At 52.8% G+C, this 68,900-nt stretch overlaps 2 protein-coding genes across 7 annotated transcripts; both read right to left on the reverse strand.

Moving 5' to 3' along the window:
• Positions 1-14,785: 14,785 nt before the first annotated feature.
• Positions 14,786-49,094, reverse strand: GHRHR (growth hormone releasing hormone receptor). 6 transcript variants are annotated; one of them, XM_017665199.3, is made up of 16 exons: positions 44,494-49,094; positions 43,745-43,913; positions 29,239-29,437; positions 28,849-29,077; positions 26,416-26,518; positions 26,184-26,291; positions 25,370-25,467; positions 24,175-24,272; positions 23,276-23,408; positions 21,722-21,875; positions 21,369-21,429; positions 20,736-20,805; positions 19,965-20,257; positions 19,227-19,356; positions 18,561-18,602; positions 14,786-16,815 (listed from the first exon to the last, which is right to left on the reverse strand). In XM_017665199.3, exons 4-16 carry the CDS (start codon positions 28,855-28,857, stop codon positions 16,693-16,695), a joined length of 1,422 nt encoding a protein of 473 aa, XP_017520688.2. In that variant the 5' UTR covers positions 28,858-29,077; positions 29,239-29,437; positions 43,745-43,913; positions 44,494-49,094; the 3' UTR covers positions 14,786-16,692. The 6 variants fall into 6 exon arrangements, 5 of the variants coding, with proteins under 5 accessions (XP_017520688.2, XP_017520692.2, XP_017520684.2 ...); XM_017665203.3 differs by having other exon boundaries at positions 19,965-20,056; positions 28,323-29,077; XM_017665195.3 differs by having other exon boundaries at positions 28,323-29,077.
• AQP1 (aquaporin 1 (Colton blood group)) lies at positions 49,090-60,586 on the reverse strand. The gene is made up of 4 exons (XM_017665194.3): positions 60,120-60,586; positions 50,981-51,145; positions 50,549-50,629; positions 49,090-49,751 (listed from the first exon to the last, which is right to left on the reverse strand). Exons 1-4 carry the CDS (start codon positions 60,507-60,509, stop codon positions 49,572-49,574), a joined length of 816 nt encoding a protein of 271 aa, XP_017520683.1. The 5' UTR covers positions 60,510-60,586; the 3' UTR covers positions 49,090-49,571.
• Positions 60,587-68,900: the final 8,314 nt, after the last annotated feature.

Below are 68,900 nucleotides of genomic sequence, written 5' to 3' on the forward strand. Positions count from 1 at the left end.
TGAAATGAGGACTCGGACACAGGAGGGCCATCGTTTTCCTGGAGACAGGCCCTGCCTTGGTGCGGGGTGGGAAAACTAGGCTCCTGAGACTGGCCTGACCCCAAGACCTGAGGAACAGAGACCAGGAGGGGCAACATTTCCCAGAATCCTCTGAGAAGAGGAAGCCCTTGGCCAGGTGTGGTAGATGAGGGGGAAATAAGGCTCCTCACAGCCAGTCAGCCACCACACCCCCCAAGAACTAGGCCTCACCATGTCCCCTCATTCATCCCCTCCCCTCTCCTGCCATCAGCCCCCCCTTGCCTAGTCCAGGCTCTCATCTCCTTTCCCTAAAGCTGCTGCAGCTGCCTCACTGCCTCTGCTCTCCCCTTCCAGACCAGCCAGTAAATACACACAAATCAGCCTTCCCTAAGCCAGCCTCCTTCCCTGAAGGGTAACACAGGGATGGATGCAGGGGCACATGTGTCCCCAAGTGATAATTGTTAAGGGCACAGCACAGACCCTAGGCAAATAATTGTCACTCCCCACACCTTTTTTTTTCAGTTTTGCACGTTACTTCCTTTAAATATATTAAATATGAAATGCATGAATGCACCCTAGCTTTGCTAGGTGTCTATTTGGGTGCAGATTCCAGAGCAGCCCAGGAAACGAGAGCACGTGTGTATCCGTTGTTTCTGGCCGCTGTCTACCTTCACTTGGCCAGCACTGCTGCCCTGACAAAGCAAACCCCAGTCCTTGGCGGGAAACAAGGCACGTCCTTCCCGTCAGCTCCCTGGAGGTGGGATGCCTTCCATTCCAAACAGTGCCTCAGGAGACACGTGGTCCAGCCTGCATCGGGAAAACATGCAAGCCTCCATCCTATCTGTGCCGACCACCAGAAGGAAAGACTCTGCAGCCAAATGGGTCTCTTCTGGCTGCATCCCTAACAGACAGTTTCTTGCTTCCCTTTTCCTACGTCTCTCTGGAAGGAGTCAGTGTTTGCTGGCTTTATTTCAAGGGGAGACAGAAATCAGCTGCTGACTAACCAGAGAACGCCAGTTATTCCCTGCAAACTCCCAAATCTAACAGCCCTGAGTGTGAACTGGGGGTCCTGGGTTGTTATCCCCATTGCGGAGGTTAAAACCAGGGCCCCAGGAAGTAAAATGGCCACTAGAGAATTAGGTATAATGAGATGGTCCTGAGACTCCTGATCCAGGTCAGTGAGTGGCACATATACACACTTACTGCCTGTTGACCCACTACATGCCAATCCAGGGCTGAACTGGGTTAGGGGTGTCTAGAACAGTGCCTGGTTTTCTCCTACATTTTCAAATGCAAATGCAACTCACCACTATGAGCTGATTTCCCGGTCTTGTCTCTACGATGTTTCCACCTTTCCAGCTGCCCCAGTTGGAGGTCTCCAGACTTGTGGAGAAATAAATTTCTGCTGTTTATGGCCCAGCCTGTGATACTTGTTACATCAGCCCCAGCAGACTGATACAGATGGAAAGCTATTTGAGTATGGCACCATTTTGCCTTTAGCACCGGCAGTTTCCATTCCCACGGAGATCCTGTGTCCAAATACTCTACCAGGAAAAAGACAAATACACACCTTAGGGTCATATGTGAGGTTTACTGTATCCCACAGGTTAGGGCCACCCTAATGGCCTCATTTTAACCTGATTCTCTCTCCAGTGACTGTATCTCCAAGTACAGTCACATCCTGAGTTACTGGGGGCTAGGACTTCAACGTGTGAATTTATGGGGACATGATTCAGCCCATAACACTTCCTGTCCTCAAGTTTCAACCCAACAGCAGAGGTGAGGGGCCACCTCAAACATCCCCTCCATTGCCCCTATTCTTCTAGCAACTCTCAGACATGATCTGTCCTGCAGAGGAGGCTGCTTCCCTGCTCCAGCCCATGTCTACCTTCCTGTCTCTGTCTTCCACACTCCTGTTCCCTGACTGTCCCAAATACTGGGCTGCCATGGCTCAGCCAATCCCCTGTCCCTGTCTGTCAGCCTGCGCTTCCCTCAGGAGTGCAGCCACCCCGTGGGCCTGCCGAGGGAGTAAACCGGCTAGACTTGGCCCACTCTGAGAGGCCAGAGGTGGCCCCAGGAGGAGAGAGTCTTGTGGTGAGGCCACCCCAGCTCTGGAAGTTTGGGTTCAGGAGCAGGGAGAGGCTTGTGAGGCCTCCTGCTGGACCTACTTGTCCTCCCTGGCCTCACCCCTGGCCTAGTCTCCCTTGGTGGGAGAGAACGACAAACAAATGCTCCAGATGTTCCCAAGCACTCCTGGGCCTCCAAGTCCAGAAGAGGGTCAAAGGGCAGCCTTGTAATTTCCTGGCGGAGGAACCAGAGCTAACCACGGGGTCAGTGGTTTCTAAACTTTCCATATGCCTCATCACACTTGCATTCTGAATACTTTCCCTATGTGTCTGTGACTTTACTGCCAATAGTCTGCTGTTCTGGCTGTGGGGCTCACATCTGCACCAGATTCTGCAGTGGGGAAGGAGGGCCTAAGTCAGGGACTGGTCAAGACCCTTTGTGGTCTGATATTTTTGCTGGTTTTTGTTAGTGTATCCACAGTACCTAGGACAGTACCTGGTATATACATTCAATAATAATTTTTGAATAAATGAATGACAAGGATGAACAAACCTTGCCTCAGGCCCTGGTATGCTGCAGAGCAGAAGTATACCAGGAGGACAGAAGCCCCCTTTGTGAAGAGGGATAGACAGGAAGCACGTGAGGGTCCTTAGGAGCAGTAGCTGGAAAGGCAAGAAGGCTCAAAAGCAGGGACCCGGCCTCTGATGCCTGGGCCAAGAGGTCAAGAGAATAGAAATGGAAAGAGATGAAGAAAAAGCACAGACTGCTAGTGAGTCCCCCCACATCGGAGGCATGCAAGGTTAGCTGGACACAGAGTCCAGGTTGCTGCCCAGAGGGAATGTACCAGAGGCTCTGAGAGAACAGATATTCTCACACTCAGTGGTGACAGAGAACTCTGACTCCTTGGCACCCTGGGGCTTAGACAGGCCTCTCACCTTCCCTGGGCCTCAGTGTCCTCTCTACAGTGTGGCAGGAAGAGGTATGACCTTGAATTTCATGACAGTTCCTAAGGTCTGAAGATCAGTATTCTTGAGCACTGGGAAAGAGTGTGGGCTGTGGACCCCTCAGAGCTGCTGTGCAGAGGGAGGAGGGGAAGAGAGGCCAGGGGGAGCCCTGGCGGAGGCGTGCAAAGGCCTCAGTGAGAACCAACTTTGCCTGGACTCCCACGCCTCCAGCCAGCGGCCCCAAGGGTGCTGGAGGAATGAATGAAGGCTTAGCAGGGTCAGGGGTCATGGCACCCTCCAGGGGAACCAGCCAGAGGAGGGGCTCCAAACAACACACATCTGGCAGTGGGCGGGCCTGGAGCTGGGGTGTGGAGGCCTGGGTTCCATCCCTGCCCAAACTCTGACTCTCTGTGTGACTGTGGGCAAGTCACTCTCCCTCTCTGAGTCCCCATGTCTTAATATACCTATATATACCTAATATACTATACACGTCAGGGCTCTGCCAAGATGGGGCAGGAGGAAGCAAGATGGAGCAGGCAGGACCCCACCCTTCAGGAGCTCTCAATGTGACACTGAGGGAAGGGGGAGAACATGATACACAGGAAAGGTAAACATGGAGAATCTGTAAAATGGAGTTTATTAATCTCTGCTCCCCCACCCCCCTGACTCCTTCTTGCCTATTTGTGAACAGCAAAAAATATTCTGTGTGTCACTTTTCAGTACTGGGCATCCCCCAGTTCATCATCTCATTTGTTCTGCAAGTTGACCTGCAAATTCAATGTCATCATGAGAAAACAGGCTCTAAGGAGTTAAGTGACACCCCTGGGACCTGGGCAGTCCCCTCCTCAGGCCATTCTGTCTGTCTGGAGCACTCTCCCTTCTTGTGGGTACCCGCAGCCCCTGGCACCTCCCTGTCATACTCGCATCAAGGGTGCCTGTGACCTTATCAGCCCCCTACCCAGCTGTGAGCAGCGGGAGGGCAGGCTGGTTCACCCCGGTATTTAAAGTGCCCAGCACAGCGCTGGAACGCAGCAGGGCCATGGCAGAGCCAGACCCTGAACCAAAGCTAGATCCTGCCCAGAGAAAAGCCTAGAGCCAAGCAGGAACATCAAAGAAAGATCTCTTTAATGACTTTGGGTTCAAGAATCTGATATGGACGCTTCAAAGAGGTCATGGGAGAAAGCAGAATTCTGGACCTCTTTACACATATTTTAATTCTATTTCAATTCTTTTCCATCAACATTTTTCTGATGCCTACCTCTTCTGGGGTAGACACTGCTAAGCAAATTAAACAAAGAACCCACCTTCGTGGCGCTTACATTCCGACAGGGAGAGAGTGATTAACGACATGGAGAAACAGGTCACCGTGTGTAGTAGTGGGTGCCACAGAGAAGACTGTGAAGTGAGGAGGTGGTAGATGTGCTGTGGCTGCGGCTGGGGTTGAAGAGTGCCCCATAGTCTGGGGCCCACTGAGAGAAAGGGGTGAGCCTCCCAGCTGTGAGGGGAAACTGCTTCAGGTGGTGGGAATAACAAGCGCAAAGGCCCTGGGGCAGGAACCCACCAGGAGGTTGGTAAGGCTGCAGCCACATGTGCAAAGGAAAGAAAAAAGGAAGTAGTTCAAAGAAGCAGAATATCTAGGCCTTTGTAGCTCTGTGTAGGCTGCTGTGAGGCTCTCAGCATTTTACCTGAGGAAACAGGGAGCTCCGAGGGTTTGAGGGTTTGGTGAGTGAGACGGTTTTTTCTAAATCACAGAGCTCTGAAGGGATGGGAAGATGGGGGAGAAGAGCACCCTATCCTCTGACTCCAACCCTGGCAGGGACCCAAGTCCAGCTAAGTCCACACTCAGTGCCCCCTCTCTCCCCCCACACCTCTGTGAAGGAGAAGCAGCACGTGGAAGCTGTCAGCTTCGAGGGCAGAGCCCTGGGCCCGGAGCTCGGACCAGGGCAGAGGCTAGGGAGCCAGGCCCGAGGGGCAGCCTCTCTGGGCTGTAGGCAGCTCCGTGAAGGGTCGGGCCTCCATGTGACTTGTGCTCTACAGCACGAGGAATGCGGAGTCTGCCCCCAGAGCGCCAGCTGTGGATTATGTGGGGAAAAGGAGAAAGGAAATGAAAGCCTGGGAGGGGCAGTTGTGCAGGCCCACGATTGCTCAACAGGGTCAGCAGAGTCAGGTCCAGGCTCTCCCTGGTCTGGTCCCCGCCCCACACCCCCAGCAATCCTCCACAAGTCACCCTGCCACGGGGTCACAGGAGTACAAAGCTGCTTCCAATTAGGTCCACAGAATCACACAGGCCCTCGGGAGAGGGGGACTCTCAGAGCATCTTGGCAGCAGCCACCATTTGGGGTATAGAGGGAGGAGGAGGAGACCACGGAAGTGGGGATGGAGCTCAGGGCACATTCTGATGGCTGCCTGCCTGGGTCCCCAGGGCGCAGAGGCAGTGCTGCAAGCAGGTGTGGAGAAGGTCATGCAGGCCTGGATTTGAACCCACTTATGAGGGGTATGAGCTGCACTACTTTGAGCCAGCAGATGAAGCTCCCTAAGCCTCAGTTTCCTCATCTGTGGAATGGAGAGAATATGCTACTTACATAATCAGGCTTAAAAAATGATGCAGGTGCTTCACACAGAGCCTGGCCCACGGCAAGCATACATTACACAGTGGTCCCTTTCGTCATGGCTCAGCCAGTAAGGTGACTTCTCTCTCTGCCTGCGCCCCCGAGCTGGGCTTGGCTCATCAGGGAGGGGGCAGGGGACTTCCAGGTTCAGCCTGGCAGGAGATCCTGGACTGGCTGCAGTTGATGTAGGAATCTACACGGGACACAAAAAGTGAGAAGGTCACCTGTAGGGTTGTTCCTCAAATTCCTTTGACCTCATCCACAGTGAGAAGCACATTTTTGTTGTGATTCAGCATAAACATTAGTATGTATGAAAAGTGGAAATGAAAGTTTCATGAAACAGTACTTACCCTCACTAGACATGATATACTCTATTTTCTATTCTCTTCCATTTCATTAAAAACAGAGGGCTTATCACAGCCCAAACACAAAAATGATTAAGGAGCTAGTGTGAAATGTCAGTCCAGGGTCTGGCACTTAGTCAGACTCACTATCAGCCTGTGGGGAGAATGTCCATAGCCATATGACTGTCCTCTTCAGGTCCCCAAAGGGCCGCTGGGAGGCCCGGCGAGCACATGCAGGAGACAGGTGCTCTGAGAGACAGCTCCGACCCCCCAGGAGGTCCTTCTGCCAGGTGAGCTGTCCTCAGGGGCCTGCTGGGACACAGACAGGAGCACGCACACCAGACAGCCTGCACAGTGGGTCTCTGGCCTGGGAAGGACCAGGACTTGGGTCCCAGCATAGGCAGTAGGGCATGATGGTTAGCACAAAGTCCTTGTGTTTGCTACCAGACTGCCCGGGTCCAATCCTGTCTCCATGTCCTCCAAACTACACAGCTGTGGGCCAAACACTTAACTTCTCTGTACCTCAATGTTGTCATCTATAAAATGGGGATGACAGTTCCTCAAAGGGTTCTTCATGGAGTGTGTGTGGGTGTGGGTGTGGGTGTGTGTGCATATGCGAGTATATGTGTAAGTGACCTAGAACAGTCCTTGGCACTATTATTATTTTTATTGTTCAGTGGCTGGAGGTCAACCCAGCTGTGTGCCAACACATGCCACATGCAGCCTCTGGTTCAAGCTTCTCCTGCATGGACCCCACACAGTGAGCTGGGTTCTCCTCGAGACAATGGGGGTGGGGATGCTGCCCAGCCCAGGCAGCAGGCACTGTTGTGCACCCTGCCCTGCCCTCTCTGAAGGAGACCCCTGCTATGCAAACTCAGCCAGGCCCCTCCTGGGCCCCTCCATAGACACCATAGACACCACCCATTCTTCACTAGTAATCTGCTCACTGGTCTGGGGAGGCGGAGGCAAGTTCTCAGGATGACAGATGGATACGTCTGGGGCCCGGGGCCTGCGTGGGGCCACAGGGTGCAAGAGAAGGTCCTCAGTGGAAATCCAAGTCTGGGCCTGCAATTTTACACTGCCCCTGCTCCAGCCCCCCACAAGAACAGGGGTAGACTGGCACCCCTGATGTTAGGGGCTGTGCGGGGGGGGGATGGGCCACCCTGCCCCAGAACAGGCTCCCTAAGGCTTGCTGTTAGTGTGCTCAATTCACTGTGTTCTCCCTGGAGGGATATGTGGGTCCCACAGAGCCACCTTCACCCTAAAGTGTTCATGGGAATGCTACAGACCACGTGACAGGTGGGACGCACTATTTATAGATGCAGGGGCTTCTTCCCTGTGTTTCTCAACCAAATACTCAAAACCAGAGACCCAAACCTCTCGTGGGACCCATTCCCACTTAACACACAGGTCTCCCCTTGCCCAGCCCAAGATCTTGACCCTGGCGTCAAACGGCCCTGCGTTCTAACCCCAGCTCTGCTGGTTACAAGCTTTGTGACCTGAAGCTCATTACTCAGGCTCTGGGAGGCCCGGTCTGGCACCAGTGCTGTCAGGACCATACCTACCTTGCAGGGCCTCTGTGAGGATTAGATAAAGCGAAGCACGGAATTAGCTCGCACAGGGCTTGACTCTTCTTGGTGTGTGACCAGTACAAGAGGCTTTCCTCCTCTCTCTGCAGCCCCTCTGCCCAGTCCCCGCCCCTGCCCTCCCCAGAATCCCAGCTCCCAGCACAGCCTCCTCCGAGGCTCTTCCGGGTGCTTGGCTTTGCAAGCAGGTCTTATGTCAGCAGTAAGGGCCTTAATTTTAGTTCTGAGCTGGGTAATTTCCCATGATTACAGGCCTGTCAGTGTAGCAAGAGCAGCAGCTGCAGGGAAGCCAGCAGGCCTCGTCAGGGCAGGGCTAGAGCACATGCTCACACACGTGCCCACTCACACGTGTGCACAAGCACTGTTCTGCCAGGCCCAGAAAACCAGGGGACCTCAGCCAGGCACCGGGTCCTGCATGTGCCCATGTCGACTCCTGTAGGAGAGGGTCTACACTGTACTTGTGCACACACAGCCTTCCCTGCAAGGGATGGTGGGACAGGAAAGACAGGAGGATGGGGAGAGGGAAGGCTTTACACAAGGACTCACCTATCCCCTTGTTCCTTCTCCCCCTTGCCTGTGGTGCCCAAGGAGGAGCACCAGAAAAAGGTTGCCCCATCTTTGCTGCTCTGAGACCTCCCAAGGCCTCTGTGTGAGTGCGTGTGAGTGTGTAGGTGGAGTGTGGGGATGTGAGTGTGAAGCAGGTCAGTCAGTCAATAAAGTTATTAGATGACTACTGTGAATCTTGGTCCTGTTTGGAGCTGCAGATATGGCAGCGAACAAGACCATAAACATGAAAGCACATGAACAACATAGAGCTGCCCTCATTACGTGCAGACCCTACAATTGTGCATTTGCCTGCTAGCTAGCATTATGTGCACCCAGCGCTGTCACGCCCAGGGCTGCCATCAGTGTCGGACATGCATGGGGCCGGAGTGGCTGATGCACTTGTCCCCAGCACAGGCTGAACAAGGCAACACCTGCCTGCTGGGTTCAGCTCTCGTACTGTAAACAAGTGTCCTCACAGTCTGTTTAATGCCATGGTTTTCACATTTTTGTGCTTCTTCGGTGAATTTGCTGTTTAGAATGGCCCCCACGCACTGCGCGGAGTGCTGCCAGTGTCCCTGAGCGCGGGAAGGCTGTGATGTGCCTCGTGGAGGAAGCACACAGGCTAGATAAGCTTTCAGTTGTGAGTTCTGCACTGTTGGCCATGCGTTCAATGTTAATGAATCAACAATATGTGTTAAGTAAGGTGTCTGTAAACAGGAACCCACATAAAGCAAGGTTCTTTGTTGATCAGTTGACAAAAACTTAACTCGTGGCTTACACGAACCCACCCCATGCTGCTCAGAGGACCTACAGCTTTGCATTTGCTCACTCAGTGCTTATGGCAACTTTGTAGAAAACCACGTGCAGTGAGAATAGACCGTAATTACACTTGCCATGAAGAAAAGGAGGGAAAGCAATACCATGGTGAGTGATGTTACTAGGCAGTCAGGACAGGCCTCTCAGGTGGCATCCCTGGTGCTGAATGGGGACCCAAAGGCAGCCAGCAGTCATGGGGACACTGGGGGAAGAGTGTCCCAGGCAGAAGTTGTGCTGCAATGAGCACAAGCTCAGGGGTCTGGGGTCCCTGCGAGGCAGGTGTGTCCTGCACAGAGCCTGGGGGACAGGGGAGGCTGGGGAGGCGGGCTGGTCGGGGCCCCACTGGACCTCGCAGTCACTGGAAAGCAGCCTTCTCCCTGCTCACTGGGAAGGGGTGGTGCTCTGGTCGGGCCACAGCCTGTAAGGGCCCACAGGACAGCAGCTGGGGGTCTGTCCCAGGGGCCCGGGGCCATACAAGGGAAGTGATGCTGAGTCTTCAGACCTCCTATCAGAGACTCCAGAAACCCCCTGGGATCTGGGTGGGGGCTGCTGACACTCATAGCACAGGGGGCCAGCAGGAGGGGCTGCCCTGAGGCCCCACAAAGTGGGGCATGCCCCTGGACAGCCCTGAGAGCTGTGGGGGAGGCAGGTGTGGGGCTGGGGTGGGGGGAAGCACAGGGGTGTGAGTCTTGCAGGTGCCCGGCGTGCAGACCTTCCTGCCGAAGCTGGGGCAAGGCCTCGAGGCTCCTGAACTCTCCAGGCAGGGGTTCACTGGGCCCTGCCAACCTTCCCCCATCCCGTCCTCCAGGAAGCTTCCTGTGGTTGAGCAACACAGAGCTAAGCTGAGAAACCTCTACACACACACACGGATATTCTCTTTCTGAAAGTTCTAATTCAATCAAACAGGTCATGTGCTCTGAGCCTCCCCACCTTCCATGTCAGCTGCTCCTCTTCCCAGGACCTTTCCCTTCTTCAAATCCTATTCATCTTCCTTTCAGACCCAACACACTCTTGGCTCTGCCAGTAGGACCCTTCTGGCTGCTCTGACCCTTGGCTGACCTCTGACATTTGAACCCCCGCAGCCCTGCTCTCTAAGCCTGTGTACCACTCCCAAAAGCAGGGCTTCGGTCTCCTGATCTCTACTCTCAGAGACCTGCAGGCACAGCGCTAGCAAGAGCTAAGAAGCCTAAGGCTGAGGCCAGGTTCAAGGTCAAGATTTCTGCATGGCCCAGATTGAGGGCTGAAGCTCTGTGCAGTTAGGCCTCTAGCTGGGCCCAAGTTTGGACTGAGGAAGGGTCTGCAGAATGGGGGTCAGGACTTAGCCTGGAGTCAAAACCAGGACTTGGAGGTCTGCCTGCGCTGAGCCAGCTGGTGTGCAAGGCAAATGCTCCCATGGCCGCCTCACACCCCATGGAGCTCGGGGCCCAATGGGATGAGAGGCTGAGGGGGCCCTTCAGTCTTCCTCCGAGGCTGGCCCGGGGGTGTTTGCCAGGAAGGGCCCTGCCTGTAGATCTGTCCAGTGAGAGCTCAGAGCTGCTCTGTGCCAGCACCACGCCCAGCTGGGCTCTGGCCACTCCGGTGCCATGGTGATGGCACCACTGCCAGCCTTTCCCAGCCCCGTAACCATGGGAATGTGCCCAAGGCTGCAGCTGCTTCTGTGATGCTGCTGAGGCAGGGAAATGGCCTGCCCATCAACCCCATCCCTACCACCCATCCATCTGATCCGATGCTGGGGATGCTGCAGGTTCTGTGACCCTGGGTTATGTCATCCCACCTGTTGTTCCCCACCCCCACCCCCATGCACACACACACACACACACACACATACACAGCACCCTGTCTCTGGAAGGGAAGCATGGGTTAGAATGGTCTGGGGGGAAGACAGGGAGGAAAAAGAGAGAGACACACACGGCTGTGCGGGATGGGCAGAGGGAACTAGAGGAGAATTCTGACAGATGGGGAAGCTGGCCATCTGGATGCAGTGAAAAGCTCCAGCCACCTCTCGCCAGCCCCAGGACCCAGATGTCCAAGATCACCGAGACAGGCCAGCAGCCCCAGCGGCTGTTCTGTCACTTCCCACAGCTGGAAGCTGGGGCCCCATAAAGAGACAGGAGACAGAGAGAGAGACAGAAACAGAGACAGAAGTAAAAAGCGATAGAGACTGAGAGACACAGAGCAGGACAGCGCCAGAAGAGAGACAGCCACGCAAAGAGATTCACACAGAGGAGAGATGGAACAGAAGCTCAAAAAGAGAAAGAAGTCCCAAGCATCTGCCGTTTTTAGTTCCTTGCTGTTTTCCAAAGCCTGGCTCTGCCTCTGAAGGCAGCCTTCTTCCTCACAGCACCAGGGCCTGGGCCCCTGGTGACCCCAGATTCTGGAGGGTGAGGGTCTTCTCAAGGGTGCTGGGCTGGACACACAGGGCCCTAGAGGGCAGGGCAAGGGCTGGGGTCTCTTCAGGACCCCTACCACCACCTGCCCCAGGTTCCCCATTTACATGCCCCCTGCCACCACCTGCCCCGGGTGAATGCTCCAGTCCCCTGGGACTCCATCTATTCCGGGCCCCTTCTGTCCCCATCCACACCCCACAACACGCAACTCTCTACTACCGTTCCAACCTAGGCCTGTCTTCTCAGCTCCCACCTGCTCCTTGGCATCGAACTGAATGTCTCAGTGAGCCCCAAGCCTACCGTGCCCGCACTCAGCTCCGGCTCCTCTTCATTTCACACATCAGTTTGTCACCCAGTTAGACATGCTTTGCATCTGTCCTAATCTTTCCTACAACCATTCCCCTAACCAAGTGTCCATTTTCAGTCTCCCTGCTTCTAGTTGATGTCTCTGCCAGAAATTCAGTTTTCACATAGCAGTCAGTTTTATGTTTTAAAAACATAAGCCTCATTTTACACACACTTCCAACAGCCCTTGGGATAGAACCTTCTTAGCATGGCTTTCCCAAACCTGCTTGATCTGGGTACTCTCCGTCCCACTCTCATCTCGGGCTGCCTCTCCTTTCTCACTGCAACCCAGCCACAGTAGCTTACTTACAGTTCCCCCCAAACTCACATGTCTTCCTGCTTCGGGGCCTTTGCACATGCTATTTCCTCTACCTGGGATTTTTATCCACTTCACTTGGCCAACTCATTCTCATGGTTCTAATCTCCACTTAGATGTTACCCCCTCCAGGAAGCCTTTTTTTCACTCCAAGACTAGATTTGGTCCTCCAGATATTTTTTCTTTCGGTGTGCTATTTCTCTTTCATACACCTTTCACCATTATTATGCAGTTGTTTGAGTGGCATTATTGTCTTCCAGTACTAGACATCTGCCGTGTTTGTAGCCAGCCAGCATATTCTGAATGCCCTTCCTATGTCTGAGGAACATGACACACTTCTCAGACGTCTAAGGTGGAAGTCAGAACCGGCTCTCACAGCCCACTCCCCACACCGTGCAGCGAGTCAGGGTCAAGACCACGGCCATGCTGTTAATTGTCACCCTGTGAAACTTAGGTTTGGAAGAGAGCAACAAGAGGCTGTGTCCTATTCCTTCCCTCCTCCAGGGAGGGCCCCCTGTGCTGGCCAGACCAGCAGCCCCTTCTTCCACCAGCCCTGTAGGCCCACTCCACCCCAGGCAAGGCCCTGCAAGTCCTGAGCCCACCTCCAGTGTTGGCACCTCATCCAGGGAGCACCTTTAGCCCAGCCAGGGCTCTTGGCTGTGCTTGTTGTGCCACCTGGTGGCCATGTTGAGCATTGTTGTTCTCGAGCCACATTGTCTGCAATCCAATATCCCTGCTGAAGAGCCCTCAGAAGTCCCCTGAAGACAGACTCCTGCTACAGATGGGAATTCCAAGGCCCTGAGAAAGAAAGGGCTTACCAGTCAAGGGATTGGTCCAGCAACCCTCACTGTAACCCCAGTCCAGGTTTCCCCATCGTGGAAGAGACTAGAAAACTGTCAGTAATTTGAGACTCCAGTTTAAATTGGAAGGAAGCAAGGAGCAGACTTGTAGTGATAAATGAAGCTGCTAGGGAAGGGATAGACAATTCATAGAGCAAGCTGCTACTTCTACCACTGCTAACCACCAACTAACTGCTAACTAACCACTAACTAACTGCTAACTAACCACTAACAATAACCTCTAACTACTAACACTAACCACCAACTAACTGCTAGAACTCACTACTAACACCATTACTAACACTGCTTAAACTCCAAGAGACCATTCTGATTATCAGCTGACAAAGACATTATCAATGATAATGATGATGAGAAACAATCACACTTACACTGCTTGTGCAAGAACACGCTGGGCCAGCTTTTCTGGGAGACAGTTTACCAACAGGAATTAAAGGACATTGTATGCATTGCATCAGCTCAAAAATCCCAGATCTCAGAGTTTATTCTGAAATTTTCATCCCTTTGAAATGCACATGAAGAATTAGATGCAAGGACATTTGTTGTCATAATTATTTACTTTAAAAATTGGGAGCAATCTTCACTAATAGATAATAGATGACTTGTTAGACAGTAACTGGCTAGGTAAAGAATATTAGGTAGGCTTTACAAACTGAGTGTCAGAAAAAATGTTTGCCCGGCTCTGCAGCAACATCCACTTACTCTTTTTTAGTAATTTCATATTGAGATATAATTCACATGTCATATATTTCACCCTTTTAAAGTATACAATTCTGTGGCTTCTAGTAGATTCACAGCATGTGTAGTCATCACCACTATCTAATATTAAAACATTTTATCATCCTTGAAAGAAATCCATCAGTAATCAGTCCCCATTTCCCCTCCTCCTACCACCTAAAACCTCTAATCTACTTTCTTTCTCTGTGGATTTGCCTATTCTTGGCCTTTCAAATGAATGAAATTATATAATATGTGGCGTTTTAGGACTGGCTACATTTACTTAGCATGTTTTCAGGGCTCATCCATATCACATCATGTGCCTGTATTTTATTTCTTTTTATTGTAGCATATTCCATTGTATGGATATACTTCATTTTGTTTATCCCCTCACCAACTGATGGGCATTTGGGTTTGGGGCATCTTTTGGCAATTATAAGTAATATTGCTATGAATATTCATGAACAATATTTTATAGACAGGTTTTCAATTTTCTTGTCTATATACCTAGGAGTGGATTTGCTGGGTTATGTGATAACTCACTGTTGGACTCTCTGAGGAACTTCCAGACTCTTTGCCAAAGCAACAGCATCATTTTATATTCCCACCAGCAATATATAAGAGTTCCAATTTCTCTACATCCTTGATAACACTTATTATTGTCTTTTTTTTTATTTTAGCCATCCTAGTCAGTATGAAACAGCATCTCATTGTGGTTTTGACTTTCATTTTCCCAATGACTAATAATATTAAGCATCTTTTTGTGTGTTGTTGGCCATTTTTATATCATGTATGTTAATTTTAAGCATAAGGAAGAAGATACAAATTGATAAATATAGTATTTAGCTCCAGGGGGAAGAATGTTCTCAGCCCAGGGTGAATCCCATATGAAACCAAAGAAACCAAAATAAGTCAAGGGAAAGGGTAGCTTGAGAAAAACTCTTTATTGCTCATAGCTTGCTCAGATTCACTAGCTAGGCCCCGCCCTGTATGTCTCCTCTGCCTGCCGCTTACACTCGGCCTCCTCAGTGTACTCTCTATTTCCCACCTGCCCCTTCTGGGAGAAACTCCATTGGCGGGTCCTTGGTGACTGGCAGACGCCAGACCAATTATGTAGCAGGAATGGAGAGGAGGAGAGAATGGCCCTTGTCTTCCACCCCTTGCCCCAGAAGATGCAGGGGGCTGCAGTGGTAAACACTTATTGATATGTAAATGGTAAGGCCAGGTGGGAGATGCTGGAAATTCTGTAATTTATTCCATAAGTATGATTACAAGAAATTTCAAATGTGCAGAGAAAAAAATCTTTCAGGAAACACACAAAAACATCAGTAGTTATTACCTTTGGTTGATGAGATTATGGCTGATTTTTATTTTCTTTCTTAATCCTTTCACTATCTCCCAAATGCCATGCAAAGAGTAAGAATTACTTTTATGATGTGAGACTAAAGGAAGACTGCATGACAGGGATTTTAGACAGGACCACACCTTGACAATTGTCTAACCAGGAAGGTGCTGGGCAGGTACATAACATGGCCAACAATGTGACTTGGGTTTCACATGGCTGCATCTCCTTTCACTGGAACCCTTGTGACTATAAGGAGGAAGGTGTCCATCAGAGGACAAGTGGTAGGCAAGATGTAAAGCCAGGACAAGCTTTCTGGAGGCCAGGGAACAGAGCTGAGTTTTGGAGGGCAGACCCGCTGCAGGGAGACCAAGAATAGGAAAGATCTCGCTCTGACCCACTGCATCCCTTTCCACCTGTTCTCTATACTCAAATCTCCTTCCATCCCCTTCAGTCAACAAACATGTGCTCAGTCGTCATTCTTCTCCCTCCTGCCAAGGAGCAGGGGAGGGGAGGGATGGCCCTTGATGATGTGTGACATCAGGGGCCCTTATTTGGGTCGGGGGTGGCAGGCAGCAGGCTGGAATCCAGGAGGGCACACAGCAGAGAAGACATAAGAGAAAAGACCTAGAACTGAGGAATCTCCACCCTACAGAAAAATAAGGAAAGGGACCCAAGCAATTTCTAGAGCAAACCCAAAAGGCTAACGAGCACAAGATGAGATGTCACGCTCATTAGTCATCAGAGAAATGCAAATTAAAACAACAATGAGGTGTCACTTTACACCCATTTGACTTGCAAACATTTAAAAGCTGGGTAATGCCAAGTGTTGGTGGGGCTGTGGATGGGAGAGTAGGTTTTGCAGGCATTCTGGAGCGCTGCTGGCACGAATTCCTCACATTAAGAAAAGGCATAGCTGACTGACCCGGCACTTCCGCTCCTGGGTACGTGTCCCAGAGGAAGGCTCGCTCGCACAGTTCCAAAAGGGAGCAGGCCTGTGAATGTTCACCCAGAGAGAGAGGACAGGGCCAGTCCCATGTGGGCGATGACACACCATGTGGCACCATACGGCAGTCAAAACAAGGGACCAGATGAGCACACAGCAACATGGGTGGATCTCTTACAAGCACAGTGCCGAGGAGCAAAACATTAGAAGCAGGATAAGGCATATATCCAACAGCATTTATGCACATTAAAAGTACAGCCATACACAAAACACTATATATTTTGCAAGAACACGCAGAACGCAAATATTCACATTAAACACCTTGGAACATTTGCCTGTTGGACAGGAATGGGAGTGGAGGTAGGGACCAAAGAGAATACATTTTGAAGATAAATCAAGCAAGCAGATCCCTGCACAGGCAAAGGATGCTGGTGTAACATGAACTGAGAAACAATAAGCACACTTCTGCACCAGAGGACCAAATAAAGGCTGTAGGCCCCTCCCCTCTAGAGGTGCACATACACTCCACTATGCCTCCATTCATTTACAAGGTCATTGGCTCCTGCAGCCTTGGGAGAGGGCCCAGACTCTAGAAGGAACAGACTTCTAGAGAGGAACAGAGCCAGAGGAACCAAGGAAGTCAGAGGTAGACGCACAGGGGCCTGGGAGGAAAAAGTCAGGTGTGGGACAGGGGGCACAGGCTGCACCTGCTCAGGGCCAGCAGCAGCTTGTGTGGGACACGGCCTGAGGACTCTCGGGGCCACCAGGCCCTCTTGCTCCTCCAGAGGGTGGGGGCCCCAGGAGCTGTCCAAGTTCGGGTGTAGACTCTAGTTGTATGATGTGCCCAGCATCTTACACGGATGTCAGCACCTTTGCCCCTGAGCGGGAAGGCATTGACCACCTGGGAAGGGCCCTCCGGGCTGGCAGAAGCTCAGGGTCATGGCCATGCCACCTCCGTGAGATCTCAGTCCTCACCTTCAGGGACAAAGAGAAGTTATTAGGAAGGTCCCATCTCTGCTTCTGTACTCAGCCCCAGTGTGATGAGGGTGCAGGAAGAGACAGTGAAGGAGAAATAGACACATGAGCTCCTGGGGCAGGAGAAGCCAGGGTTGGCTCCTGCTAAGTACTACCTCTGGAGGACACTACTTCCTCCTTCCTGTGAGCGTTTACAGCCACCCCCTCTAGCTCCTTTCTTACCTTTTAGCACTGCCTTTGTCAGAGTCCAATTAAAGACACTTACGGGAGCTCTGTCCTCCCCGACTGGTTTAGACCATCCCTGCACTGGGGTTCAGTCCTGCCCCTGCCCCTGCCCACTGAACGGAACTGTGACTACTGGGAACCTGCCCAGAGAAGATGACCTGAGGGGAGAGCGAACTCAGAGCTCTGTCTAAGGAGCTGAAGTCGAGGGGACTGAGAGTAACCGGAAGAAAAGCAACCAGGCCGGGAAGAACTGTCTATAGCATCATGTCTCCAAGGGGATGTTGGGGTCTGAGAGGGCTGAGGCTATGACCCACATGATGGTGCTGAACTTGGGCTGTGGTGAAAGACAAAGGGAGACAGATTTTTATCTAACGTAAAGGTGAGCTTCCCCACAGCTGTCTGACAACTGAAAAGCTATAGATGGGTAGTAGGTACCCTGTCACCAAGGTATGTAACTACCTGGCTCCCAAACACCTACTGGGACACATCCGTTCACAGTGCTCTAAGAAAGCCCCTTTCCCAGGACCCACCAGCCTCAGCCAGGGCTGACCCTCACCCCTCCCAGCGTCCCCAGGGCCCGTGAGCAACTACACTCATACTGCAGTCCTGTGTCTGCACCAGACACAAAATAAAACTGTGAGACTTGGAGAGCCTGGGGTGGGAGCAAAGAGAGTCAAGCAGGAGGCTGCCAGTGGGAGACAGAAAGACAGCTGAGGGGAAGCGCTGCTGCACAGCTGGAAGGCAGGGGTGCACCCAGGTCTGGGGCAGAACAGAGCCCAAGGCAAACCCACGGCCACCGGAGAGGGCCTGTGGCTCTGCCTGCGCACACAGAGGCTGGCCTGGTTGTCAGGGCACTTCACTAAAGTCTCCCACCTCTCCCCAAAACGAGTCTATCCTAAGAGGAAATGCAAGACACCTTCCAGGGGAATGCTTTAATTCGCTCCTCTCTGCCATCTTCCTGTATTTCTACACCTGTATCAGCAACATCTCTTTCATCTGTTCATGTGCATGTTCACCTCCATTGGGTCTTTTTGTCTGCCTCTCTCCTCCAGGTCCCTCACTCCCTCTCAGTGTCCCTGGCTCTACTCTCTATGTCCCCCCTTTTGCAACCTCTGATTCTATTTTCATAGCTCTCTTATGTCTGCTTCTGACTTTCTTGGTTCTTCTGTCTCTCCCAGAGCTGGCTTATTCCCTTCCCCAACTCTCCCTATTGTTCAGTTTTAGGAACACAGAATTGGGAGATCTCTTTAGTCCACCCCTGTGAGAGGCATCCTCTACCCCTTGCTGAATGGACAGTAAGCTTGACCCAGCCCAGAGGAGGGTTGGATAAAAGATGTTTACATGAAGTATTCAGGTTCAGCTTGATCCAGAAGCTCAGGACAGACTGAGCTTCACAGAGGATCACATAAATCAAGGACTGGACTGAGCTTGGGTTTACAGGGCATTGGCAGCAGGGAGGGGCCCTTAGGACTAGTGGAAGGGAAGGCTTGATGAGTAAGGACAGCCTCAGAGCTACATACCTCTTGGTTGAGGAAGCAATACAGGACGGCAACAATGAAGCCCTGCGGGGCCAATGAGAAAGGACTGCATCAGGGTATCTTTTCGTGGCCTCAAGGCATCCACAGTCTTTCTTCTGCCTTTTCCTGCACAACCCCCAGGCTGTGGTCCAGGTCTTTGGTAAAAGGGAGGGTAGATGCCTTCCTTACAAATTATGTGCCAGGCATATTATCTAATGTGATCATCATAGCAAAGCTGTCAGAGCCGTTGTTAGCCTATTTCTCTGATTTTCTTTGTTTCTACATCCCCAGAACTGAGGACAGAGCTTGTCACATAATGGGTGCTCAATGATGTGGGTGAATGGATGGATGGGTGAGTGGGTGGGTAGATGGATGAGTATGTAGACAGATAAGTGGATGATGGCTGGGCTGATGATGGGTGGACAGGTAGGTGGATGGATGATTAAATGGATGGGTAGATGGGTGCAGTGATAGAAGAGTGAATAGAGAGTTAAATGGATGGAAGATGGACAAACAGATGGATAGCAGAAGAGATATATGCGTGACTATAAGGAAGGATAAACAGCTTAGCAGCCATCACCCTACCATGAAGTCAACCAAGTCAGTGGGTGGCAGGACCTCCCTCCTGCCCAAGCACTCGGAGGAACGAAGTGCCCGGGGAGTCCGCACCTGGAAGGAGCCCAGTCCCAGCTCCAGGGGGAGGCGGATGCCCAGGCCAGCACTGTCGGGCAAGAAGTTGAAGATGATGTAGTGAATTCCAAACAGTGGGATGAGGAGAAGTGTTGATTTGGAGAGACGCCTGTGGGAGAAGACAAGTCCTAGGCACCCGAGGCTGGAGTTAGAAATTCCCACATGTCCCCTGCCTGCTCCTATTCCCCACTAGCTCCCCATATAGACTCTGTGCAACAGCCACCCTGGAGAAGTCCATCCTCCCCACATGCACACTAGGCTTCCTTACTTCAGGACCATGTATTCTGCTGCTCCCTCTGCCAAATGCTCTTGACTCAATTTGTTCCAGGCAAAGCCTATGAATCTTTTAATTCTAGTTCAAAGACCTCTTCCTCCAGGAAGTCTTCCCTGTCCATACCTTGCCCCTGGCCCTCATTTGAAAAGGTCCTCCTTCCATAGGCTCCTGTAGCAATTGATCCCAGCACTCATAAGACTTTCTGGCCTGGTGACTGTTTGGAGCCTCCATCCTCCCCACATTGTGATTTCCTAGAGGACAGGGACCAGATCTCTTCTCTGTTTGGGACCATAGGGAGGAATATGGGACCAGTATCATGAATACCAGATCATGAATGAAACAGAAACACACTGACTTCCATTCCGGGTATGTCCCCAGTAGCCCCCAACATGTGTGCATGCAACACACACACACACACACACACACACACACACATATGTTACCAGTACTGAGACTGGCTGTGGAGGCTGCCCTGAGCTGGCTCCAGTTTCCTCAGCAGGATGCGGATAATATTGAGAAAAAGACCGAAGTTCACCTGGCAATAGAGATGCAGAAAGGTCAGGGTCAGGGGATGGCCCTGGTAACCTGGGGGCGGGGACTCTTTGGGAACAAGAAACCCCAAATCCTTGAGACACAGGGATGTGCCAGTGGATGGAAGTGCAGACTGCTCTAGAATTCGTATCCTGGAGACTGGGAGGTCCCACAAGGGGCTCAGGGTCCTGCTCCCTCTGTAGTCCTGGAATCAAGAGTGAGAGGTCAGGCCTTTCCATCCTGCCTCCAGCACCTCCCAGGGTCTTCTCTGGCACAAAACATGTAGTTCTCACTTTGTAAAATTGCTAAGCTGGGAAAAATTGACTAAGGCAACACAAACCAGTCCTGGCCACCCTGTGGTCCGCGTGGGAGCACGTGGTAGGTAGAATAGCGCTCTTTAGCCTTCTCCCACCCGAGCCTCACTGCAGGGACAGATGATCTGCAACCAGGGCACCAGGCCCATCAAAAGTATGAGCAACAGAGGCCTGAGTGCTGATCCTCTCGCCCCCCTGGTTTTACCGATGGGGTAGTGAGGTCCTGGGAGGGCCTCACGGAGACTCCGTGGCACAACCTACGCATCTTGACTCCCAGGCCGGAGTCGTGTTTTGTGCTGTGTACAGCCCCTCAGGGGACCCAGGGAAGTTGGCTGAATAAAGCAGAGGACACTGGCCCCAGAGACTGACCCCAACAGAGAGGACGATGGGCCCTTTGATGATCCACCAGTAGGGGGAGCTGTTGTCCAGGTCCCAGCACCTAGGGAGAGGGCAGGCGGGGGCTGACTGGGGTGCCAGCAATGCAGGTGCTGGAAAGCCCTTTTCTGCAGTAATCCATGCACGTCATCCCCCCCTCCCCCCTGCTCTACTTACTGGCCTCTGGGCTCCTGTTTCTGGTACTTGAGACTTCCAGCCTCCCTCCACTGCCCATCCAGCCTTGTCTCCCCTCTCAACCAGTTAGGCCCTTCCAAGAAGCACCCAATCGATATTAGGTTCACCCTATCTCTTCAACTACATGGATGAACCTCCCAAAAGTCAGTCTGTTTGTAACACTTCCCCTGTTGCATGAAGCCCCCACCTCGCCTCTCCCTGAGCACCGCAGCCCTAAGAATCTGAGTTCCCCTCCTGCCAGGCTCATGCCCCTTCTACTCTATCCACGGACTGCCTCCCCATCTCCCACCAGTCCACCCTGCAAGCCTGAAAGCAGAACTGGGCTCTCCTCCTCCTTTCCCCAGTATGGAGATTAGCCATGTTGCCTGACTGTCCAGCCCACACCCAGTGGGGACCCAGTTCAGGCATGATGAGGTGGCAACACAGACTCACGCAACATCTTCAAAGGCCAACTTGCAACCCACCCACGTGCCAGTGAAGAGCAGGGGAAGCCCTGTGGGGGTATAGAGAAGGCATGAGTAAGGACTCTGCATCCTGGGCTCAGAGACCCACTCCACCTCCTACCACCACTGTCAGACACACAGAGCACTATGAGGATGGTAAGAGCCCGAAGGTGGGACACATGGCCCCATTATCCAACATCTGCTGTAGGACTCTAGGCTGTCCTTCCCCGCCTCTGGGCCTCAGGTCATCATCAGTAAGCTGAAGGGGCCCAGTGTATGCTCCCTGGGCGTTCCAAGCCCTCTGCCCCCGCCACAGAGCCCAAAGCAGCCCTCCATGCTCACCCCAGCCAGCAAGAACCAGCCACCAGAAGGCTCTCCTTGTGCTGGGCGACGTGGAGGCTAAGAGGCAGGTCAAGTAGACAGCTTCTGCCAACAGCCAGCTGAAGTTGGTCATGGTGGTGAAATGGGAGGTAGCCACAGAGACCTTGCACAGAACCTGTGGGCCAGGGGCCTGGGTGCTTCAGAACTGGGATGCCCAGTGGAGCCCCACCCAAGGGTCCCCTCCACCTCGGGCTGCCCCAGAGGGGATGTGCCATGTAAGGTTTAGTGAAGAGCACAGATTTGGGATGCAAATCTACCACCTATTATCTGGGTGACCTGAGCTTTTCATCTGGGGAAGAAAAAATTTCCAATACCAGTCATGGCCTCATTAGGACTAAATGGAAACTTGTGAGGATGAATTGCCACAATCTTCACTTTCCCCCCTTCTCTGCTGAGCTCAAGTCAACCTAGAGCTGTGGATATGCAACACCACTTAGCCATGCCCAGCTCCATCCTACAAACATACACATAGGTACCTATGCATCCATTCACTCACTACATGACTCTCAAATCTGTCACAGGTGGGGAGCACCGCCTTGGAGCCCGGAAGGCCCAGGCTTGGCTCCAGTCCCCCCTCTAAGCAGCTGGATGACGCTGCCAATTGTCCATCAGCTATAAATGGGCCTGAAATGAAAATATATGAACGAAATAAAAGGTGATATATGTAAAGCACTTACTGTAATGCCTGGAACCTAAGTTCTCTCTATATATATTATATTACGTCTTTCATTAAGATCATCTGTTGAATTTGTTCATTCACTTATCTGTTCATTTCCAGCACATTCTTAGAGCAGTGGGTAGGTGCTGGGCCTCCACACTCGGCCCAACTTCCTCTTACTCTCAGTCGCTACTCATTCTCCCACCTCCCCTCCCTCATGATGACTTGCCTCGTTCTTGGACAAGTACCAGGCTCTCCTGTCTGTGTGAATTTGCTCACCCCATCCCTCCATTTAACATGTCCCCACCTCCCCACCTCCCTATCTCTGCTGCCCACCCAGCTCCACAGCCTTCTCCTCCATGAAGCCCTCCCTCTCTTCTCCTCTCCCAGCTCCTGAGCTCCCTCCCACTGGCAGTCTCATAACCTGGTGCATTCTGTCCCCTAGGCCCCCTGGGCATGTCTTGAGGGAAGGACCCAGCTCTGCCAGGCTCCTCGCATACCCATGCCCAGCCACAGCCAGGTGATGCTCAGGGAGGTATGAAGTGAGAGGGCGGGGTAGGGGGGAGAGTGGTCCAGGCTGGAGTACAGGACGGGGCCTGGAAAGGGGGGCCCAGAATATGGAGAGTAGCATATGGGAAATGACCGGGGCTGGCAGCCTGGTCTACGAAATGGCACGGGGATTTCAGACCTGACCGCAGAGAGGGGTGGGACGGAGGAGGGTGTTTTTCGGTTCTCTGATTGGCAATGCTGGAGCCCCAGGGTCAGCACACAGGACGGGCAGGCTCTGCATGTGCGCCTAAGTCTCTAACCCAGCATCCTTTCCCGCCCCACCCCAGCGCCTCCAGCCACGGCTGTACCGTGGAGAAACTGCAGTGGTCCGTGTTCTCGCCTTGGAAGAGGGTGGCATCCTTCAGGAACACAGCGGCTGCCTTGAGGATAAAGGTGGTGAACAGCTGGGTGTGGATGTAGTTCCGTGGACAGTGGAGCCTCCTGGGGGGCGGTGGGGAGGGAAGAGGAACAGGGGACAAGTGGGAGAGGGGCTTCTGGTGTGCTCACAGCAGGCCTGGTGAGGCGGAGCAGCACAGGAGGTGAATAGAGTTGAGTGGGATTGGCCTGACGTTAACTTGAGACTTCAGTTTTAGCCTTGCAGAACAGCTGACCAACCAGTGCCCTGGGCTCAGTGTAGGTGAGGGGACAGAGGGTACTAGTCCCTGCCTTCAGTGAGCTCACGGTCTTGGGGAAAGGGAAGAAATGGCAAGGTGCTGCAAGGGGAGCCCCTGGATGACCGGAGAGGTGGGGCTCATCCCCCGAGGCAGGAAACAGCACGGCCTGGGCTGTGGGCTCAGACTCTCCGGCCTGATGTGGGGGCTTAATAAGGGCAACGGTCAAAGGGCTGGAACAGTCAAGCGGGGCTCCACAGAAGTAGCAAAGAGGATTCTCAAAGCAGGTGGGAGCTGGGCTTTAAATTTTTGACAGATTTAAACACATTGAGAAGAAAGGCAGCAGGCATTCCAAGCAAACAGAGCAACTTCACAGGAACAAAGAAAGGTACAGAGACAGGAGTGAATTCTGGAGGGTGAAGGGGTGAAGGGATGAAGGGGTGGGTCTACACGTGCAGAAAAGGAAAAGAAAAGTTAGAAAGGCCATGGTGCCTGGATCTGGGAGCCTCTTGAATACCCAAGCAAAGAGTCACACCCAGTGCTATGGACAATAGGGAGACAAAGAAGGTTCTTAGCTGGTCACGAGGATGGCGAACCTGAGAGCAACTAAGACGGCGATGGCCACGGAGAGAGCTACGACAGAGATGCTGTGGCCCAAGGTGTAGATGATCTTCATGGTGGAGAAGTAAGATTTCTGGGGAGAGTAGAGGTGGACAAAGTCTCAGCAGCTGAGCCTTCGGGAAAAGGGAGGCTTGACAATCAAGCAGGTGAGACTCTAAGCTCTACCCTGAAAACTCCCCACTGGGAGCAGGCGTGTCCACAGGGACCACGCAAGCTCCCTCCATGAACAGAAGCATTTCTTTATGTCCTGTCTTCTGCCCGCCCTGCTGGTGTGGGAGGGGGTGGCGGCAGGGAGAGAAATGCCAAACTCTCACGTTGCTCTGAGGATGGGAACAGGCAGGCGGTGGCAGAAACTATTTCCCTGGGGAATGGCAAAAGCTCGAGAGCAAACTGGGCTTATTTACGGCATGCAGCTTGCTCAACTGGCTTGGGCACATTGACATCTCCAAATAAAGGGGACAGCCAGGGAAAGCCACAAGGAAAAGCTCTTCCCATGACCAAGTCCTTGAATCAAAGTCCAGCCTGGATCCCGGAGTGAGATAGGAGGTACAGGCCATGGGACGGGAGCAGGGGCCCAGCCCCGCTGAGCAATGCAGGCAACCTCAGATTCAGTTTTATCATCTGAAAAATGCTCAGACTCACTCTTGCCTTTGCGGGGCTCAGGAGAGGATGTGGGATTATGGGTGTGGAAGCAATTTACAAAGGCCCTGCTCGAATTGGAAGCGTGAGGTGTACAGGCTAGATTAGGGGGTCACTGCAACCACTTCTGAGCTTGAGCTTCCCTCACTGGACACACCACAGCATGCACACCACTCCACAGAGTAAAGACCAAGAGGGGGAGGGGCTTGCCCAGGGTGACTAGGGGCCTTCGTTTCCCTGCAGTCCCTAGAAGCTCCCTGCCCGAGATGCGCCTGGGTACCGAGAGGGTATGCCACCGAGATGGTGGCCAGCACACCTCTCACCCTGCCCTCTGCTTCTCTCCTAGCAATTGGGTCCATGTATTAACCTTGAAAAAATTAGCAAAAACCGTCCTCTCTCTCACACTCTTCTGGAAACTGCTATAATTCCTATCCCAACCTGTTGGCTTCACTGGAAATGGTGGCAGTTTTGCAGTCCACCCATACAAACATCTGTGACGACCCTTCCTCCAAGATGCTAGGAGCCTCTTACCTCCTCAGTTAACGTCTCCAGCGGCACAGGGCAGGCCACAGGGTAAGGCGGGAAGGGCTCAGACCAGCCTGTGACAGTGCAATCCCGCTTCACAGCCCCTGGGAGGTGAGCAGAGGTGGGGAAGCAGAGATCTTATACCAAATCCTCCTCTCTCCCCAGGAGGGGTGGGGGAGCCCTGGGCCATCGAGTGACACTGGTAGGGTTTGCACAGATGGACCCTCTCAGAGGCTGTTCCAGGTCCAGCCTGCCTGGGACACATTCTGGGGCCTTCTTATCTGGCCTCAGTGTCACCATCTGTTAAATGGAGAGAATCATTCTCTTGAGGAGTAGAGCTGTAAGTTGGGCCCCCAGTGTCCAAAGGGCTGGGGGGAAAGGAGGCTCTTTCTGCCCCCAGAGGGATTGTTTGCCCCAGACACTCAGGCCAAGGAGGTGAGGCAGAGCAGCGCGGTGCCCTCCCACCCCGCCCTCACTAGTCACAGGCAGGATCTTAGCAGGCAGGCAGATTCCACCCCTGCACCCTCACAGCCAGCCTCCAGCCACACTGGAGAACATTCACTTGAGGCCGGGCCCTGGGCCTAGCAATCCCATGGTCATGCATCCTCACCCCCTGTGCCATTGAGGCTCTTGTTCTCCCCAGGCCACAGGTCAGGAGGCTAAGGGTCAGGCTTGCCCAAGGTAACACCAAAAAAGGGGAAACTGATGTCCAAACCCAGGTCTCCCTGCCCCCAAGCCAGGGATGTGTCTGCCATATTCTGGCACCACCAGATGAAACCACCTTACCTCCACGCCCCACCACTGCACCCAGAGCCCTCACCTGGCTCTGAGCTGAAGTGAGAGAAGAAATCTGGGCAGGGAAGAGTCACCCACTCGCCAGGACCTGCCATCGGCCAGCACAGCAGCCCATCCCAGGTCCTGGGGCAGCCTAGGTAGGGGGAGGAGAGCAGAGGGCACTCAGCCTGGGGCAGGCCCATCCAGCGTTCCGAGTGATGAGGCTGGAGGAGACAAAGGAACCTGAGAAGCCCTCTCCTCCCGCCGCAGCCTTGTACCCAGGGTGGTGTTGGCCATCCCCTCCACCGTGTGCAGACAGGTGCCCTCATCCTCTCTCAGCTGTGCGATGAAGTCGCACTCTGGATGCACGTGGCCCAGTACCTGCAGGAAAAGCCCACGGAATGAGCCAAGCCAACTGGGACTCCTTCTACATCTCAGTCCACCTTAGGCAAGAGACAAAGCCCCATTCACTCCTGTGCCCCTGCTCCTGAGCACAGGGTCTGGCTCACAGCACTTACAGGCATGCTGGTGGAAAGAAGGAAGGGAGGGAGGAAGGAAGGGAGGAAGCAGGTGTAGATGAATGCTTCCCTCTTTCATTGATGTGAGTAAGTTCTGGGACACATCAAATCAAAGCTTTCGGAAGCTGTCACGGAGATGACCGCCTGTATACACACCTGTGTGGTGGCCTTTCCCCTGTCCCCACTTTCTTGCCCCCTGTTCTGCACTCCCGCTCCCTGGAAGAAACTTCACAAAGTACCTTGGTAAGCAGAATAATGCTTCCCACAGAAAAGGTCTGCACCCTAATCCCTGACCCTGGGGGAAGTGCTATCTCACATGGGAAGAGAGACTTTGCTGGTGTTATTGAAGTAAAGGTTGTAAAGTGGGCAGATTATCCTGGATGACCGGGGTGGGCATGAGGGTCCCTGTGAAAGGTGGGCAGGAATGTCAGAATCAGAGTCAGGTAGGGAGGGGTGGCGATGGGAGCAGAAGGGTGTGAGTGAGTGTGTGCGAGAGCGAGAGAGCACGCTTTCACCGTGGTGTGTGCACAGACGAGGGGGACCGGGCCCTCTCTCTGCAGAGGACAGGGCCGTGGAAGTCACCTGTATTGCACCCTATACCAAGCCCTTGATAAATCAGATCCCACTCAAGGCACAACAGCTCTGGGGAGCAGATAATACTCCCTTTTCTTACAAAGGAGACAAGTGAGGCTCAGGGAGGGCAGGGAATTTGCCCAGGTCACACAACTAGTTTCATGGCGCCAAGATTCAGGTCCAAAGGCCATGAACCTAGTGGCAGGTCCAGGTGGGCCTTGGGAAGCATGGCAGCCCCCTCCCTACTGCCAGTGGAGGAAGGACGAGACCTCAGTCCACATGGGCATCCAGGAGCCCCCCGAAGCCGGGCTTCCCACCCAGTACCCTGGGGTCTCCCCTCCTGGTCCTTGTATCACCTGCAGTAACTCCTGGAAACCACACTGGGAAATCACAGCACATTCAGGGAAGGCCCCTGCCCCGGCCCCCATTTTCCAGCATCCTAGGCCTCTGAGCAATAGCAGGTTGCCCAAAGCGTCCCCAGCTCCAGGGCAGAGCATGAGAAGAAGAGTCTGCCAGACGCCAGCAGGAAGCAGCTGTTCTCTTACCACTCAGGAGCCCTGGGTCCCTGGTGGCACCCTCTTAAAGGGCAGCAGCCAAATGGGAGTGGGGCTCCAGGGATCCTGGGAGAGGGAGGGGTCTGGAGACCTTGTCAGAGGAGGTGTGTATGGAAGAATCGGGGGCATCTGGCTTAGAGAAAGTAGGACTTGGGGTCCAAGGGGAGGGCCTGGCTGCCTCCCTGATTAGGAGGCACTGTCTTGAGATGACAGACAGACTCTCTGTGGCCCTCGGAGGGACATACAGGCCCTGAGGGAAGCAACAGGAAGGCAAACTGAGCAGAGCCTCAGGAAGGACGTTTTCATAGCAGAGCTACCCTGGGAGGGCAGCCTGCCTGGGAAGGGGAGCATGGACGGAGGGGGCAGTGGCATCTGGAGTTCCCCAAGCCGTGGCTGCCACTTGCTCGGTAGGGAGAAGCTCCCGGGCTGGGGGAGGGCTAGGGGACCCCACTAGGCTGCAGCTGGACTGCTGTATTGCCCTGCAGCTCCCAGACCTGGAGCCCAGTGGGAGAGGCAGGAGGTTCTAAGCTGGCTACTCACGATTGGCAAAGAGCTCAGCAAGCAGAGGACACAGGCTCCCCGCACCCCGCTGTCCATGGTGGGGGCTCAGCACTGGCTCCCTCAGTCAGCTCCGTGAGCCCTGCCTGCTTGCCTTCCCCACTGTCCCCTGCCGCTGGCTGCCACAGCACCCTTTGCCTCCCCTTCCCAGGAGGCTGTTTGCATAGGCAGGAGCCAGCAAAGGGGAGAAAACTTAATATTCACTGGATTAGGCTGAATAGTCACAAGATTGCAGGACACCATGCCCAGCACAAGACCCTGGGGTGAGATTATGTGTCTCCAGAAAGGAGGGGCTGAGCCCCCCCAACTCTGGGTGTCTATCATGATAGAAAGCACCCAGAGAGGGGACAGTCACAGGACACTTCTTGCCCAGTAGGTCATTATTCTTCAGCACTTTCTTCTCTTGAGTCCAGCCCTCTGCTGGCCCACACTGGAGAACTCCCCCAAAATGAAGGAGATTCAGAGAAGAAGACCTGGGCCTGCCCTCAGGGAGCCCCAGTTTTCCAACCTCATCCATGGGGCTGGAAAGTGGGCTCAGGGCTGGAGGGGCCTATTGGCAGGAGCTCCTTTCTTTCCCCGGCATGGATGCCAGGCTGGATCGCAAGGTGAAGTCCTCAGATATCAAGGCTCTGAACTTCACACGGGGGCTTGTCAAAGTCTCTCTGGAAGTCCTCATGGCAACAGGGAACAATGAGGCTGAGTGGGAGGCTTGCAAGGGTTTCATGAAGCCGGGCCACCTGGATGGGGTAAGACCACTGTAATGAGTAGCAGAAATGAGAGGACTTAGGTGCTGCTCCAGTTATTTTCAACATTCATTACCTGGTCATTGTTATTATAGTTTTAGACTTTAAACTGTGGAATCCCAGTGGGCCAAGCTAAAGACAGTGTTGTAAGTTACCTTGGATCTTGCGCAGCACTGAGATTTGCAAGCCCACTTTGTCTCCGAGGGCCCTGGATGCCCCAGCACCTGGTAGGCCCTGACATCTGTGTGCAGGTCTGCATTCCCGGAGCTTGCTGGGCTGGATGCTGCTGACACCAGACATGTTTACAGCCTGACTCGAATCATGAATGATGCAGGCTCCTCGCCCCCGCCACATCTGGATTGAGGAATCATTTTACATCAGCACGGCTTTATTCTTCCATTTGTATTCATTGTCAGCAAAATGTTGAAGAAAAATATTTTGAAAAGAAAACATGAGCCAGCCTGTGCCTCAGACCCCTTTGCCCCTGCATATACACACACACAAAATATCCTCAACAAAGTATTAGCAACTCAAATCCAGAAAGATATATAAAGGATAGCAGAATTCATCCCAAGAGTGCAAGACTGGTTCAAAATTCAAAATCCAATCAATGTAATTCACCATATTAACCAATAAAGACAAACCATATTCTCTCCGGAAATACAGAAAAGCTTCTGACAAAATTCAACATTTCTTCATGATTAAAACAAAAAACTCTCCAGAAACTAGGAATAAAAAGGAACTTCCTTTACCTGTAAAAGAACAGCTTCAAAAATGCCTGCAGCTATCATACTAAATGATGGGAGACTGATGCTTTCCCCCAAGATAGGACAGAAGAGAAAGCTGTGCTCGCTCACTGCTTCTATTCAACATCAAATGAGATGTCAAAAGATAGAGATAAAAGACATGCAGTTGGCAATGGAAGAAATGAAACTGTCTCTTTTGGTAGAAAACAAAATTGTCTATGTGGAAAATCCAAAGAAACCTACAGAAAAAGCTCCTACAATTAATAAATGAATTTAGCAATGTTTCAGGAGCCAAGTAAACATACAAAACACATCGTATGTCCATGTATTTGCAATTGACAATTGGAAACCAAAAATTTTTAAACTATTATGTATAATAGCTTCATAAAATAATACTTGGGTATAAATATAACAAAATATGTGCAGGACCTAGATGCTGACCCCTATAAAACACCAATGAAAGAAATAAAAACCTATAAAAAAAATAAAGAGAGAGAGAGCTATGCTGTGTCCATCGATTGGAAGATTCAATTTTATTAGGATGGCAATTCTACATAATTTGGTCTACAGATTCAACATAAACCCTGTCAGGTGTTTTTGTAGATATTAATAAGCTGATTCTAATATTTATATGGAAAAACAAAAATATCTAGGATAGTAACACAATTCTGAGAGAAGAAAGTTGAAGAGATCAAATTCAGACCTGCTATAGCTTCAGTAATCATGACAGTATCAACTAAAGCATAGACACATAGATCAATGGAACAAAGCAAAAAGTCCAGATATAAACCCACACAAATGTAGTCAGCTGATTTTTTTGTAAAGGTACAGAGACAATTGAATAGATAAAAGATAGATAGCACTCAACAAAAAGTGTATTGAGTATCCATATGCAAAAGAAAAAAGCGAACCTCCATGAATACCTCACAACTTACACAAACTAACTAAAAAGGGATCATAAGCCTGAATGTAAACATAAAACAATCACCTAGAAGAAAACATAGGGAAGAAAATTTCATGTCCTTGGGTTTGGGAAAGACTTGTTAGATGTGATATGAAAAGCACAAACCGTAAGAGAAAAAACTTGGCAAATTGGGCTTTATCAAAATTAAAACCTGGTTCTGCAAAGAGATTAAAAAGACAAGCCACAAACTGGGAGAAAATATTTGCAAATCATGTATCTGATAAAGGACTTGTATCCAGAATATATAAAAAGCCCTCAAGATTCCACAGTAAGAAAACAAACAATGCAACTTTTAAAAGGCACAAAATAACTGAATAGATCCTTCACCAAAGGAGACAGACAAATGGCAAATAATATACAAAAAGATGCTCAATGCCATTAGTCATTAGGTAAATGCAAATTAAAACTGCAAGCTACAAACCAAAAATTACACACGTATTATTAGAATGGTTAACATTTTTAAACTGACAAAACTAAGTACTAGCAAAGATGCAGAACTGGAACTTTCATATATTGCTGATGAGAATATAAAAATACTACACACTGGAAAACAGCTTAGCAGTTTCTTTTCAAATTAAACACATTTACCATCAATCCTACTCCCAGGTATTTACCCAAGTGAATTGAACATATATTCACCTGTACACAAATAGTTATAGCATCTTTATTTGTGATCACCAAAAGCTGGAAACAACCTAGATGTCCTTCAACAAATGACTGGTAAACAAGCTGTGCTATGTTCACACTCTAGAACACGACTCATCAATGAGATGGGACAGGCTATTGAGTCACGCAACAATATGGATAAATCTTAAATGAACGTTGAAAGGTGAAAGAAAGAAGACGATGCCAAAGGCTGCATACTATACTCTTGCATGTGTCTGACACACCAGGAGAGACAAAACTATAGGGACAGAAAAAGATGGTAATTCTCTAGAGTTGGGAGTGAGAGAAGAATCTGACTATAAAGGGAAAGCATGAGGGAATTTGTGGGGGTCAAGGAACTCTCATGTTGTAATGTAGTGTTGGACATATGACTGCATCTTTTTGTCAGAAGCCATAAAACTGTACATCTCAAGGAGTGAATTTCCTGCATGCAAATATTTTTAAAAATCAACCAGGATTTCAGGGATTCTCAGGGTGTAATGCAGACCATGACAAATGAGCCTGACTGCATTACAAATATACAACATAACTGCACTGTAGGGAGTGGGAAAGAAAGGAGCTGACTGAAGTATTGTGCCTGGATACTGTGAGGCTAAAGATAGAAGTAACTGTACACAAATTCCGTATTCTGTTTGGTAAATTTATTTTTCACAACGTTATGAATTAGGAATTCCGGAATACTTTGTATGTATAGGAGGGTGGCACATAAGTGAATATATTGTAGATAATAAGATCCAAAGGAAGATATTAAAGTTAATGAGAGCCAAAGAAGTTACAAATAAGGAAAGAAGCTGGACTGGAGTCATGGTGTTAATATAAGTTATGTATTCCTTTAAGAAATAGATAGATAGGAAGATAGGTAGGTAGGTAGGTAGGTAAATACCATGTACATACATACATATACATGGGTTAGTATATGTTCATACATTTTCCAGCTCTGCCTAATGAGAGGGCCTAGGACCAAGGACACCATTTGCAGCAAGCAGTCAGATGTTGGTATCTAAATACTACTCCAATTAAAAGAACCAAGGTTGCTTGGAGAAACGTTGATTCCAGGGTTGGGGCAGGAGTAATTCAAGATGAGCCTGGAGCATCTGATGGTGCTAGAAAGTTATGAACAAAAGAGGAGGGGTTGGTGACTGGGGAAGGAGAGGAGGGAAAGACGTTAAAATAAGGGGAAGAGGTTGGGTACATTTCAAAGGACACAGGAACAGACCTGGAAGAACTCCCAGTGGCCAAAGCTGGCCATTTGAGCTACCAAATAAATAGGAACAGTATTGCATTATATTCCAAAGAGTAAACTAAATAGCCAGGAGTTCACATTGATATAAATGAGCTATGGAGAAGCGACAATTCTTCCTTATAGAAGAATTCTATTAATAAAGGTTGATGGAATAAGGAACACAGAAAATCACCATTAGAACAGCACATTATATATCTGTGTAGATAAATCCACCAGTGAATGCCAAAGTTTAAGGAAAAACAAGATATGTGTCTAGTTTCAAAGTATCTTCCCTAAACTTTAATTTTTAAAAAAGAGAAAAATGGTAGCTTTTCTGACAAATCCAAAATGAAAGATATTGGACAAAATACTTGATGGTCACAGAGTAGAGGAGACCAAGAAAACATGACAGCTAAACACAGTGTGGATCCTGGATTGGATCCTGAAACAGAAAAAGAACTTAAGTGGAATCTGAATAAAGTCTGTAGTTTAGTTAGGCATTGTACTAATGTTAATTTCTTAGTTTTGACATCTGTACCATGTTAACATACGTAGATGTTAAAATGAGGGGAATTCTCTGCACTATCTGTGCAATTATCCTTGAAGTCTAAAACTATTTTAAAATAGAAAGTTAAAAAGAGACAGGGTTAAGAAACTGAAAATGAAAAGGCAAGCCATTAAATGAGAGAAATATTTCTAAAATGTAAATCTTATAGAGAACTTACACCTAGAACATACAAAGAATTCCCACAACTTAGTAAAAAAGGAAACAACCTGGTATTAAAAGAATGGCTGGGATTTGAATAGTCGCTTAGCCAAAGAAGATATGAATGACAAATAAGCATATTTAAAGATACTTAACATCATTAGCCATTATAGATATATAAATTTCACCACGTTAATTCACTACACACCCAGAGCAGCTAAAAGTAAAGAAAAAAAAAACAATACAAGTCTCCGCAAGGGTATAAAGCAACTGGAATTCTTATGCACTACTAGTGGGAATGCAAAATGATACAGCCTCTCTAGAAAACACTTTGGCAGTTGCATATAAAGTTAAACATACATTTATATGACCCAATAATCCTACTTCTAAGTAATTATCCAAGATGAACAAAAACATGTTCACACGAAGACTTTAACCCAATTGTCCTAGGTGCTTATTGATAATAGCTAAAATCTGGGAACATTCCACACATCCCTTACTGATGACTAGATTATCAAATTATGGTCTATGCATATGACAGAATGTTTATCAGTAATCAGCAGAAATGAGATACCAGCACATAAAACCGCATGGATGAATATCGGAAGCATTATGCTAAGTGAAGTAAGTCGGATTAAAAAAACTCCATGCAGTATGATTCCATCTACATGAAATTTTGGAAGAATAAAACTATAGTGACAGAAAGCAGACCACAAGTTGCCAGGGCCCAGGATGAGGGCTGTAAACTGACTGCCAAGAAGTAGATGGGAATATTTTGGGAATGTCAGAAATGTTCCATATGACTATGATGGTGATTGTACTACTGTATGAATTTATTAAAATGCATTAAATTGTACACCTAAAATTGGTGGACTCATATGTAAATTATCCCTCAATAATGCTAATTTAAAATATACAGATTTTTAGTAGGAAAAAAACAAGTTGCAGTGTTTTTTAGTTTTTTAATTTAAAATAGACTGTATTTGTGGAAGTAAAAATATTTTTAAATGTTTGGAAGCTCCCACATCAAAACCAAAAAAATGGGGAAAAGAAGAAAGGGTCAGGGAATGGCATGTAGGGGATGGTCACGTGGAAGCTTCACTTCAACTTCAATGTTCCAGTGTTTAGAAGAAATGCATTTACGTACCACTTGCACAATTAAAAATAAATTTAAAAGATCACAGTTTATAATAAGATACCATATCTCAATTATGCTTAAAGAAAAAAGAAAAATATGGTATAAAAATGAAAAATGGTTGTTAGTTATTATTATGACTATTTTTATTAATTAGACCCCCTTAGCTCTCTGGATGCTCATTTAATGCACATTTAAACAAAATCAAAATAATAAATGTTTTTTCAAATGAAAAAAAAAAAAGATCACAGTTTAGTTTTTCCCCATCACCTGGCAGGTACTGGCAGCTTCAGGCCCGAGTCTGCCTGTCCCACAAGCAGGTGGGCTCCTTGAGAGCAGCGACGACAGGTTCTTCTCAGAGACCCGCTAGCCCCCAAGCAGGATGCCCAGAACACAGGGCAGCACAGGATTTTCTGTACCGCCAGCATCTGATGCCTCCTGGGGGCGACGCTGAGTAAGCGCTGCCTCTTCCTGATGTCAGCGGGCAGAGCCTGGCAGGAGGGCAGCTTCTGTGTCAGGGGGCTCCAGGCATGCCCAATGCTGGGACTGAGGTCTTTTAGCTGGTAGATGGGCCCTAGGGAGAAGCTGTTTATGGATACTTTCCCTTGCCATTGGGCATCAGGCAGAGGGTACTGAGGGCAAGGCCAGAGCTAGCCCTATCTCTATTCCCCAACTGTGGCCTTCCCTGATGGGGCAGGCGCAACCTAGCACAGGACCAGTGGTCTGGGCCTCCAAATGGATGCCTACGTGCAGCAGCAGCCCCCACCCTTGGCACACCACTCTCCTGGGGCTCTGGCTGCCTGGGGCCATCAGCCGCTCTCACACAGGCCTGTGAGCCAGCTCCTCACCGGGTTGGGGTCAGAGTCAGTCTGTCCAGAGTTGAAGCTCAGCCTGTGAGCTGTTTGGAGTCTGGGCTGGACCACGGTTGAGGCTCAGACTGGGAATAATGTCAGGACTAAGTTTGGGCCTGGGTCAAGGCTCAGTCTCAGGCCAGGGTCAGGATCTGGAAGAGGACTGGGGCTGAGAGTCCTTGGGGCCCCACCAATAACGTTCAGGTTCTCTGGGTTCTGAATGGCAGATCAGTTTCTGCTACAGGCTTTCAGATCACTCTCACAGTCCCAAAGTGACTTTTCTGCTGAGCAGGCATGAAGGCCTCTGCAGAGCACCTGGCAAATAGGGGATAGGGTGGGGTGGGGCAGGGCAAGGGTACTTAGGGCAAGGTGCAGGCTGGCAGGGGGCAGGAGGAGCACTGGCCTCCAGCCAGGCAATGTGAGAACAATGTGACACTTTGTTTTCCTCCAACCGAACAGGGTGCTTTGATGTGTGCTTAGAAAACTCATTTTTTTATAGATGTTAAACTTCAGCACAGACTTTGCCCTCCTCCTGGGGGAGACAAACCCCAGCCAGGCCTGATGAGAGGAGCTACCTGTGAAGGCTACAGACCCAGCTGGCCCTGGCATTGCCCAGCATCAACAATTGTCCTTATTTTGCAGAAGGAGAAGCTGAGGTGCCCAGGGTCACATAGGAAATGGTTCTTTGATTTGGAACTGGAACCCACATTTCCATATTCCCAGGTACTGTGTGTGGCGCAGGTTGCATGTTTAGTTCACTGTAAGATTCTGATTCAAAATTTCAGTGGTTTATTTTAGTGTTGAAAGGTTACTACACACAAACTGAAGGTGCTGGGAGCTGAGCCCCAGAGCTCTGTGGGAGCATCACGAGGGAAATGTGCCACAAAGCCCCAGGGAGTAGAGCAGGATTGCACCCCCCACACACACACTGTCCCACCTTGTGCCCTATGCCTGGACTCTCCAGATGAGGCAAAGCACCTCTGGGCAGAGGAAGGATCAGCCACATCACCCACTCTCCTCAGACTGAGGCCCAAAGAGAGCAGGGCACCCACACAAGGCCACACAGTCAGCCAGAACCAAAGGCAGGGAGCTGCTGGCCAGCCAGCCCTCCCAGAGCAATGAGAGAAGGGGTATTACCTATGGAAGAGGGCCCTGGGTCCAGGCAGGGGAGGAGCTGGGATGCCAGCGCTGAGGGCTGAGGGGGGCGGGCAGAGTGGGGGTCTGAAAGTTCGAGGCTGGAGCCGCTGGGGTGGGGTGGGATTTTTGCTTCACAACGCCCTGCCTGGTTGCAGTGGCTGAGAGTTGGGAGGAGGCAAGAGGGGTGGGAGGAGTCCGAGCGGATAGGTTCCCCCACAGTAAGTGAACTCCTGCCACAAGCGACAGTATGGATGAAGCTCAGAAACTGAGGATGGAGAGAACATCCCAGGAAACCACCTACAAGATGTTACCATTTTATAAAACTCAAAAAGAAGAGTGTTAAATAACAGGTTGATGAGGCCTGTATACATGCTTGATAAAAACCTTTTTTGTTTAATCAAAGGAATGATGAACACAAAATCCAGCATAGTAGATATTTCTAAGGGGTCTTCAGAGAATAGGGCAGGTGCACATAGCTGGATGCAAAATACTGGGAATGTTCTAGTTCTTGGGATGAGTGGTGAGCTCATGGGTATTTATTGTACTGTTAAACTTTATAATTTACCTTTATAGTAATTTATACTTTATATAGGGAGTCTCCTATGTGCCAGGCCCCTTTATAAGCATTATCCACATGAGCTCATTTAATCCTCACAAGAGCTCCAAGGGTCCCCATTTACAGACGAGGCAACACTGGTGGCTTGTCAGAGATCACACGGCTGGTAGGGAAACCCAGTCCTACCCTAGGCGGTCTGATTCCAGAGCTCACCATCTAAACCACTCTACCAAGCTACATATATTATTATATAAGTATGTTATTTTTTAATGTACTGAAACATTTAAAGTGTCCTGGGAAAGGCAGAAAAGAAGGCTGCCATTGTGATCCAGATGAGATACAGATGCCCCCACCTGCTCTCCCCTCCCCTCCTCTCTACCCACCCAACTACCCCCCACTTCTCTGGGCACCTCCCACGGATGATCCTGTGCTCTCATCCACACACTGGGGTGGCCAGGAACAGTCAAGACAGCTGTGCTGAGCCTGGAAGATGGGGAAGAAGCGCATAGTCCCCTCCAGGAGGGCCTAGAAGCTGAGCCTGAGCTCCTACTCCACTGGCCTACTGGGGCTGGCGCCGGGGGGTGCTGGTGCTCAGTTCCGACCTGAATGAGGGCCTGCCCTCGGGGCAGAGATTGGTGGTGAGTGCAAGGAGGAGCTGGGTGTCCCCTGAGGCCTCCTTCTGGCCTCTCCCTGCAGCTCAACCTGTACCCTTCCCACCCAAACCAGCTCGACACCACCCAGCCCCCTTATTTATAAACCATATGTCCCTGTGTCCCTGCCTGCCCCTACTGTTTGTCCAGAGCTTCAGCTGCTTCCCCTGATAACCCAAGGCCCAGAGGTCCTGGGGAACTGGGAGGGGCCTGGGGAAGTAGAGTTCAGGGGTGCTCTGCAGTGTCCCCACCTACTCAGGATCCTCTAGGGGCTTCCATGGCCCCTGCAGGCCTGATGCGTAAAACTTGCTCAAAAATAGGTAGCAGTCCCCATTTAAAAACTTAAATTCTTTGTTGCCCCCAGGAACAATTCCAGACTGCTTGGCCAAAACTATCAAAGGCCAGTGAGGAAACTGAGCCCAGAATGTGGGAGCAACTTGCCCTCACACAGCAAGGCAGCATGAGTTCCCTCTGCTTCACCAGACTGCTTTTCCACCCAACCGATATGGAGAAATGGAAAGAACTTGGGCCCCAACCAGGCTCTGAATCCTGGCTCTGCCTTTTCTAGCTGTGCAACTTTGAATAATGCCTAGCCTCTCTGATTTATTTTTTCTTCATTATAAAATGTAAGCATTGTCTGTTTTGTTCAACAACCAGTACCTAGAACAGTGTTTGACACATAGTAAGTGCTCAATAAATACTTCTCAGATGAATGAACGAGTGAATCCCTAAATTGCAGCTCATTTATGAGTATCAAGCAAACAACATGTATGGGGTCCCTGCCCAGTGCCAAGCACAGAGTAGGACCCTGCAAATGGGGTTCCCCTTGCCTCTTCACTGCCCACTCAGGGCTCCAGCTTCCCCAGGATCCCAGCCCAGGACCCCTGATCAACAAAACCCAGATCATCCTGAAATTCCCAGGCACCAGGAACCTAGATCCTAATAAGTATGCTCAGAGGCCCCAGGCCAGCTTCTTCCCCAGTGGTTCCTCCAGCCCTGCTCCAGGCCATCTGCCTGGTGCCTGGGCAAACAGCACTCTTGGCTGCCCCTTAGGGTCCACTTACCAGGCCCAGGTGCTCTGGTACCCATTTCCTCTCTTCTCCTTTGCTCAGTGACTGTTTCTCTCTCCCTGTAGCTGGGGAAGGTGCAAGGCGGCAAGCTGGGACGAGTGACCAGAACAGAGTCAGGGGACCCGTGCCAAGGTCGGGCCTGGGAGCTACAAAGGCCTATGGAGAGATAGGTTAGGACTGCCTCACAGGGACAGGGAAGGGCTGAGACAAGAAGTGGTCTCAGAAAAGGCAACCAGCAGGAAGGGCTCTGGCCAGAGCTCACATGGAGCCACCAGCTGACTTAGGGAAGGGCCCTTCTCTCTGGCCTTGGTTTTTCCAGCTCTTTAATGGGGGTAGGTGTGTAGGGATGGGGGCTTTTGTAACTCTGGTCACCCTGGCCCTTCTCTGGCTTCCCAGCTTCATGCCACCCTGGTACCCGTTGTCCCACACCTAGACATGCTGTCCTAGGACACCCAAGAGAACAGACAGCTTCCACTCCCAACCTGGCCCACTAAAGAGCCCTACTGCCCCTTCCCAACACTCCCTCAGTCCACTAAGCTCCAGAACCTGGCCAGTAAAGCGGTCACAGGGATTGGTCACCCCCAGGGGGACTCAAGGTGATGTGGGCATGCAGGCTTTAGAAACAGTACCCCTGGGAATCCTAAGCCTTGGGAAGGAGCCTGTCTGGCTGCTCTGAGTTAGACTGAGGTGCCCAGATGGCATTTCCACTCTGGTCAGCCTGAGCGTGTGTGGAATGAAGGCGAGCCTCGTGAGTGTAGCCCCAGACCCCCTCCTCCCTCAGGCAGTGAGGAGTGGGAACAGCAGGGCCCAGGGCCCGGCCTCAGTGAGCGACCGCGGCACTCTGCTCCGGGCCCTCCTCCCAGGGCTGTGCTCTGGGGAGGCTAAGCTGGGGAGGGGTGCCCAGGGCCCCAGAGCACAGCACAGGCACAGGGGGCAGGAAAGTGGGGCAGGCAGCAGGTGTGCCAGGCTCCCCACATTCATCACAGTCCTGCACCATCCAGAGCTGCAGAGCTGGACAGACCTAATCCTGGCCATGGGGGCTGTGAGGTCCCCCGAGTCTCCTGGCGCTTTCAAGACCAGACCCAAGGCCTCCATCCCTATGTGTGTCCCCTGCAGCAGAGCTGAGCAACCACAGAGGAAGGGGGCAGTACAACAGAGCTGCAAAGATACGGGCTGAGGTGTGAACCAGTAAGACCCCAGCCTGCACATGGGGAGAGCTTACAAGATTTTGAAAGGCTTTTGAGCAAAATCCTAGACCTGGGAGGGCCTTTTGGGACTCCTGAATTCAATCCCCATTGTATGGATGGGGAAACTGAGGCACAGAGAAGCTAAGGATTTATCCGAGGTGGACAGTTAGTCAGCAGCAGAGGCAGGCCTAGAACTCTGGCCCTAGCTCCTAGCCCAGTGCTCATTCACTGCTGCCCTGCTCTGGTGGTGAGAGTCCTGCTGGGCTGGGCCCATCCCAAAGGCCCGGGATTGGGCTTCCCAGAGGTCTAGAGAGATCCGGCCCAGATTGGGCTGCCCACCCCCCAGCCTGTGTCACCTTTGCCCACAGCTCCAGGAGCTTGGCACAGCCACTGGCCCCGGCTGGTTCCAGCACAATGGAAGGCCAGTCAATGATTCATGGAGTTGCCTTCCTGGAGGCCTTCCCCAGAGTACCCAGGCCACTGCCACTGGCTCCTGCACAAGCTCCCAGGGTGGCAGCACAGGGCAAGATGGGGATTAATCAGTGATGGGCCCAGGGAGTCATTCCAAGGAGGAGGGTCCCCCCCCCACCCATCACCCAGACCAGACTCAGCCCACCCATCCCCCCCTCCTCTCTTCGTGTCATAAAACTGTGATCTTTCTGTCTTGATAACTTGGCATTTCTCTCTCTCACCAGATCTCTCCCCCACCCCCTCTCTCTGCCTTTCTCTCACATGTACACACATCGTATCTGTCTCCCCTTTCTCCTACCCTGCAGGACCCCCACTTAGAACTCAGAACTTCTCTCTCCTTCTTCTTCCCACACACCTGCCCTCAGGCCAGGTTCTGATAAATGAAGCCAGCCTGGGGTTACAGACAGGGGAGCCTGCAAACCCAGGAGCCCTCAGAGATACTGCCCAGTATGTGTTCTGTAAAAACCAATTCTCCACAACACTTACCCAAGCTACTTTCAGAAGAGCTCTGTGGACAAATCAGTGTGGTGAACATTGGCTCCAATGAGTTTTTAATTACAGGACTTGTCAGAGCCTCTATTATGATGAGGCTCCCAGGGAGTGATACGGTTTCCAAACTTTCCTCATACCCTGTGAAAACCAATCAGTGATCAGTCCAGGAGCAAAGGCTCTCAGTCTGCCAGACCACAGCAGGCAGGGGACCCACCTAAGCGAGGCCTTGGCTGAGCACACAGATGGCACCTGCTGTAAAATCCCTGTGGCTGCTGAACAGTTTCAAATTTAACTCACTAGGATTTTCCCTCCAGAAAATCTCAAGGGCAGTCTGAGATGTGGCTTCATACTTAGTGAGAAGGAGGGAAATGGCTAGGAAGCTGGGAGCCCTCCGAATTTTCTGGAACTAAAGCTTTGGGCCCCGTGGAGGCATTCCTAGGTTTGGTGTCTCTGGGCCCCACATTCCTGGAGGCGGATGCAGCTGCTCCTCCCAGGCTGGGAGGTCACTGCCAGCAGCAGAAATTCTTGGAGTTCGTCTCGGATGGAAGGTGCCACTGGCCCATCAATCACTATCCAGGAGCATCAGCAGCTCCCGGAACTTAATGAACAGTTTAACAGAATCATTCTCTCCTTAGGGCCCAGGAATCCTCTTGCAGGGCCTGGAGCAGAAACACTTCTTCAGGTCTGCAGAAATGCAGAAAGGAGAGAGGGGGGCGAAGCAAGGCTGGAGACAAAAAGAGAAGTGCGTAGGGAGAACACCATCCTCCATGTCCAGGTCTTTGCTGCTGAGACCCGGAAATGTGGGTGGATATGCATAATGCTATCACAGGAAGGCACGAATGTTCATCTCAGAGCTGTAGCTGCAAGCTTGGCAGTTGGCACCCACCAGGTGGGCTGTTGAAATTCAGGGGCCACATGCTCTGTGTCTATGGGAGAGGCTGCCTCCCAAACCAGGCTCTGTCAATGATTTGAACAAGACATGAAACTAGCCCATCCTCCTTGCACCATCTTGCATATGAAACTCACCTCCCAGTGTCTGACTTCACAAGGAATGCCAACTGAGGAAGCATGATCTATGAAAATAGAGGTCGCCAGCATTCTTATCAAATGTATGATTTCTTAAGCATTTCTCATTGAAAAAAATGTTCACTGAAGAAAAAAAACCACCACCACCTTCTGTGTCATCTATCCAAACAAGTAGAGCTGATCTGGCAGGGGGGGAGAAGGGATCTTTGACTCCCCCGGATCCCTGAGAACTTGCTTTTTCCATCAGACAGATGAACGTCAACTGCTGGATCTCAGCAGGTACCTGGCCACTCTGTAGGTCTGAGTGAAGAGCCCTCATATTGTTCAAAAGCTCAAGCTCATTTTATGGCAACTTTCCTTGGAGTTCAAACATATAACCAAAAAGCTATGAGTAGGTCATGCCATCAACTGGCAGGCAATAGCCTGCACAATCCAGAAGATGCTCTAGTAAGTTCCACAGTCAACTCAGACATCACTGATTCCCACTTTATGGACTTAACTCACTCACACACACTCACCCCCCCCACACACACTCACTCACACACAACAAAGTGATATTCAAAATATATTAACACCCCACATGACATAGCACCTCCTCCATTGACTGTAAACTTAGATGATTACAATTAATTTCATTGGTTTTATAGGCTTAATTTGTTTGGGTTTTCTATTTGAGTTCCTTAAAGGTATAAATTATTTACTTCCGTTTAAGTTGCATGATGAAAAACATAAGGTAAGTTTAAAAAGTACAACACTCGCTCATTTCAGAATATTCAGGGCTGCTGTGAGTGCTGGGCTCCCATCCTAGAGAACCTCTGCATTTTTATTAATATTTTGCGTTTGCTTTTGTGGGCAGATTGGACTCATTCACTGAACTCACTGAGAGTTTCTGTATTTCTATCTCCCCCACTCCCTCCCTTCCATTTTTCTCCCCAAAGACAATACTTTTCTCCCTCCAAATTACTTGGAGATTTATTTGCCTACTTAGTACCTTGTGGAAAAAATCTGTACCGGCTCCCCCTTAATGACACAAGCCAGGCCAGCCTTCTCAAGCTAATATTCTACACAGGTGCAGGCCAGCTAAGTATGGCACCCAGTGGGACATCTCCTAGTAACAACATGACTGTGGGCAGAGGCCATTTCTCCAGCTTTGACTGTGTAGCAGGGGTGGGTAGCAGGCCAGGCTGCCAGAGCTGGCAGAGCACTGAGTTTGTGTGAGAATCACTGAGAAAGTTCTTAGGACAGATCAGAGCATGACTCCGAATACAGTATGACAGGAATAGGGTCTCCCCCAACACACACACACACACTATTTCTAACTTGAACTTACTGAATGGACACCTCTGTTATATAGTTATGAATTGAATAGTTCCTTTCCCACCCAGAGGTGATGTGCAAAATACGTTAACAGCTATGTTCACGGCGAGGGCACCAACCCACTCATGAGTAGCCCACAACTCCAAGTGCTGGACTGGGTCCTGGAAGGCCCATGCTGATGACAGATTTACCCTTTAAGAGCTGCACTGTGGGGAGAGCCAGGGGCGTTTAGAGACGAAAGAAGGACCTGGGCAGCCAGGGAGGCCAGATGGGGGGAGGGGTGCTTAAGGAGCTTAGAAAAGTCGGAAGTATTTTAATACTTAAGAACCAGTGAGGCCTGACCCATATGACTGAAGATCAGTTGTACCCTCACCTCGTTCCCCATCAATACACTGGAAAGAACAGAAAAAAAATCCAAATCCTATATGCAGAGAATGTGATTTTAGTGGGATGAAGTAGACTCACCTAAGCAGAACGAGCTCATTAAAATTTCTGAGCACCCTTCCCCAGTGGCCTCTCCGCACACCGGGCCCAGAGTACTGGTGGAAACTGTCTCTTGAGGGCTGGGGATGAAGCCGCCATAGGCAAAATCCTCCTCGTCTTCCCTACTGCCAGAATTGCCCCCTTTTCAGCACTAAGGAAAGGACAGTAAACAACACCACCTGTGAGTCCTCAGCCCTCAAGGAGGGCCCCACCTTGGCCCCCAGCTAGCAGCAAATTCCATTCATCGTCCTCATTGTATTCTAAACCTAAAGAAAACAAGGCGTCATGCCTAGCAGCTTGCCCATGAAACATTAATCATTATCCCCTCCTTGAGAGGCTCCTGACCAGTGAAGGTGTGACCTCCAGGAGTGATGGAAAAACCCTAACGGGTCAGCACGTGGCCACGCCAAGGGCAGGGGCCCCTGGCACCAGTCCCTCCAGTGCTTTTCCAGACCAGCTCCTGGCTTTGGTTGCCAGGGTACTGAGGACCAGCCTGGGAACCACAAAAGGGAGACAACCCTCCCTGCATCTACCAGTTCCCCAAAATGCACTGCGGTCCTTGGGGCCAAGTGACAAATGGCTGCCTTGAACCACCCACGCCCTTTCACTTGGGCCCTCTGGAGCCACATGAGCTTTGGACACCGATAATGATGTTGGGATCAGGCCAGCATTGGGGGCCACTAGCCCTGTTGAGGCTTTGTGGCATCTGTGTCAGACCAGCTGCTACCAACCTCAGTTGAAGGTAGTATCAAAGATCAATCGTCCTCCCATAGACCTCTCAGCACTTCTCTGGGGCCTGGAAAGAGGAATCCCCTTGACTCTGGAAGAAAAGGGTAAGATGGGTCTGCAAGGACTCCAGATTCTTGGATGATTAGAACCCAAGACCAACTGGACCCATGTTTGAGGGCCTGTGTATGTGCAGCTTAAAGTTCACTTCAAATTGATCTGAACATCCATCACAGGGTTCTGCCTGATGTTCCCTCTAAAAGGCTTTGGAAAATTGTGTATCTAGGCCAGGGTTCTGAAACCTCAGAACAGGTGAGGCAACGTGGAATCACAACCTTTTGCTCTTGTGAGTTAATTGGGGGGATAAATATTCCAGGATCCAATGGCTGCTAGATTCCATCCTGCTTCCTTCTGGCCCAAGTGCAGAAGGCACAACCTTCCAGGCCACCTGAGCCACTTGCATGTGCCAGTCTCCACTGGTCCATAGGGCAGTCCAAGGGAGTAACCTGATGTCTGGCCTCAGCAGGGACCCATATAAAGGGGGGTAATAGGTGCCTCCCACCAGAGTACCTCACATGTGTAGTCACCTGAATGCTCGGCAGACAAGAGATGAAGGTTAAGTCACAGAATCTTCCAGAAAATTCACTCCCTCCATTAAAGTTTTAAGAACAAAACAGACAAAAGCTCTGATTGCTCCAGAAGCTCCACTGTACTCCAGCTTTTCCCCCAAAGCCTCTCCTCTGTGCTGGGCTGGACAGCACACAAGCAGAGCAGCGTGTGGATGACCCTTGGGAAATGGAGTGAGTGAAGCACTGAACCCATACACCAGAAGATGAGAGAGAGTCTGGGACAATCTGGCTCCAAAGCTATTGCCCCAGGCCCAAATGGGCATTAGAGACCCCTCAACATGCATTATTATCCCTCAGAGTGTAGCATTACCCTCCCCTTCTCATATATTCTGTGGAGAGGACAACTGGTGGAAGAGCAAGTTTATTAGACTATTTCCTCCCAGATAGAGGAGTCAGGCCGGGAGAGGCAGGGGTGCAGCCAGCACCAGGGGAGCAGCCTGGGGCTAGGTGGTGCCAATGTGTCTCAAACAGATACCACATACAGCTGATGCTGGAAGGAACAGTGCTTTTCCTAGTACTGAAGTCCCCTTCAATGGGCCATTCTCCTTCCTTCTTCCTCCTTCCAATACCCTGAAGGCAGAGGAAGCTGGCCTAGAGCTAAACTTAGTAGAGGTCATGACAAAAGGGGCCAGCACCACATAGTAGAAAAAGCCCAATCTTTGAAACCAAGCAGAGCAGGTTCAAATTGCAATTCCATCACCAACAGGCTGTGTGACCTTGGGCAAATCATCTTATCTTCAGGGGCCTGAGTGCCCTCTATAAATGAGGGCAGTCATCTCTACCTTCCAAGGATGTAGCGATCAGAAAGACTTTAGGTGAAGATCCAGGGACATTGCTCACCCACAGTAAGTGCTCAAGAAATACCAGTTCCCTGAACTCTACTTCAGGTCCTGCTTCTTGACACTAGAATTCTAGAAGTTTTAACTAAATAATTAATAAGAAAGGCTCTGCCCTGAAGGTCAGGGGGTGGCAAAGGAAGAACAGGGATTGAGGTGGAGGTGGCCAGGGCACATAGTGGGGACTGAGAGGGCTTCACACCTGGCATGATGGGTCAAGAGAAGGGGACAAACCAGAAAGGCTATGGGGAGATGGCCTCAGCACATCTTCACACGTGTGCCTGGGTTGCAGTGAGCCAGCCCATATCCTGTTAGCTTCACCCTGTCCTCTCAGCCTGGAGGATGCATGGGCTGAGAGTGCAAGTGGCACTCACAGTGACCCAGTGCACACTGGAGCAAGAAAGCCTGTTCCCATGGCGTTGGCCCAGGCTTCACCAGGGGGGCCCAGCCCTTGGCCCTGCCGAGCCACCCTTGTATCTCCATCAGCCGTGCATCTACCAGAGGGGAGCGGGAACAAGGTGTCTCTTAGAGCAGTGCTGGGGTGCCAGGACCCTCCCAGACACCCCTTCCCTGCTCAACCCACACCTTTTCTCAGCCATACCTACAGTGACATCTGCCCATATGGCCTGGTAAGATTTCCAGAAGACTGATGCTTCTGAGACTCCCAGACTCTGGCCCTCATGGAAGGTACAAACCTGCCCGTTAAAATAGGGTCTGTTCCTTATTATGGGGCACTCAGCTTCCCAGTATAGTTGTCCCTGTTTTGAGAAACTAGCCCTAAGGGTGTATGTTTGTTGGGGGGTGAGGGGAGTGTCAGGATCCTGGCTCCAACTCTCAGCTTGACAGAGACTTAACTTGTCTTGTGACTTTGGGGCATGTCTCTGACTATCCATCTCTCCCCAACTGAATGAGGACACCTACACTTGCTATGCCCCCACCACTGGGAGAAGCCATAAGGGGGAAAGGGTTTTGTGAGTTCAAGAGGCCAGACAGAGGCTTTGTCAGCCCACACTGGCCTCAGGGCTGCTTGAGGACAGGTAGGGGGCAGGAGTGGACAGAGAGGGCCTTTCGTGGCTCCCTGCCACCCTCAGGGCACAGGCCAGCCCACTTGGACCTCTCTTCTCTTCTGCCCTGGCCAGACCCCTTAGAAAATCTGACAAAAGCCACAAACTCCTCCCTGGTTAAATGCACATCCTCCGTGAGCATGGCTCGGGCCTTCAGGAGCAGAGGGGCCCACAGGGTTGCAGGCCCTAAAGGGCCCTTCTCCTCTTAGCTGCAATGGCCAGGCTGCACCAGCCAGCTCACATCACCAGGCCTGGCCCCAAGCTCCCTCAGCTCTGGTGGGTGACCTCCCGGGCAAAAACACGGGCCCCAGGTGTGGGTGGGGTTGGGAATGTGAGCGAAGCGAGGGAAGGAGGGACACCTGCACAGTCCCTCATGCTCCCTGGCCCCTACTCTGAGGACAGCAGAGGGGCTAATGGGGTTGCCACACTCCAGTCCTGCTTCCCCATCCCATCTCACTCTAGAATCAAAAAAGGCCCCTATTGGGGGAAAGGCCCTGTGTCCCTGAGATGGAGTTCTGGGGTGGGGCCATGTGCACCCACCAAGACCAGGGATCCTGGGGGCAGGAAGGCAGGCTGTGGCTCCCCTTCAGACTGAGTCCCTAGGCTGAGCCCCAGTTTCCTCTCAGACTCAGAGATCCTTAGTGGGAACGTGGTGCCAAAAGAAAACAAGCTACAGGCAGCCTGGGTGACCTTACAAGTCATTTTCCTTTATTTTCTGAACATGTAATGAAATTCCAATTTCAAGGACACATATATGCAGAGCAGACAGATGCAGGGTCCTGGTATGCAGCAGCCAGAATGGGGCTGCCCCCTCTCCCCTCCAGCCCAACCCTCTCCCCTGCTGGCCTCTGGCAGAAACTGAGAAGCTAAGAACGAGAGGGACCAGTCTCATGGTCCAAGGAGTAGCCAGAGACATGGCCTTGGCTGCTAGGCCAGCCAAATCATTATCTAGCTGGGGGACCTTGGGCCTCCGTTTCCTTATCTGTTAAATGGGCTAAGTCCCTGCTAGGGAATGGAGAAGTGTGCAGATGGCCTGACTGTTGAGGGCCTCCTGATCATTTTGCTACTTGTAGATACCTGCGTGTTGTGTCTCTCGGTCTGTCACCATCGTGGCTATGGACGCCAGCTCTTGCAGACCCGGGGGGCCTGGGGGGGACCAGCCTTGGCCCTGATGGAATTGAGTAGACTGTGTGACTGGCCGCCCCCAAAGCAGAGTGTACTCTGAACTGTCCTTGGCTGCTGTGGTAGCTTCCTCATCAGGTCAAGGCCCACTCTCCCCTCCAGGTCAGGGAGAAGGGAAGGCTGTGGCCTGGGGTCACACAAGGTCACCCAGCTGCCCAAACATCTCCAACCAGGAGCTCAGCAGTGAGGAGGCAATCTGCTCCCCTTCCTGCCTCAAGATCAGCTGGGGATCTGGCAACCCCCCTAAGGGTCCAGCAAGGGCATTTCCCTCTGCGGGCTAATCCATGTCATGGTCCTCTGTCCTCAGGCTTGGGGCTTTAGATAACTAACTGCCGTTTAATAAACACACATTGCATAATGGGGACTTGTGTCTACACCAGCAGGAAGAACTGGAGAACAGAATAATGATCAAGATGATGCAGGAGTAGGTGGAAAAGATGAACTAAAACCCAGTGAAGGCATGTGGGTATTTCTCCTCCCCCTCTACATGGCTGTTGTTATGCAATAGCAGGCCCTGTCTGGTGAAGGCACTGCATAGAGCTCAACCCTGTTCCCCAAGGAACAGGAACTTCCAGGGACCTGAACTGTTGTTGACCTCTGCTTCGAAAATGTATACATATGCACACATGTTTGCACAGATGTGTAGGTAGAGTTATAAACATGGGCAAAGAACCACGGACAAGTGGAACAGGCAGTACTGGCCCATGTGACAGCTTCCAGACCCCTCAGTGTCTACCCTAAGAGAACCACAGAGAGGGCCCCAGGCCCATAGAGCACTCCTTGGCCCTGCGCTTTATAGATGGGGTCACTGAGGCCCCAAAATGTCCCCAGGTCAGGTCGCAAGTCCGGGCATGCTGGGCTGGAAGCAAGCCAGCCGGCAAGGATGAAGCTTATCTGCCCCTGCCCCTGCACCTCCTGGGTCTCTTCCCCTCCAAGCACCCGGGGGAAAAGCACATGGTCCCAGAAGGAGGAGGCCATGGCCAACGGCACACAGCAGTAACGGTGAAGCACCAGGCACCTGCGGCAGATGAGCTGGTGAGCAGCTCTGGGATGAGGGGGAGCTTTCTGGCACACCTCCCATCACACTCTGAGGGGACAACATAGCAGGTGGGTTCCTCTCTTCTACCTCCTCCATGACTTCAAGGGAGCGGTGATTGGCAAATCTTAGTCCCCAGAAAGCCCAGAGGCCAGAAAACAGAGAAAAAGAAAGAAAGTGATAGAGCCCCAAATCAGGCTTGACCACGCAGGTCTGGTGGATCTTTGGGAAGTAATGTTGGCCGGCTTGTCAGAGTGCCTACAATATGGATTTCATGCCCCCCCTCCGCCCGCCCCTGCCCCCGACCCCCACGGGGATGCCCGGGCCAGGCCCCCTCTACTTGGGCTTCATCTCCACCCTGGAGTTGACGTCATCACCATCCAGGTCATACTCCTCCACCTGGCCGCTGGTCCACACCTTCACGCGGTCTGTGAGGTCGCTGGTGCGTGGGGCCAGGATGAAGTCGTAGATGAGCACAGCCAGGGCTCCCCCGATGAATGGCCCCACCCAGAAAATCTAGGAACAGAGCAGGTGTGCTCAGAGGGCATCTGATGGGGCCTTTGAGGCTTCACAGAAAGCTCCCTCTCCTGGGATACTTTCCCTGGGTTCCCCGCCCCACCACTCCATTGGAGGGGTTCTTTCCCAGCTGTGCCTGGGACAGAGGCAGGCAGTGCTGAACCCCAACATCCCGATGCCGGTACACCTGAACTAGCCAAGCTAGGACTGTGGTGGTGGGCATCTCATCTCCTTGCCTCCGTGTGGCCCAGCTCAGGGCGCCTGACATGGTCAGAGAGCCCCTTTTGGAGCGCGGCCACTGCATCTCCTTCCCCAGCTTTGGAAAGGCCACAGGAAAGTCTAGTTTGATGAAAGGTTGGCCTCAACTGTAAGAACAGCTAAATCCATTGAGCACTTACTCTGTGCTGAGCTCACCTTACAGGTGATAAGGCTATGCTCCCTGCAACCCTGGGAGGTGAGGAGGTACTACTACACCTCCATTTCCCAGCTCGGAGCCAAGAGAACTGGCAGCCTGCCCAAGGTCAAGCCAAATGGGAAAGTGGTGGAGCCAGGATTCAGGCCTCACTCTCAAGCATGCTGCTGGGATGACTTGGGGCAGGTCCAAGCTGGGCAGGCAGAGGCTGGGCCTATGCTGACCCGGAGGTGACCCACCAGCCCTTTCATCTCAGACCTCAGTTTCCCAATTGTCTCCCAGAGCCTCTGAGCTGGGAAAGAACCATGAAAGGTGGGGTGGGACCTGCCATACAGCACCAAAGCCTCCCACCTGCCTTCCCTGGGGTAGCTCTGGGACCCCTTACCCAGTGGTCCTTGAAGTTGTGAGTGATCACCGAGGAACCGAAGGACCGGGCAGGGTTAATGCCGCATCCCGTATAGTCAATCTGTGAGGGGGAAAGGGCCGGAGGGAAAAGGGGAGACACAGAGAGAAACAGAGATGGAGGAACAGCAAGAGAGACAGTGACACAGAGAGAGAACAAAACAGGGAGGTGTAGCAGGGAAGTGACAATCAGATCCAGAAAGGGAGGGGCATCCTGACTCAGAAAGATGGCCAGGATGTCCCTGTGCTTCTCTCTCCTGAGCCGGACCCTGCCCCCACCAAAGAGAGCCAACCCCCCACTCCATGTCATGAGTCCTGTCTGGGGTCCCCTCCACTGCCATGACAGGGCACTCCAGCAGCCGCTGACTGGCCTTCCCCTCCCACCCCAGCCCCACCTGGGAAGGCCCCCACTCACTGCCAGCAGGTGTCCCAGGGACACAGAGAGGCCAATGGCAAGTGGGGACGAGCCCCCGAGGTCACGGCGCCTCCGGTCGGTGGTGGCCAGCACACAGAGCACCAGCTGCAGGGTGCCGATGATCTCGATGCCCAGGCCTTGGCCGGAGTTCACGCCTGGGGCCAGCTGTAGGGGAGAGGGGCGGTGAGGCTCGATGGGCAGAGCAGGGGTCACTGGGCCCAGACACGCAGTGACCTCAGAGACCGTCACATCAGCCCCTGGCTGGGCCCAGTGCGGTCCAGGCCCCACCCAAGCAAATACAGCCGGTAGTGGACATCAGGCCTTGTCCCCTCCCGCACATGTTGAGGAAATGCTAGTTTGGCCCCTGGTCCCTGCCTAGACCCGGCAGTGCTCTGCCTAGAGGCCACAGAGGCCTGGGGTGAGGTGGGGCATCTGTATCCAGTTCCAGCCAGGATATCCCGGGGGTACCAAGGCCATAGGCAAGTGGTGAGCCCCAGGAATGCACAGAGATGGTCAGGGACACTCATAGAAGAGACACAAATGGGTGGGACGGCCCGCTGGGAAGCATCGTTCCACGACCCAAAGGTCCAGAACATTCCACCCCGTCCCCTGCCACATCTCCCAAAGCTGGGGAGGGCCTTCCTTGGAAAGCTGGCCCCAGCACCTTGGTCCCTCCCCTACGCCTGTTTCCCTCACTGCCCCACCCTTGGCCTCCTTCCTCGGCCCAGTCTGCCTCTCCCCTGGTCTAGTGTCTCTCTCCCGTTTCTTCTTGGCCCTGCGCTCCCGGTCTCTCCCTCCCACTCCCTCTTTCTGGCCACATAGGCCCCGCCACCACCCTCTGTCTGCCACTTGCTCCTGGGCCACTTTTAGAAACATGACTCATGGAAAAAGAAGGGAATGAGAGCTGCCATGAGGTCACCAGAACCATCCCCCTGCAGTGGCACCCAGGGGACCCCTCCCTAGGGAGCCTCTGACCCTCTCTCATGTTGGGGGTCCCAGGGGCCAGATGCACCCACACAGGTGATCTGGGCCCCACCGGCAAAGGCCCATTGGCAAAGGTGCCCAGATATGGCCATATAGGCTGCCTTCTCCCAGGCGGTGACTGTGTCCAAACAAGCCTGAACTTGACATCTCATCCTGAGGAGTCTCCACAGCCAGAGGGCATTTTATAGAATCCTGGAGTGGGGGGGCCTCCTCCATCCTCCAGAGGTTTCCTCAGCCCCACCCTGAGACCATCTTAGAAGAACAATTCCCTTCCCGTCTTTGTCTGTAGCCCTGGGTCACAGGGAAAGTGACTCACATCCCCTCCCCTGCGCTGCAGCCTCAGCGCTGGGCCTTTGCTGGCCGACCCCAGAGCTGCAGCCCCTCAGCTCAGGCAGCCTGCCGGGCAACGCCTAGTGCGCTGCACACCCCAAGGCTGGGCGGTAGAGGCAGAAGCCCTGTGGGCAGGGTCCTGACCCTCCTACTTGCCGGCACCATGACATGGCCTTTCCCCTCCCTGGGCCTCAGTTCCCTCAACTGTAAAAGATCTAACTTTCCGTGCCCACTCTCCGGAGTGGCCAGGGGTTCAAGGGCAATGGGGCTGTCTCAGGGAAAGGGCTGCCGAGGCAGGAGGGGCCGGGAGAGCTGTGGTTTCACTCTGGTTCTTTCTCATCCTATCCCCAGGACTGGGGGACAAGCAGCAGAGGAGGCGCCCCACTGACCAGGCGTATGGAGCTGGGAGGGAGCCCGCCTGGAGCCAGGACAGGCTCATGGAGGCGAGGCTGGAGAGGCCGGCCAACGTATACCAGTGCTCACCACACTCCCACCTGCCGCCAGCCCTGCGTCCAGGTCAGAACACCCAGGGCCCCTCCTGCTCCCTCCTCTGCTTTCCAGGGTCAGCCTAATTGCTAGCTGGCACTAGTCCTGAAACCAGCCCTTCCACACTGATTAATGGAGTCATGGCTGCAAGTGGCTCCTGCCTCATACTCCCCACCCCGACCCTCTCACAGACTTGGCCTAGGTGAGCTCACCTCCCCAGTTCTTAGCTGGGTCTGAGCACCCCAGGCCCTGCTCTGCCCAAAGGCACCCCTTTTCAGGTAAAGTAAGCAAAGCAGGGGGTCTGGAGCCATGCGTAGTGCTTAGAGTTCATGGGAAGGGAAGGGAAGTGGCGAGCCCCCTCCCCTGGGAACTCGGAAGGTACCCCCTTCCTGACTGCCTAGAGCTCTTAGCTCAGAACCGCATGGGGTGGCAACCTTCCTCTCTGGATACTACCACCACCACACTGGAAGTCTGCCCTGATTGCTTCAGGGTCTCCTGACCACCTTTGACTGGCAATGTACTTACATTACTTACATCTGGAAAAACTTGGTAAGTCTGAAATTGGAAGGGGTAGTTAAAGGTCTTTTGAAACTTGATATCTGGGAAAGAGCAGGTAAAAATCTAAAACATATGTACTGTTCACAGTCCATTAAATTTTAAACAATTGCTTAAATACGGTTAATCCCAGTTGTTGTCACTTGTTATTAGAAAAAAATATGTGTGCACATCTCCAGGTCGTTTTGCCCAGCATGGGTCTTATTTTCACTGATTAAGTCCAAAAAACAAAGAAGCAACAATCAGTTTCATGAATGGCAAGTATGAACAACAGAATAATCCACATATGTAATCTGAAGCATCAGAAAAAATGCAAGCTCATTTTTGTGCCAAACCCATTGAAGCCCACTTTCAAAGCCCAATTCAGACCACTACCAACTCCAAAAAGCTTTCATAGGTCCCTGGATGGAATTAACTTCTGCTGCCACCCTGCCGTGCCCTCACTGAATGGCCACAACTCTTGCAGGGAACCAACCCTCCTGTCTCCTGTGTAGGTGCCTCAGACCACCCCCCCACCCCCGCACCTGGGAGATTTACAAGGACAGAGCAGGGAGACCTTCCCGTCTTCCTGCCCAGAACTCAGAAGCAACATTTGCTGTGTGGTGGCAGAAGATGCTAATTTTATACAATTTCTACCCTCTCTAGAGGCAGAGAGGCTCCAGCGAAGTTTTCTGGACCGAGGCTGGGTTACTTCCTTTCTAGCTGGGAGCCCACGGCCAGTCATTACACCCCCACAGGCCTTCCAGGTCAGCCTGTGCAAGGCTCTGTGAAGACGAATGAACAGGCTGAGCCCCAGGGAGGAGACAGCGAAGCCAGGATCATTGCCCTGGGGTCTGTGCCTCCCACTCCTAGGCCAAGGTGCTGGCTACCTCCAGGCCCAGACAGGAGATTTGGCTGTTCCCAGCTTGGACTGACTTGCTGATGGAAGAAGATAGCTCTAAAGCTGCTAGTGTACCCCAAGCACCAGGGTGGCACCATGATGACTGACCTCTCCAGGCAATGGGTCTCAAGCTCTCCCTGCCGTCCATGGGCAGACTGACCAAGGTAGCTCCTACAGCCCAGGGCACAGGGATGGTCTGAGCATCCTGGCCTCCCACCCTTGGGGAGCAGCAGGCTCCAGAGGCCTGGCTACGGCTCTGAGCATCTATTCCCAAGGAACCGAGGCCTTCCTGCATACCACTGCCTCCAGGACTCGGCACTCACAGTGAGGGGGACCTCAGTGGGCTCCCCGTGTCACCCCTTCATGGTGCACACACTTCTGGGCGTCTTCGTAAGTTGGTATCTGCGGTATCTGTGGGTGACTGCATGTGTCTAGGTGTGACTCCTTTTCTTTCTCATTAGACATTAGAAGGTTTATTACATAATTAAACTAGTCACATAATGACCAAATGCACCTTCACAGTCTCTGAGGACCCTTATCACACAGGGCATGGTCTCTTACCCAGGTGGGCTCTGGCGTCAGGGGAGCTCTGTGGCATGTGGCCCTGGATGGCAGTGCTGTATGCCTGACAGCATTTCTGAGTGTGTCACCCTGTCCCTGTGTGTCACTCCCCCCACAGGTATCACTCCTGGGCTGGGGTGGAGGGGGGTGAGAAGGGAGGGAGGCCCCTTGGAGTGAAAGAGAGCAGCAGATCTCAAAGGTGCCTTTATTTGCTCCCACAAGCCATTTCATATTCCTGACGAAAAACAATACACAAAGCAATGGCTTCCTCCTTCCCCCACTCCTACTTTTCCTTACTCTAGGGCAGCCTCCGCCCTCCTTCCCAGGAGAGGAACAGGCTCCACTGAGAAGCCCCTACTCCCCCCCTCCTAGGATCCCAAGGCATAAGTGGAACCACCACAATGTGCTCCATGCGCCCTCAGGTGCAATGTACCAGTGTGCACGCTGGTGTAATGTGAGTGTGTGTGTGTGCACTTTGGAGCAGCAGAAAGAATCAAGAAGCAGGGGGCTGGGGGTGTGGGCCTGCTGTGATGTGTTGTGCATCCTCAACACCTCTGGGGGCCCTCAGTTTCCTTATCAGTAAGATGGAAGTCTTGATCCAGATCCTTCCCCACCCCACAGTCTCCAGGATTCCTCCCTACCTGACATGGGACCTCAGCCCCCAAGACCCACAGGCCCCTCCCAGCGAGGATGCTGAGTGCAGGATTCCCTGACTCTGTCCTGCTGGTCTTCACAATGGCACAAAGCCTCTTATAGGACCTCCCACCCACCCTGCTGTACCCCCAAACAAGCCAGATGCCCCCAGAGCAGCTGGCTACCAGCAGACTCCACTTGCACACCCCTAATGACAAGGGGCTTATTGACCCAGAGACAGCACCTTCCCAGTTAAAAAAAAATCCTTTATACAGAGCAGAAGTTGTCTCTCTAGCTGTCCTGACGACTGGATGCCAGGCACTAAGGGTCTGCTAACGGCAATGGGCATTTTCCAGCCTTGTCTGAGTTAGGGTTTTCAGCCTGAGGTGGGCCTACCTCATTGGACTATAGTTCTTTGGAAGACAGCCCCTCAGTTGTCACCCTGGGAACCCCTGTAGGTGAGGAGTCCCTCAGGTCCCCAGGGAGAGGCCCTGGTCGAGGGGACCCTGGCCATGACATCCCCCTGACCATTCCTGCAGGTATGTGGGCTCAGCCCCCAGCCACTTGGGAGACCCAAGACCCATTGGCGGCTCCAGAGGGCAAGGACCATGGCCCCTAGGGAGCCTGGCAGCAAGAACACAGGGCTCCCCAGGGAAGTTTTCCCAAGCCAATCTCCATAGGGCAGGCAGGGGGCATGTTTGACTTGCCTGAAGGAAGCCCGACTGGGTGAGGCCTGAAGGAAAGTGGGGAGCACTACCCAGGCCTGAGCCCAGGTAGGAAAGACGACGCGGCACTGGCCTGCAATGAGCTAATGGCTCCAGGTGTGAGAGGGAGGCTCTGACCTGGTGGGGCAGGGGCAAGGTGAGTCCCCTCACAGACACGCATCCCAGCAGGCCATGTTCCCTCTCAAGAGTCCTGCTCCTTCAGACAAGGGTTCCCAGGGTGAGCCCCAGTTAGGGCCAGGGGCTGGAGTAGGCAATGAGGGCTGCAGGGCTGCTCTGAGGGCTGGCATGGGGGAAAGTGCCTCTGAATTTTCCATGGAAGGGAAGTCTCCACCGCAAAGCTCCTACCTCTCTCTGTGCCTCCCCCTCAGCTGGGCCTAGCTGGAAACAGTAATTATACGTCCCAGCTATGGCAGCCCCCTTCCTGGGCAGGGTTGTCTGAAAACTCTGGCTTCCCTTTCTCCAGGCCACCCCCAACTCTGGAGGAGGCAGAGGGGCCCTCGACCCTGGGAGAACTAATGGCATGGGCTGGGGGACGGGTCTCACTCACTGGGACAGGAACGTGTAGGGCCAAAGTCAAGCCCCTGAGGCAGCAGGAGTGCCTGGGCAGTCAGACCCAGAATCGGCAGGGCTGAGAGAAGACCCCCAACAGGGAGATCAGCCCTCTGCCTAGGGGGCTGAAATTATAGGTTTCAGGAGAGCTAGGTATCCAGGCCCCTTTAGGACAGTCAGACATTGGCCTGAATCCTGAGCCCTCACCACTCTCAGAGCCCCAGTCTCCCACCAGGACCCCCATTGCCCCAGAGCTCCCAGGCCATGACCTCCCACTGCTACCTGGAACATCCTCTGCCTGCAAGCCCCTTCCCTCCCCGGTTCTCCACATTCTGGCTCCTGTGGCACTGCCTTCCTGAAACCTTCCCGGCCTTCCCCGCCCCTAAAGGTCCGATGTTCCCTGGCCACCCTGACACCTTTTATCACACCCACCTCCTGCCCCATATCACAGGCAGCTGTTTCCTGGGCCTTATCTGGCCCAGGACCTTGGGCTTGCCCAGGCAGGAAGCTGGCTGATGCGTTCCCTCATTCAGCCCAAAGCAGCCAGAGTTTAACAGAGCCTGGTGAGCAACCCAGAGAGGGAAAGGGTTCAAAGAGCAGGCAGGCCTCCACTCAGGACTCCTGGAGCATCTTCCAATTCCCAGAGCCCAGCCATGCCCTGCTATGTCCCTCTTTCACAGATGAGAACACGGGCCACAAAGGCAAGGTTGCCTGAGTGAAGTCACACAGGGTATTAGTGGCTGAGCTAGAGCAGGAGCTGACTGGGGCACTGGGGCGCCCCTGTCTCTGAGCCTCTTGCTCTGGGCCAGAGGTGGGGTCTGGCTCTTAGCACCCAGCTGGGATCCTGGAGCCTGGACATGGCCCGCAGTCTCTCTAGGGTGTATCATGAGCCCTGACTCAGTGAGGAGAAAGTTGTCCCCACCACGTCCTTGGGGGACACCCCTGACTCACCCCCAACCACTCCCTGACACTTCTCTCCCTATTTTCTTTGGAAGTCTCCATGCTGACAGCTGGCTCCACCTAGGTTTGGGTCAGGGTGGGGTCTGGAGTGCAGGCGGCTGTGGGAGCTTCCCTCAGGGCCAGGAGGCAAGAATGTGTCACTTGCCATGTGGACTGGACTCTGCCCCTCTTGAGGCAAAGGCCACCCACCAAGTCCCTTCAGATCCCAGGTCCGGTGTCTGACAGGAGTCCTTGATGGGGTGGGGGGGGGCACTTGCTCTGTTTTGAGGCCCAGGACTTGGCCTTTTAGACCCCAACCTTGCATTGTGTGGACAGGGCTGTGCCTGGGCCCCCACCATGGTACCCAGCACCCTTCTGTCCAGCTTGGCCCCTCTGGCTCCTCTTAGCCAGGCCCTCCTGGGGAAGATGATAAACTTAAGTCTGCAAAGTGAGTGTGCCAGCAGTACAGGTGTGGCCGAGAGATACCAAGAATCCTAGGTCGGCTCTTGGAGCTTCGGGGCCCTCAGCTCTGAAACTCAGCAAGCTAGCAGCAGACAGGACTTACACCCAGCATGTCCGGCTCCCAGCCCAGGCCTGGCCCCTGCGTGTGCCTGCCACTTCTCCTCCCCATCTGCAACTTGCTCAGCCCAGGTACTGAGGTGACTCTGGAAAATGGAGAGGGGAAGGAACACTGCTGCAGGGCATGGCCAGATCAAGATGGGCACAGGTGCCCACCCGTCCCGCTCCTGCCTTGGATGCTGTGTTGGAGAGCAGTCTGTCAGCAGATGCCCATCCTGCCTGCCCCTTGAAAGGGAGACTGGAAAGGGAACCAGCAGGCATGGGGAGACTCAAACCCTCCCCATGAGGACTCATCTCCTCCCCCATCATGCCTGCCAAGCCCCAGAGTGAACCTGACCCTTCTCAGTGGGCACTCCCTGAAGTCACCTGGCTCTGCCCCCACTGGAGAGACTGAGGCCTGGGGAGATGGCCAGCCAGAGCCCTGTCCCTTATACCCACTGTGGCCACTTTCCCGACTAAAGTCTAAACTCCAGCCTGTAGGGCTAATCTTCAAACCTGGGCTGAGCAGCGGTTGGCTCCACGAAGAGGCTGGGTAAGGTGTCACTGTGACACAAGAAGTGCTAATCCCCCTGTGGCAGGGCCGTGCCAGCTGCCCTCTGCACCAGACCTTACCAAGCATCCTGAAGCGGTAGCATCAGGATCTGAACTTTGGCCGGGAAGCAAGAGGACAGTTGCTATACTCACCCACTGCTGTCTCTTCGGAGCCCTTGGTGTGCTCCCTCACTTTCCCCACACCCGCCTGCCCCGCCCTGCCCGACTCCTTTCTCTGGCTCCTGTGTTCCTTTGCCTCCTTCCTGGGAGGGCACCCCTTTGGGTGCTCTGAGACAGCTTTAAAGCCTTACTCAGCCTCTCAGGCCAAAATTCTCCCTGCTGTGGCCCCAACCAGGTCTTGAGTTTGCACTTGGCCAAGGATCTGGAAAAGCCCAGGTCTGCGACAGCAGGCAACTGCCGCCAGCCAACAGTTAGCTGTGCTAAGCGGCCTGGGAGGAATTCTTTTCAGCAGCTGCCACCCAGTCACGAACATCTGCTTATCATTAATGCCCCCCGGGCCAGGTTTCTTCAAGGTAGGAGCCATGGGTACACGCATGCTCACATAGCAGCACTGATGTGCTCCCAGACACTTCCAGGGACAGATACACACAGAGCACACAGCTTACACAAGTATGGAGACCCATGCTGGCATCCACGTGCACACACCCATTCACACTCAGACACATGTGCCATACCTCTCAGGGCCCAGTGACAGAGGAGAACCGGTACATGGTGTTCCCACCCCAACTGCCACTTCATACTGTAATCCAGGAAAACCACCTGCAAACACCCAGAAGGGTATTCACCCCTGTATCTTTGTCCAATTTCCCGAGGGCAGAGGAGCAGGAGGGGCTTTTTCCTTGAAGATAGTTTGTTTGGGGACCTGTGCGAATATAGGAGCTGCCTGGAGGCCTGTTTGTACCCCCATGGGAGTCCCGCTTGCACACTTGTAGGCCTGGCTGCAGACATGCTGGGCATTCGGTCAGGGTGACTGGGGAGGGTGGACAGTTTCCCTAGAGTTCAGGCTGCAGGGAGAGAGAGCTGGCTGCACAGGCAGAGCTGAGGGGGCCAATAAACTACAACCAAGGGGCAAGGAACTGCTGGTCCAAACATTAGCTACCTCCAGAGCTTATTCCCTACAATAGACACCCGCAGGGGACACTGGCAAGACTAGTATTCTCTAGGTCTCAGCTTCCCACAGTGCCTGGCTTTAAACAGGCTCTGGTCACAGGCATAGCTGAGTTCCAGCCCCAACTCCGCATGACCTCCAGTAACCTCTTGTCCTTTGTGTTCCTCAGTGTCCCCATCTGCACAACGGGTGAAGGATGAGACTCTTGCTCTCTCTCCATCATTCTAGGGCCCAGGAGCCTGAGGTTACCCCACTCACCTGGTTGAGGCCAAGTGAGTTGTCGGGCAGGGAGGAGGTGATGCCCGAGAGGATGGCAGTAGCGACAATGGCCCCCACGCACTGGGCGATGATGTACATGAGAGCCCGGAGCACGCTGATCTGGCAGCTAAGCAGCAGTCCCAGAGTGACAGCCGGGTTGAGGTGGGCACCGCTGATGTGGCCCACGCTCTGGGCCAGTGTGGCGATGCTCAGCCCAAAGGCCAAAGACACCTTCACGTTGTCCTGGGCTGCACCTGCTGTCTGGTTGTTCTTTAGCGGGTAATGGAAGCCCAGGGCAGAACCGATGCTGATGAAGACAAAGAGGGTCATGGCCAGGAACTCGGCCACCACTGCCCTCCAGAAGAGCTTCTTCTTGAACTCGCTGGCCATGCTGGCAGGGGGCTTGACTTGAGACCGCTGCCTGGTGCTCAGCTCCCTCCAAGAGCTGAGCCACAGCCCAGGCAGGGCCTATTTATAGGGCCCAGGGGGAGGAGAGGAGGGGGGAGCACAAAGGGAGGAAGGCCTCTCCTCGCTCTGGCCCGCCCCACACTGCACGGGCCTCCTCTCAGCAAGGGATGCAGACTCGGCTCTGCTGTCCACATGCCAATTTTTTTTCCCTTCTTCCTCTCCCCCTCCCTCCCTCTCTCCCTCCGCCCTCAGCCCTGCCCAGCCTGAGGAGGCAGGCGGGAGGCAGCCACTGCTCTAATAGGCTTTGGGAAATTCCTCCAAGTTGGCCCCACTCAGGGGGCCAGAGAAATCCAGGTGTCCTCGCCCTGTGTGCAAAGCTCAGGGGGTGCCCAGGGGCAGAGCCAGGGGCTCCAGATGGGGTAGAGTGAGCAGGTTGGACCCAGAGGGTGGATGCTGCCTTCCCTGGAGGCAGACACCCTGACCCTACTGGCCTGGCATCCCCAGCCCATCGCAGAGCAGCATCAGTCTAGAGTCTAAGAGTCCAGGGGTCCCAAGAGGCAGTCTGGGCCCTCCACACCCCAGCCCAGGCCGCTGATGTCACTTTAGGGATGTTATAGAGCCCCCAGACCCATTGGCCAGAGCTCAAAGGGGGCATGGAGAGCACGTTCTTGGACCCACCTCCACTCTGTGGCCAAAGGCAGGCCTCAGATAGGGAAGGAGGTGGGAAGCCCCCACTCCAGGGGCCCCCGTTTCTGAAGCAGAAGCTTTGAGGCAGGTGAGGGCAGTTTAGGACTTTCCTCTTAAAGGCAGCGAAGCTGGCAGACTCCTAGGGAGGTAGAAGGTATGGCAGCCTAACCTGGAGACTGGAAGGCCCGGGCAAGAAAAAGGAGAGGGGAGGGGCAAAAGCAGAAGCAGAGGGACAGACCAAGAAGGGAAGACGAGACAGACAGACAGGCAGAGGAGGAGAGACAGAGAGGATGAAGGAAAGGATAAAAGGGAAGTAGGACTGGCTAAAAGCAGAAGTGAATGAGTGATTCCAGGTGAAGACAGCAGTGACTGACACACGGAGGAAGCGAAGAGGGTGGAGAGATGAAGTGGAAAGAGAGGAGACCTGACCCACAGGCAAGAAGCAGGAAGAAAAAGACAGATGAGGAGAGGGTAAGAGGAGGGAGAGACAGAAAGAGCCCCCAGCAGCGGGAGGGGAAGCACCTCAAGATCCTCCCGTGCCCTGTGCATCCCCAAGTGAGACCCAGAGGCAGCCAGTGAGCTGTTCAAAAAGCTGGAGTCAGTCCAGAAGGCCACAAGGGCACCCCAGGCCAGTCTGCCAGCCTGAGGCATTTAGTGGAATGGAATGAGCAGACAGACAGCACCCTGGTCAGGCCCTCTCGGGCCTTCTCCCTCCTCCTGCTACCCCACCACAGTCCCACACAGGAGTGTTGACTTCTCCCATTTTACAGGTGGGAAACTGAGGCCCAGTGAAGGGCAGGCCTTCTCTGAGTCCTGCATGTTCCAGGGACAGGGTGGGGAGCAGCATGCAGGCCTTGTATGTCCTGTCCAGGGGCCATCTGCTGAAGATGACACCAGCCCCTACTGGCTACAGCAACGAACCGCCCAGGGATCAGCCCAGTGTTTGCTGGGAGCAGGAGGCCCGCTGGCGGTGGGGCTGAGGGTGCAGCTGTGTCCACCACAGTGTACCTAAGTGCCTATGAGTACAGAGTGGGCAAGAGGCAGGGAGTCAGCAGGGTGGCCAGCGGGCCCTGCCTGCTCGGAGAGCCCGGGCTGCTGGAGGTCATCATTGTCTTTAACCATCCAGGAGAGGGAGCTGGCCCCACTGCGCCACTTTCTGAAACCTCCACATCCTCTCCTCTGGGCAGCCCTGACTCAGTTCTCCATGCCCCAGGAGGCTCCATGCCCCAGTGGCCTGGTGGCAATGCCCCATGGTGAGGGGTTCTCTGGTCAGTTCCAGGGCCCCAAACAAAGCTCCCTCCAGATGGCTGGGATTCCCTCACATGGAGGCTTCAGAGGCTGGCCCTGCTCCCCCCTTGACCAGGCTCTGAGGGCAGCCTGGGGGGCACCTCAAAGCAGGGTTTTCTGGAGCAGGACCATTTCCCTTCAGGCCACAGGCTCCATGTCCACTGTGGGAAAAACATGTCATCCTCTTCATCCCCCTGGGCTTCCTGGCTCCAACAGGGCCCACACCTGTTCCTGCCCTCTGCTGGGTGCAAGCACGAGTTCTGATGCTGACAGACACTGGGACGCCACTAGGAAGGCTTGAGGAAGGCTGAGGGGGAGACAGGCAGCAGGCCACAAGAGCCATTGGACTCAGGCTGGTGTGGGACGCAGGACCACAGAGACAGGAAAGGGAGCCTGCATGTCCTCAGTTTCCGTGACAGTGTCCACACACCAGGTCAGGATCCATGCAGCTGAGGACACCTCACGTACTACTACGCATGAGAACAAGAGTCACCTGGGATGTACTAACTTATCCAAACAATATTCACTTACACGTGTCACGTGCCAAACACTGTGGGCACTGGGGAGATAGCTACCAAGCAGACAGCCCAGCTCCTTGCGCCCCTGCAGTCTGCTGGCCAGCGCCTGAGCCTGCAGGCTGTGTGGGCGCTCTGCAGGATGGGCCATGGGATTATAGAGGGCACCTGTGTGTGCATGTGTACTTGCCAGAGGCCCATGCCCTTCTGGAGCAAGGCAGGAGATGGGGGACCCACAGCCACAGCATAGGAAAGCACTTTTGCTCAGGCAAATTAGGCATTCGCCCATTTCACAATAATACGAGGGTCCTTAGGGCAAACCCCCACCACCTGCTGCACCTCCTGCCCCCTACCCCCAAGTCAGCTTGGCCTCACTGCCTTAAATGCCGCCATTATAGCTCCATCCCTTTGTGAGACACCAGGAGGCGCCATCAGAATGCCAGCCTCTCCAGAGTAATGCAAGCTTGTGCACCTGTCATTTCCCAAAATGCAAAGGGGCCTCTGCAGCCATGATCTGACCATTCCAATGTGGAAGGGGAAAGGTCAGTCGCTGAAGCCTCAGACCCAGAAAGGCCCAAACCCCTCCACCTCCTTCTCCCTGGTCTGCCACAAATCTGGGCTAATCAGGGAAAGAAGGAAGAAAACAGCCTCTGGTTGAAGGCCCATCTTCACCACAGCCCTGGGAGGTTCAGATGGTGGCTGGTTTGCCAAGAAACAGCAAAGCTGGGATTATAATTCAGGACCCCCTAATTCCCAGAGCCCCAGTCTGGTTCTCTGCATGCCTGTCAGGAAGCACCCCTGATGGACCTGGTTACCAGAGGGAAACTCCAGTTCTGCTGGCCCAGGACAAGGGCTGGGGGATCCAGGTGCCAGGATGGACAACGAGGGGTGGGAGTGAGAACATCTTCAGCTTCCCTGCATAATAGGGTGGGTGAGGAAGGAAGCAGCAGGCTAAGAAAGGGCACGCAGAGAAGCTGGGAAAGGCCAGAGCGCCCCCTACAGACCCACCAGCCCTGGGAGCTAGGGCTCTGAGGCAGAAGGCTGCCTTCACCCAGCTCCTCCTTCAGTGGGGGCCGGATTCTGCCGCCCCATGTCCCTCCCACAGGGAATAGCACAGGCTCCGTCTCCAGAGCCCACAGGCCTGAGCCAGGCTACTCGCGGGAGGAGGGGGGCTGTGGTCCTCCCAGCTCCTGAGCCCTGGGCAGGGCTTGGGGCACTCAGGCTAGGGCACACCATCTGGTCCTGCTGGGGCAACGGTCTCCTCAAGTGCTTTTCCAGATGTGCCTTATTCCTGACGTGCCCAGGGAGACATGCCTTCCAGTCAATGCTGGCTGTTCCCAGTACAATCTGGGCTCCATCCCCACTGGCATCCAGTGTAGAATCTCAGGCTTTGTCCAGGAGTGGGTGCACAGAGCCTCAGATGTTGGCTAAGGATCTGGACCTCACGCTATGTTAGGAGAAGACACCCACAGGTGTGGCCAAGACCGTCCCTTCCTTAGCTAGAGGCTTCTGTGGAGCATACGGCAGAGGGGCTGAGGGGACTGGACCGTCCCTTCTGGGCAGGGCAAGGATTTCCCACCCACAGGTCAGGTTGCAGGAAATAATGATTTCATTCCCTCCAGGAGGTCTACCAGGACCTGGAGTTTGAAGTGGGAAGGGACTCAGCAGGCTGGCCATGACCATCCAGACACCATTAGCTCACCAACACCATGGGTGAATTTTCCAGAATGGCTCAGGCTTTCATGAATTGAGGCAGGGAGCAAGCACTGAGGGAGGGTGGGAAGACAGAACAAAGTCCTGGAGAGAGGTGGTGAAAAATAAGAGAACACCCCTTCCCAGAGTCCCTCTGCCACCTCCCAGCTCTGCCCTTCAACAAGCACTCACTACCATCCCTCCCCTGATACCCTGATCTAGGACCTGCTGGTCCTGGCTCTTGGCTAGACAGACAGGGCCTGGCCCCTCTACTGCCCAGGAGGCAAGGGCCAGGGAGGCACAGGCCAAAGGGGGATTTGGCTCTACAGCCAAGTCATCCTTTCTGTGAGGCAGACAACCCCGCTGAGCCTGGGGCAGCAGCAGAGGGACCCAGGCCCAGAGTACAGGGACGAAAAAGGAGACAGAATGCCCCCCTATACTCCTCGGCCCAGTCCTCAAGGCTATCTACTGGTCACCCTGCACAGAACTCACCACCCCCTTCCCCAACTCCAGACAAGCTCACTGACCCTGCATGAACACTCTCCCTCCTGCCAAGCACCCTCCAGCCTCCTGACCCCCTCCCCCACAGCTGTACCCACAGTGGAGGCCAGGAACCCCAGCCTCCAGACCCAATTCTCACCCCTACCTGCACTGTCCCTTCATGGAACTGGGGGTGAGACTGGACCCAAGAGCAGGGCTTGGGTGGTCTCCTTCCCCATCCTCCATGCCCCAGCAGAGCTGGGGGTGTTCCAGAAAGCATCTGCTCTCTGACCATCCAATTCTGCCCAAGAGATGAGATGGGGCATCCACCTCTCAAAGCACGTGAATTCCTCCCTGTCTGACAGATAACTCCCGGCCATTTAGGTGTCACATGATCCCCCTTAAATCAAAACCGGATTTAGTGGGCCACCACTGATGCACCAGAGGCGGAACAATTTAGTAATTTTCTAAGCTACTTCTCTTACTCCCTCCACCCCTTTCCTGAGCAATATAGAGGCTTATTATGTGTGGTGGGGAGGGTGGGTAGCAGGGGGAACAATATCAAACTGGTTTCTATAAAGAGGGATTTTCTATTTTGATGTTTTTACCAACTCTGCAAAAATAGCTCCCACTGGATACCACAGTAGGAGAGCCAGAAACATGGCTAGGGCTGTAAGAGTTTGACACACTATGTCCAGAGATGTGAGCAGAGAATCAAGAGTAGGGCTGGGCTCCCAGGTGTGAATGAGGGCACTGAGAGGACACAGGACTGCCTCCAACCCACCCCCAACTCTGCCCTGCAGGCGAGGAGGCCCTGTTGGACCAGGAGGGCAGCACTGCTTCCAGAAAATGCTGGTGGTGGCATTTGTGCCAGGCTGCCAGCCACACCTTTGAGTTGGGGACAGTTGCACTGGGGGCTCTGCCTAGAGCTGACCTCTGCACTGGAAGGGAAATCATTACCGTGTATGTAAGTGGTTTGGGAGCATTTCCTCACCCTGGGTGACACATGGCACTTCCCCTCTGCCATGGTCCAGCTGCCACTGCAGTTGCTCAGGCCCCAACCCCATCTGCCCTGACCTAGGAAGATCTCCTATCTTTGCCTTGTCAGATTGACAAGATCTTATCAAGATTGAATATGATGCCCTCATTTTGCACATGGAAAACTGAGGGTCAGAGAGGAGAGATGACATACCCAAGGTCCTTTGGTGGGTCTGGGTGGAATGAGGACTGGAGTCCAGGCGGCCTGTTTGCTGCCCAGGCCTAGTCGGCCAGCTACACCTAGCCTCTTCCTCCTCCCTTCTCTGCTTGACAAGAGGCCACCTCCTCCTCAGATACCAGCAGGGACCCCTGCCCACCCTGACCAGGAACAAAAAGGCCCAGGCAGCAGAATGTGTCCAGGGGAAGCCTTCCTTCTACATGCCCAGCCCTCCAAAACCTGACACTCTCATGTCTCCCAGCAGAGCCTGAGCTGGTGTAGAGGCACTAGTAGTCCCTGAAGCATGGTTCTTCCCATCTGCTTACCTTTTGAGACTTCCCATGCTCCCCTGCCCTGTCCCAGCCCACCCTTCACCTTTGGCCAGTGTCTCCAGAGTGAATGTCCAAGAGCTCACAGCAAGTCCTACAGGCCGGGCCTCTAGGTTCCCTCTCTCCCTGCTCCAGCCCCTCTCCTGGATGCCCCCATGCCATCTGGCCACCCGCCTCACTGCCCTGTTGTGGGTCCCACTGGCTCTGCCACTCTTCACCAAGTCTTCCCTGGTTCTGTCTCTTCCTAAGAACCACCATGGCTGCTGGACCATGATCCATTGGCCCCTTGGTCCCATTACCCAGGCTATGTTGCCCTTGCCTCCTCTGGGTCCTGCTGCAGGGACAAGCTGGGTGTTTCACGAGGCCAAAGCCTTACTGGCTTCTTTGGCACTTCCAGTTAGCAAAGCCCAGCTGGGTTCCAGCAATGGGACAAGTGCCTACCTGGGTGCACCCTTGTGCTCCCTCCTAGGCTCTACAGTGGGACTGCTTAGATGGCCACAGGTACCAAAGCTTTAAGGAAATTCCTCTTTCACTGTGCTAGTGGCTAGTCTCACACCTCACCACCAGGATTAATATATTCATCTTTATAACTGCAGTCAAAAAATTTAGTTGTTATTATTTTTTATGGAGGAAGAAGGCCACCAAATAAGAGAGCCCAGGGCTCATGAAAGCCATAATGTTGCCCTGATCACTACTACAGTCACCGCTCTCACCATGGACAGATGGCAGTGCAAAGAGCAGGACTGGACATGGTCATGCTTCCAGCTGTGCTCAGACTGATCCCTCCAACAAGTTAACACATTTCTAGGCTGAGTTGTGTCCCAGCCCTCTCCTCCTTCATGATGAGTCCTCCATCCCTCTTGCTGCTCCTGCCAAGTCACCCACTATCAGGGTGCCACAAAATAGGCCTGGTTGTCCCTTCCTCCTCCCCTGACAGTGCAGGGGCCTGTATGCATGCATGTGCATGCATACACATATACAGCATGTTCTTGTACATTCATGTACATGTGAGTGGGTGATACACATATCCACACATGCATATGCATGCAATGCACACACACTGGTGGCCTGCACAACACATTATTGCAAGCATATACATGTATACACACATGCAAACACATGGGCATGCCCAAACACATTCACACACAAGTACACACATCCTTATGACACATGCATGCAAATACACAATGTAATGACACACATTGTGGCCACGAACCCTTGACCCTCCTAAACCCTCTGCCATGTATACTGTGGCCTCTGCTGCCTGTGTCCTGAGCCCCAGGGCCTCTGCATAGTCTCTCTTGTGCCTCTGTGTGCTCACAGCTGTTTCCACCTATGCAGCCAGGGGCCTTTCTCCGTTCAAATCCTTATCATGGAGCTGAATTTAAATGGTGGAGGGGAGGGGCTATGGGCAAGAGGAATGCAGCAGTGGGCAGTTCTGTAAGTGAATGGCTTCACGGTCCGTCTCTTGGAAATACTCTGTTTCCCTGTGTGTCCTAGTCCGTCTTCATCTCCAGATAGGACCCCTACCCTGATGGGAACAGAGACTGAGTCTAAGCCAGCTCTCTGCTCATGGCCTGGTGAGCAGGTTTCATGTTCAAGGCATCTCAGGGAAGTTTTCAAAAGTGAACTGAACCAGCCATTGACCAGCCCACCAGCCAGCACCAGGAGGGGTACGCCTGGCCCCAGGGAGCAAGGATGGGCAGGGCCACATCTGGGACCACCTTCCTTCACTCTTTGGCTTTCTAGGATGCCGTGATGCTGTGGGCTAGGGCTGGTGGGGGTCAATCTGGGATAGTTGGAGGAAAGGTAGGCAGGATCTGCCCTTGTCCCAATCTGCTAGAGACCTCTCCCTCTGTGGTCTAGTCTGGGGATTCTATTCATGTGAAGCCAACATTCCTGGAGCCCACAGGGCCAGCAAGATCATCTCGCACAGGCATATCACTGTCTTGCCTAATGAGAAAATGATGAAATGGCCCCCTGCCCCCAGCACCAGCAGCCTCACCCCAATACACACACCTCCTGCTTTGTGCTATTGTTCTACAGGCATGCCCACTCGTCAACTCATAGGGCCCTTGTGCCACCCCCTCCAGGACTCTCCTGTTACCAAGGTAAAGCCGCCTCTGAACTCCCAGGGTATGAGACCATTAGAACAGGAGGGCCTTCAGGTGATTAATACCCTACTGTA

This window comes from Manis javanica, chromosome 6 (genome assembly GCF_040802235.1).
Source record: "Manis javanica isolate MJ-LG chromosome 6, MJ_LKY, whole genome shotgun sequence".
Taxonomy (NCBI): domain Eukaryota; kingdom Metazoa; phylum Chordata; class Mammalia; order Pholidota; family Manidae; genus Manis; species Manis javanica.

What these genes read in the sequence shown, in the direction of transcription:
- GHRHR (XM_017665195.3), bottom strand. Translation starts at nt 28,379, where the DNA reads ATGGACAGCGGGGTGCGGGGAGCCTGTGTCCTCTGCTTGCTGAGCTCT. An exon ending in TCACTTCAGCTCAGAGCCAG is followed by an intron (nt 25,468 to 26,183) that starts GTGAGGGCTCTG and finishes CTCACCTCCCAG; the next exon opens with GGGCTGTGAAGCGGGATTGC. An exon ending in TGGGACTGGGCTCCTTCCAG is followed by an intron (nt 18,603 to 19,226) that starts GTGCGGACTCCC and finishes TTGGCCCCGCAG; the next exon opens with GGCTTCATTGTTGCCGTCCT.
- AQP1 (XM_017665194.3), bottom strand. Translation starts at nt 60,509, where the DNA reads ATGGCCAGCGAGTTCAAGAAGAAGCTCTTCTGGAGGGCAGTGGTGGCC. An exon ending in ACTCACTTGGCCTCAACCAG is followed by an intron (nt 51,146 to 60,119) that starts GTGAGTGGGGTA and finishes TCTCCCCTACAG; the next exon opens with CTGGCCCCAGGCGTGAACTC. An exon ending in ACAACTTCAAGGACCACTGG is followed by an intron (nt 49,752 to 50,548) that starts GTAAGGGGTCCC and finishes CTCTGTTCCTAG; the next exon opens with ATTTTCTGGGTGGGGCCATT.